Source organism: Pinus tabuliformis, chromosome 4_2, assembly GCF_031772625.1.
Source record: "Pinus tabuliformis cultivar Carrire ecotype Pingquan chromosome 4_2, CPIR1, whole genome shotgun sequence".
NCBI lineage: Eukaryota > Viridiplantae > Streptophyta > Pinopsida > Pinales > Pinaceae > Pinus > Pinus tabuliformis.
Window position 1 is genome coordinate 273386862 of NC_142304.1, and position 72089 is coordinate 273458950.

General features: G+C 40.9%; 1 pseudogene; it reads right to left on the bottom strand.

Annotated features, from left to right (window-relative positions):
• Positions 1–5088: 5088 nt before the first annotated feature.
• Positions 5089–59006, bottom strand: LOC149169040 (protein unc-13 homolog pseudogene; annotated as a pseudogene).
• Positions 59007–72089: the final 13083 nt, after the last annotated feature.

Here is a 72089-nt window from a genome sequence, read left to right on the forward strand (position 1 = left end):
GTTTGTCTTCACTGTTATATCTTTCTTGTTTACTGGTTTGCATAGCTGTCTTGTTCGCAAACCATGCCTTCACCAACATGGGTCGACCAATGCGTCGGTGGCTGCATTGGAAATATCACTTCACGTGATCATGCCCATGCACTGTTAGCTTAGGAGTAGGAGTAGTGTTTGCTTTTGAGTTGTTTGCTTGCATGCATATTTGCTTCTTTCCTTGTGTGTCTATTTGCTTGCTTGTTTGTTTTCTTACTCGCTTTGCTTTCGCGCTTGTTTTTGCTTCTTGCTTTGCTTTTTGGTTTGTTTGCTTGTTATTGTCCGTATGTTCGTTTCACATGGACCGTGTGCGAATCTTGAAACAAGTTGGGTAAAGTACAAGAGCACTTGTACAACTATCAACATTTGGGTATCTATTGTCTGCTCTCTTATGTAAGCACTTGTTGTCTTCAGTCCATGATACATCAATGGAAAATACGTATTTTTCGAAGTGAACCTTGGTGAAAGCACAACGCTTGCACGCTAACTAGTATCACCTACTCTAGATGGTTTTTTTGGGTTAATCCTTGTCAGCTCAGTCAAGTAGATTAAAGTGAGGGTGAAAACATTAACAAGCATGTCAGAGGTATATATAAACTACTTCTCTGAAGGAACAACCTTTTTTTCTCTTAGTAATTCGGGATCCCTTTTCCATCTCTGAAATGAATAAGTGTTATGCATAATTATGAAAAAATAAAAATAAAATGAAAATGTGAAAAAGTTTGAAAAAAATGAAAAATGAATAAGGCGAAAGAAGAGAAAGGCTTCCTGCACAGAGAGGTGTTGCAAGTAACTCCCCCCGGGATACTGACCAGGCTCTCTGGCAACAGGGCGATGCTTGTGTTCCTACATGACTCCGCTTGGGTACTGTCCAAGCCTAATGGTAGCAGAGAAACACCAGAGATGAAACTAAAACTCTGATGACTATACTTCTTGTGCACTAATATACCCCTCATCCCCAATCGAAACAACTTTGTTGGCTTGGAATGTGTTTCAACCGACCAAGGGCTTGACAGATGCTACATATTACAATCAAGCAAGTATGGAAACCAAGACGAACATAGAACTGAACAATAATTCTGAAGGTGTTAGACTTGCTTTTCATGAACAAGGTCCATTCAAAGAGCTGGAGTTCTACCAGTGTGTCGCCAAGTGTTGTAGCAGCTACAATCACCCTCCAAAAGTTTTCCTTAGCCTCATTTTGGAGCCTCCCTACCAACCATCCTCAACAGCATGTCTTGCACTGTCAAGTACATGAGCTTCAGTGGTTTTCTAGCAGATTTCCAGTCTGTGCATGATAGCTTGTTGCATCCCCCTCACAGGTTGCTTCTCCGGACTTGGTCCAACTACAAGTTGAGAAACTCCCTTAAGAAATTGTGCAATTTTGGAGGGGAACCAACCTTCTGAAATTGTGCAATCCTGATTGGCAACTTACTGGGCTCCAAAACTACGCAATTATGTCTGTCAAGCTTCACTGGAAAAACTGCATAATTTGTCCCAACAAGACTGCTCAACCCAGAAATTGCACAATTATGGGCAGCAGTCAGTTGCTCAACCTAGAAATTGCGCAATTCCTCTAGGCAACCAGCCCAACTCCCTCCCAGAAATGTGCAAACTTTCCCATCAATCAAGTAGGCTATTGCATGTGCCTTCAGGTTGATGAGTTCCCTCTGGGACCGAGAAAAATCAATTTTCATGCATGGACTGCTTCTCCCAAGGCAGCATGCAAAGGAATCCCTTGATTCAGGGATCTATTTTTAGCAGCTGGAGGTTACATGCAAGGATCATTTCATAAACCTCCCACCAAGTTTCGCTTTTCCTAGATTTGTGGCATGCACGTCACAACCTCGATTTTATTAAAAATCATCAATCGGACACCGCAAAGCTCATTCCTCATATCGACCTTGTAGCTCTGACATCCCACATTACATATAGGAGTCGTCGACACATTCTGCTTGGTTGTTTTGGGGTAAGCCCGCTTTTCATGTCTTGCGTTGTGTTTCTATCGCTTTTTGTGTTTTTCTTTGTGTGAGTGTTGTCTGCTTGATTTTAGTGAGTGCTTGCTATTTGTTTGATGTATGTTAGCCTTTAGAAGCACCATTTCAGTTTTTGTTCACATCTCGTTGTTGTCGCATGCATGACACTCTTTTGCACGGATGGTCGCCATTACGGCAACTCGCTTCACACACATACATGCTTTCCTATTTTCTGAATCTTGCACTTGTTGTTTAAATTAATGATCATTCAGTCTTGCTTGCACTCATCTCACCACACATCCAGACTTCTCATGTTTTCAGTCGCCCGTCAGCCAGTCTGGGCTGCCTTGGCCCGGACCGTGCCCTGCCTGGCTAGCACTACACATTTCCAAAAGTGAAGGCTCTGCCTTCCCTCCCGAAATTGTGCAAGTCTGGCCCAACACTAACCTCCAGACTTGCATTGCATAATTCTTGGGGGCAGTGTCCTGCTAGCCCTAGAAACTACACAATGTAGTTTGCTAGTTGCATGTCACTACTGACTGAAATTGCACATTGTGCAGTTCCAATTCTCAGCAGGCCAGGATGGACTATGCATTACGCAGTTCCAGTAGTCAGTCAACCTCCTGATAGCTCAAACTATGCCTTGCGCAGTTTTGGCAGTCAGTCTCCCGACCTCCCGGCAGAAATTGCGCAACCTTCACGATCAATCACACAGGTATGTTGCAAGTCAGTCCTCAAGTTTGTTTTGGTTTTCAACTAACAGATTGCTTGCCATGAGTGTTTCTATGTCTCCAGGCATCACAGGTGTTCGTCTGAGTCTCAGCAACATAAGTACAATGGCCTTCAGGAGAGCAGAGTCAAAGGACACCATTGAGAGCCCAATGGGGTTTGCAGCCAAGAAAGTATCTATGAGCGCGCCTACCGATGAAGACATCAAGTTGTTTGTAGACAAGGACATCAAGATAATATGGCAATAGCATTATAGTAAGAAACACCATCAGCAGTAGCAAAAGGCATCACACCTGCATGCAATGAATGCAAGAGGAAGGTTGTTGACAACACAGAGGTAGAACAAAGTTGCAAGCTCAAGTAGATCCACTTGTGATGAAAGCAACTTTAGAGACTGAGCCTATGAGGTGACGACGCAAGATGAAGATCGTGCGAAAACAGAGAATGGAACAGAGAGGGAGTTTCATGTGCTGAAGTAGCAACTCAAGGAAGAACATGAGCTGCATGAACGAGAGAATGAGTTGTAGCATGAATAGGTACAACAAGGGGCGCAACAAGCACAAACAGATGAAACTGCGCCCATACAAGTTATAGATCCATCCCAACAGTTGGTATGGAGCACACAAGGTGAGTGTTGTTGATCACATGCAAGGGAATTCAAAAGCATGCATGTCATTGTGCGCAAGCATGCGATCCCACCCATTTGGCACACTCACTGAGGCAAAGACAAGAAGCAAGTCCAACTGGAGTTGAACATGTATTTCGACAAGTTGATGCGCACGGCCACCAACACATGCATGGAGAGTAGCGTAGACACTATGCATCAACATGTTGTCAGCCTTGTTATCACAAAATCATGTACTAATGGCTGCTATCAGTTAGACTCTATGTAACTATTTCAGACCAGACTCTTGACTAAGGATTAGCCTCCCTAGTCTGAGAGGGCTCTCTCAAAACAAACTATTGATTATGATTAACACTAAGAGGGCTAACTCTTGAAATGAAGACTTAATAAACATGCTGGTTGGACAAACAACATAAGATTTCTTCCATTGGGCTCATGGAGTCAAACACCATTTCAGTAAACCATAAAACTACTCATTCATGGAAGTCAGGGCATGTAATGTTTAAACACTCAAAACATTTCTCAAATGAACCTCAACTCATAAATACACACAGGAAATCTGAGCAGCTAGGTGAATTCAGAGTGATTGTGTATCTATAAAGCTGTAAAACATAAAGGATAAAACAAAGCCACATACATCTTGAGCATCTGAACAAAGTATGAATCCTGAGAAGAAAAAGTAGTCTTTTATATCACTGTAACAAGTCTTTACATAAGCCAATATAAACTCTGTTTCTTCAAAAACATCCAACCCTTTGTCTATCTCTGTTTCAGCTATTTATAAAGTTCTTCTACCTGACTCCGATTCATCTGAGGGGAACTCGAAGTCCTTTTCTCATGACACCTATTCACTTTTAAACTAACTAATAAAAGTCACTTACTACTAACTGACATCTCTAGAAACCTAAAACAACTAGGATTCTGATCCTACATCATGCTGGACATAGCATTAATTACAATCAAGATTCATTCTCTACCAAGTGGATTACTACAGCGGTAGCTTTGATGGCTTTAATTACAATGAACTTCGTTCTTTGACACCTGCTTCCCTTCTGGCGGTGGTTATGATGGATGTTGTCGCTGCTTGCTGCTCTTTAATATCGTATCCTTTTACCTCTGCTGAAAAACAGGAAATTGTCCCTATTTTAATGCCTTTGCTTCCCTCAAAGATATTCGAAAGTAATTAGCCATGTTGTTTATCCTTTAATTACTCAAGATGGAGTGCCACGTCCTTAATGTGCTGTAAGCATTGTTCACGAACCTGTGTGATGACACAAAAACTTTTTTAATGCTGATAGGAAAGTCTTCAAAATTTGGTTCACTGATCGTTAATTATGCAGCTTCAGCAGTTTCGTAGCGCGCTACGAAACTGCTGAGTTGTTTCCAAAAATCACAGCTTCAATACTAAACTCTGACTGTCTTGAGCTTTATTTTCTCAACAGCCACTCATTTTCTCTTGGATGAAGCATTCGGTTAAGATATAATTCCTCCAGGGACTCTGCTCTTATGCATAGAACCTGAAAAAGGACATCATGTCTCGTGTTATCATATAGCAATGTCTCCATTAGAATATGTCTCAGTTGTACTGAATGTTGATCCATTCTACACATAACACCTGTGCGCATAAGTTCAAAGATCCAGTTTTCAATCTAACCATGGACTTGCACATTACGGTATTGACAGTGAGTGTTTTGCAGATGTACTGTCATAATGGAGAACAGAACAAACCTAGAAGTCAAAAGCTGCAATGTGGGCACTAACAACTCTATCTCTCAATGGATCCACAATAACATTACACAGTTCTACCAGCACCGAATCAAGGCCTTGAAGCACCATATGCATCCGTGCTTGTGAGACACTGTTTTTGTACAAACCATCGATAAAAGATTCCCTCATATCCCAAAAGATTATTTTTATGCCTGTGAACTCGCATATTCTATCAATGGCTGCATTAACAGCTTTTCTGGTGCCATCAAAAGCTGTTGAAAGTACATCCATTGGTCTGTTAGCAGTAACACGCCTTGGCTTGAGATCACTGTCGACTGAGCTTCGCCCTGCCATAACATTTCCTGAGGTCTCTTTTGTGCCCAGCGTTCTCGAATGCTATCCTTCAGCACATTCAGATGGAAAATGGCATAATGAAGAGAATTTAGGTGAACACAAAGCTTGGATGTTGACAAGACATTGATTTGGCTAGAACGTCTATCATCAGGCAATCTGGGGTCGACCACCTTTTTCTTAGCAAATGCCTTCATACCACTTTCTTTCTTGTATCTTGTTAAAATTGGAACAGGTGGTATAAGATCTTGTTTATCCACTAGCTGACTAACAACCCTCTGAGTGTAGGCTTGTAGTGCATTGTCAAGACCACTGACGAGGCCATTCAGCTGCGGAACCCTCATAGGCAGTTGTAAACTGAAAAACTGATCCACTGTCTCTTCCATAATTCTGTAGACTTCAACAATAGAATTACCATGTCGATGTTGAGATGATGAAGGCTCCCATTTCTCCTGCTGAATTGTTCGTTCAATCTATTCTGAGATTCTAGCAAGTTGCATGTTTATCCACCGCATAATCAACGTACCAGATATTGTTTCAACCTGGTAGGGCATCATCTGTTGTTTGTAGTTATCATACACCTGGCCATCTTGACACACAGATGAAACAAGTTTCAACAAATGCTGATCAAGGCTCTCAGCTGCTGTTAGTACAGATGCAACATCCTCTGTAAGATGTGACACTCCATCAAGGAATGGTTTCAGCTCTTTACCATAAAGCTGATGAAGTAATGAAGCAGAAATGGCAGTAGACATAGGATTCCAGGGTGATAAAACAGGACTGAAAACATTTGAATCCATTATGGCAATTCTCTTCATATCTTCGGCAAATACTGCTAGACGATGGTCATGTTCTGCCTCCTCCTTTGAATCTATGCCCACCAATACTCTTTCATACGCAGCTTTGATGGAAGACAAGATGTAATCTTCTGTCTGTTTGGAAACAGCAGCCATCTCTGAGGTCGATGTCATTCTCGCTACCCCTGTCTGATCAGACTCTTCTGCTATGAGTCTCCCAGAAACCATTGCTGCTGTGACTATACCTTCCATGATATTTGATCCCTCGTGAAAGTGTGTATGATAGTCTCCAAGCCGTTTATCAGTCCATTTCTTGATTGGAAATACATAGATCCCGAAAAATGTGCCTCTTTAGCAAGCTCAAAAGACAAATCTTGCAACCGATGGAATGCTCCCTTCCGTTTACTATCTTCTCCAAGAGACCACTGATACTTTAAATATGCAAAAATAACTTGAAGCGGAGCTGACAATCTTGTATTTGGAGGCGTAAATTCTGGATCATACTACAACAGTTTGATCAAGGTGGGATGACCTTGACTAATACTACCACTGTTCCGGCAAAGAGAAGCAAATTTCAACCATGTGTCTATGTCCTTTGTCGGTGGAAGAACTAATGCACGAACAGCTAGTAATGCTTGCCAAATGTCCTCTGTCGAATTCCCACCAATTTGACAATACTGATATCCACGGGACACACAATAATCCCCCTAAGAAGAAGAACAAAAACACCAAGAAGAAGAAGCTAAGATCGGGCCCGCCAGCGAAGATGTTTTAGATCAGCGAATCCCCAATTTCGCAGCGCGCTACGAAACCACCTAAACATGTCGCGCTGCGAAACTGCTAAAAGGGTTCATGTGCTTATTTGCAGACATTTAGCATTGAAATTTTGTCAGTGATAACAAGCCTGATCGCACCCAGGAGGATGATGCACATGCTATCAAACGAGTTGGATAGAGGAGCCATATCAGTGCACCTAGACGCAATGAAGGCAAGCATTCACTTTAGCAAGATGTCACCATTGGGCGCACAGACACCATCACAGACAACCAAGCTTGGCATCATCTCACCACCTTCGACCATCACAAGGATGTCAAAGAGTTGGTCTCACCACAACGGTCCTAGTTTAAGTGATGTCTTGCATGGCTTGTTCAAGCCATTTTGTCTCACATGGGCACATGTACATTATAATGTAACATCTTGTCAAGTGGAAGTTCAAGTGTCAATAGTTGAATGTAACAGTCATAGAGTAGTTGAAGAGTCATGAGGATAGATGAACGGTCACAAAGGGGAATGTCAAGGGTCACCCCACCCTTTGCTATAAATAGTACCTCATAACTCATTGTATAGGCTTTTGGTTAGCCAAGCTTCTGATAGGAGTATCTAGTGAAAGCTTGGACAGTAATGTAACGAGCCTTTGGCTTCTCCACTGCGCAGAGCTAGTATATCTCTCTGAAGGAGCAGGTGGTTATGGTTGTGACGTTCCGCTATCGGAACTAGTGGTTGGACATGGATGTATTGTATGACTGGAACTTACACTTCTTAATATAATAGAGCCAACACGTTTCATGCATATGTTGTATTGTATTTCAACTATCTTAACTACTCTAAATGATATATGTATATGTTTGCTTACGCATGCATGTGTAGTTATTTCTCTATATGTATGTATGAATCTTTCTAAAATGTGATGTTAGTTTAACCATCACTCTGTATTGTTGGCTAACTTTCCTTCCATGTTGTGATTCATCTTTGCTCGTGTGTTCCCTTCTTAACTCTGTGCTATCACAGGTTTCCAAGGGGCGTACTCACCTCACCCTCCATGTGTTAGAACCGCTCATGCACCATCCTTGACTTACTGCATATGTCACACCCCTGCTACCAACAGGGACATCTTACTTGCCTCTATACAAAACCGTGGTCAAGGAATTACTGTACGACCCACTGTTGGGACTCCTACACCAAACGGTCTGAGGTCTAATTGGGACTTCTTACCAGGGAGATCCCCTGACATGTTAGCAGGTCCAACACTGTCAACACAAAGATCTCAAAATATTGGATAAGCCTGGTATTTGGATTAGGATTCGGTTGAGTAGGTAATTGAGGATGTAATGGAGGTGGAACATTTGGGGGCAATTGAACTGGAGATTGAAATGGTGGTTGTGACAAAGGCAACATTCTGATGTATTAATAAATCGGTCTTGCAAGACGCTACCAATTCTGAAACCACATTGGTCCTTGAGTAGGTGAGTTTTCCCAATGTGAAGGGTATGATTTATTTGATGGATTTTCCCATGAAGATGTAGGATATTGTTGATTTGGGCACAAGGTTCCAGTGAATGAATGATTTATCCAGGGTGGTGCGGAGTATGGTTGAGATTGATAGGTGGTATTAAAAGGTTGTTGGCCCTGCCATGTTAATCCAAGAATCTGTTGTTGAGCATATTGTCCAGAATAAAACAAAGGATCTTGCATCATATCTGGAGGGTGAGTCTGCCACTATCGTCGTTGTGTCACGAAAAAAGTTGGCTCTAGGTCTTCCTCAGCTTCGTTGAATACAACCTTCAATCTAGGGAGTGAGGGAAAACATTCAATTGAGTGATCTTTAGCGCAGATAGTGCATACTTCAATTGCATCCAGCGGACATTCCTTATGACTGTGCTTCTTCCTACAATGAGGATAGAAAATAGTCAAGGCCTACTCTGTTTCAGTTGTTTTTGCTTCACCTATAGGACATCCAACTACGTAATTAATGTAGTCAAACTATCAGTTTAAAATCTTCTAAAAGATTACCAGCTTTTGCTCATGTAACTGTTGGAAATACTAAGAGGGGGGGTGAATCAGTATTCCTTTTCAATTGTTATTTTTACCAATTAAATCATTTATATTTAGAACACAAAATGAATAATAGGAATAACTGCTTTTATTAATATAATCTTTACAATAAATCAGGTACAATAGATATAGGGCTCCAACCCTTGATGAAGACATTGATCTTCAATCTCACAGGCTCCAACCTATTTCCAAGCACCAACTTGGACTTTTTGTGAGGCTCCAACCTCTAGGGCACCAACCCTATCTTGTCAAGGCACCAACCTTGGGTTTAGGAGCACCAACTCGAAGGACACCAATCCTTCCAATTCTGAGGCACCAACCCCAAGGGCTCCAACCCTATCTTGTCAAGGCACCAACCTTGGATTTAGGAGCACCAACTCCAAGGACACCAATCCTTCCAATTATGAGGCACCAACCACAAGGGCTCTGACCCTATCTTTCAAGGTACCTACCTTGTTTGTTCAAGGCTCCAACCTTCAGGGCTCCAACCCTCTGGGTTCCAACCCACTGCTATATTTTGTCTAGATATGTTTGATGGTAATTATCTACTCCCAAAATCTTCTTCGCTGAATTCTATCAATCTACAGCTTCACTGTAGTCTCCATGCTACATAATCAATGACAACCTGTCTTGATATGAAGGAGTCTTCACAACTCTTCATATTGCCCACACGGAGTCTACAAAGTTACCTCGTGATGATTTCAAATAGCCATCATGATCTCCAATAATTTCTCCAAGATCTGTTGATGCTTTTCAACAAGATATCTTTGATAAGTTGTGCTAAGCCTCAATGTCTGCACACACAAAAAACAATTCTCTGTTTCAACCCATGGTTTTATATGTCGCGGTAAGTGCTTCAAGAGTGACTACTTCTCACTGTTCTTAATGTCGCGATATCTTACTTCCAAGAATCATACTCACAAGTACTTCAATACTGGTGTAGTCTATTGCTCCCTTCAAATGATGGCAGATCAAACCTTATTTCGCTTTACTGAATTGTTCTTGGAGTTACGATCTGTACTTCTTCAATGGAGTCGTTTGACCTTCGGCTTCCTTCTTTCTCATTTTATCTTCAGCTTCCTCTTACGTTCGCTTGACCTTTGGGTTCCTTTCTTCTACTACCTCACGTTCACAAGTTGTGAACTGTCCTTCTTCACTGTGATAGATTCCCGATTCACCTACTTGAAGTGAAGTGTTTTAACTTGTATTTATATGAGTCTCACCAATAACCAAAAGACACGTTTATTGGAGGAGAGGCCAACTTATGATCTCGCATATTAAAATTATATCAGAGAGGCCCCTTTTTTTTAATATTCATCCAATAGACTTATTATTTACGGAAATCACATAGGAGAGGCTATACCCACATGGAGGTCCCACATCCACGTCATCACCTTAATCGCAATTGCAACTTCATGAAAATCAGAGGTTTTACAAATCGTGCTCATGCTCTATTTTCCGATATAGTCGATGCCCCTACTATTGACAGAGCGGATACGATATGATATTAAATAATGTTATAATGGTGTAGCGGGTCCGTAATAATATCATGATTGGAGGTTTTACCATGAAAAACCTATAAGAATTGCGATATGGCAGATGTGATGTTATATTAGGGTTGTTACTATAACCTGTTCAGGTCCACATGTATTATCGCAATCGCAGTTTTAGTGTGACATTCCTTTAAGACTGGTGATATGACTTCCGACGAGGCAGACGCGATATTACATTAGGGCGTGTTCTATTGGAGCAGTCGGTCCGCGGCTTAAATCGCAATCAGGGAATTCGAGTGGTAACAAATAATAAAGCCGCTGATATAATTCCTCCAATAACACTATTAACTCCTCTGTTATGTTAGCTCCTCCGATATTTCATGCGATATCTCCGATATGGCTCTTACTCTTGAGCATATGTGATATTTCAATAAAAATTGTTTGTAACAAACTCTTACTCTTGGCTTGGCTTTCCTGTGGCTTCTCTGTGATATCCGATGGCTACTCTTTGATGGCTCTTGTTCTTGTCTTCCAATGGCTTCCTTGATGGCTTTCCTCCTTGGCTTCTTGCTCATGTTACTTCACGGATCTACTTCTCCTTGGCTTTCCTCCTTGGGTCTATTGCTTCTATTATGTCTGTATATATATATATATATATATATATATTCATTCCATATGTTGTATTTAGTCCTTGGGTCCTTCATGGGAAACATAATGATCACAAGAATTTTCCATCACAAACACTACCATATTGACATCAATCACAACCTTGATTAACAGTAACTCCTCTGCCTGTAGTCCTACTAGATCTGTTGAGAGGATCGTGAATTCTAAATTTGGTTCGTGTACTCCCTCATGAGCATCTGATACGTAGTTTTATGATATCATTATATTCTTCTTTGGAAATGTCACCTTGTCCCGTTATAGTAAGTGTTTATATCCATTCATCTTTCATGCCCCTAATCAAAACGGCTTTCAATTGATCCAGGTTATCTTTTGTTTATAGATGCATCTAAAGAATTACATATACAGTTTGTAGCTTAACCAAAGAGAAAATTTAAATGTGCACATGTGAGAGAAAGAAGAAGAAGAGCATAAAAAGACAAGAATACAAGAACTTGATAACGGAGTTCGTCCCTCCTGGACTACATCTTCGGGCCCTAGTCGATCAATGGGGAGGCCTTCATTCATTAAAAATGGCATCAAAAGAAGTTACATTCATCAGTTTACAAAATGGAGCATTATAACTCCATGCTGAAAAGTGCTCAAAAATTGGAAAGCTTTGTTGCAGAAACTGACACCACCTATGGATTCCCGTCGTCGAGAGGTGCAAAATCCATATAAAACTTGCCCAATTATGAGTCTGAACCAAAATCACCCTCCTGCAAAAACGCTGCTCAAGCAAGATTCCACGAGTGTTTCTCAGTGCTCAGGGTTCTGCCACTTGGTCTCAAAATCCGTGCCCCTTGATCTCTCCCTTGCAAATGGTAAAAATTGAGTTTATATAACTTAGGGCGGATTAAACCATAACGTTGTTATGGCATCCATAATTAATTTGTTTTGCTTTAAGAGCTTTACCATATGCCACGTATTGCCTCCCAATACATTGGCTTCCATAACTTTATCATAATGGATTATGTCATAATACGTTGGTTTTATAACTTTATATGGTATATGGTTAAACCATATCCCTCCACCATAATATTTCCCATGGTTGGAATATTTTTACATGATTGCTTATATTTTGGTGGTTATTTTTTTTATTTGGTAAAATATGTTTTTATTTATATAGTTAATTTGAATAACTATATAAAATTGTAGTTATAACCAAAATATCCCATGTTTCCTTGTGCAGGTTTAGGAAGCTAATAAAGGGCTGCCATGTGTCAGTGTTTGATGGGCTGCCATGTGGGTCCCACGTGCTGACTGGGATGCCATGTGGTGCACTGTGGACCCCATTTTTCCTCTGCCATACCAATCTTTGAAGAGCTCTATCTTTTGCATACGAGCTCAGATTGACAAACCGTTCGCACCACCGCGATCAGGAATACGAGCCCTCTCAACTAATGCCATCAAAATCTCCTTTTCTGCCATTTGAATTTCGAGCCTTTATCCATTCCCTTGGTGTCTCGAGATCCTCCTAGATCAATCCTCCCCACTGAGGAGCTTTTGGTCCTCCAAAAGCATTAGCACATTGTCAATCTCTTGCATGCGAAACTGGTACATTCTTGCAATTATGCACACCACACATGACTCAACAACCCCTCCTTGCCAAGAGTTCATAGCACACACGCATTGGCCAAGGATTACATAAAAGTAATTAATGCCTCAAATACTAATAAGGAAAGGCCAAAATATCATCATTGCGTCTTGAAGTGATAGGAAACACACCATCATTTTTACAATGCAATGTATGATTTACAATGGTGGCCATAACAAGCTACTACCCTAAAACAACCATCTTAACAAAGTAGACCGTCGTGAATGGTGCAGGTTCATCTGTTGAACATGTTCATCTTTTGGCTCCTCTAGCGATGTTTCCGGAACATGGAGCATCAGACACGTGGCTTTTCGGTGTCCCTCTTTGTTGCAATGATTACAATGATTCTTTCTCCTCCAAACTTTCGGGGCTGCCTTGGGGCGCTTCCCCTTGGTGTTTCTTCGAAAGGTGTTCATGGAGCCCTCACTATCTCTGGATTGTGAGGAAGGAATTTCTTTGTCTGATGTTGGCTGGTTACTAGCTATATTGGAACTTCCCCTATTCCCTTTCTGGTGTATCCGGTTCCTGCATGGTGTGGCAACTCCTTGACTTTGATGGGGTTTATGATGCCTTGGCCTTTGATGTCGAGGCCCCTTCCTTGATATCCCATTTTCTTCATTAATTTGGATCCAATCCCTGTAGTATGGTTTTCAAAAGCAAAAAATTCATCATCATGAAAATCATATGAAATTGGAAAATCACTTTTTACCTCGCAACGGCTATGCTGCGGCTATTTCAAGGCCTCATCCTTGGCTTGCAACTGGCGTAGTAATCTTTGGTTTTCATCCCTTGCCTCCTGTAGAAGCCTCCTTAGCTCAACATTCTCTGCTTGGATGCAGTGGTTGATCTCTTCAAGTTCTTGAAGTCCTGCTGAGGGAAGTGTCCTTTTTGTTATATCGGTTGAAATCCTTGATTCATAGCTAGAATCAAACCCCAAATCTATGGGCCCTCTTGTCACGACCCCCAGGGCTACAAACTTCATCTCATCATTGGAGTCAGACCCCAAGTCAACGGGCTTACCTCATGCAAATCTTGTAGCTGTGACTTTCTCATCTTCCTCTGACTCGGAATCTTGGCTTTGCTGTACAGTGGAAACGGCCTTCTATTTCCCATTTCTATCATTCCTCTCAAGTCTCAGTTCAGGGTGCAGCTTCCAACAATTCTCTTCATCATGCCCCTCTTTCCCACAATGTGTACAAGAGGGCTTTTCTCCCCTTCTCTTGACTGTTGTCGTTCTCTTTGATTGGTCATCTCTGTCACATTTGACCCTGTTCTCAATGTGAATGGCCTTTACGCTGGCTACATCAATGGTGGTTGGTTCAAACAATAACAGGGAATGCCTAATATAATTATGTAATGATCCAATGTATTTAGTTACAATTTCAGGTGTATCAAGTGCAATACCCAAATTTAGTGCGTGCTTCCTAAAATTCTTCTATAAAACTCTAAACATCCTGACCATTACCTTGCCTTAAATACTACCAGTTCATTAAAGCTTTTTGCATGTAACCCAATGGATAAAATTGTGCCTTTAATGCAGAAATGAAATTAGGCCAAGAGGAATAAAGATTACCAACATTCTTGCTGCTTTGCACTTTGCTTTCCCACCAAACGAGAGCAGTGCTGGTTAATCACAAAGACGCCAACTAAATCTTTGCTTCATCCTCCACGATCTACTGAATCCTGCAGTAGATCTCGATCTGCCTAATCCAATTATTAAGTTTCTCTGCATTGCTTTCACCATTGTACACGGGGAGATCAAATTTAACATATAACTTAAAAAAAGGTTTCTTAGATGCATCTTTGGAATTTCGATTATTATGATGGTGAGAAGAAGAGGAAGAACTTCCACTTGTGGAAGGAGAAGGAGGTGGATCTCCTCCATCATCATCTCCATGCACTGAACCTTGTCCTTCTGGAGTTTTCCCCTTTGCATTTTCCAGTTTTTTGAGCTTTGAGAACAACTTCTCAACACGATCTGCCAACATATAGAAAGTCTTGCGAAAATTTTGCTCCTCGTCATATCGAGTCTCGTCATTTGCCATGTTTCTCCTTCGATGTGCACGCCCGGTTTCGGGATCGAAAGACTGTAATTCTCCTTCGCCTCTTCGGAGCCTGTTTCTCGTTAACATACAAACATGCAATTCACATCTAAAATCCCCTGCTCTAATACCACTTGATCCAAGTTATCTTTTGTTTATAGATGCATTTAAAGAATTACATATACAGTTTGTAGCTTAACCAAAGAGAAACTTTAAATGTGCACATGTGAAAGAAAGAAGAAGAAGAGCATAAGAAGACAAGAATACAAGAACTTGATAACGGAGTTCATCCCTCCTGGACTACATCTCCGGGCCGTGCTTGATCAATGGGGAGGCCTTCATTCATTAAAAATGGCATCAAAAGAAGTTACATTCATCAGTTTACAAAATGGAGCATTATACCTCCATGTTGAAAAGTGCCCGAAAATTGGAGAGCTCTGTTGCAGAAACTGACACCACCAATGGATTCTCATCGCCAAGAGGTGTAAAATCCATATAAAACTTGCCCAATTTTGAGTCTGGACCAAAATCACCCTCCTGCAAAAACGCTGCTCAAGCAAGGTTCCATCGGTGTTTCTCACTGCTCGGGGTTCCGCCACCTAGTCTCAAAATCCGTGCCCGTTGATCTCTCCCTTACAAATGGTAAAAAAATGAGTTTATATAATTAGGGCGTGCATAATTAGTTTGTTGATCTCTCCCTTGCAAAACGGTAAAAAAATGAGTTTATATAATTAGGGCATGCATAATTAGTTTGTTTTGCTTTAAGAGCTTTACCATATGCCATGTATTGCCTCCCAATACGTTGGCTTCTATAACTTTATCATAATGGATTATGCCATAATATGTTGGTTTTATAATTTTATATGGTATATCGTTAAACCATATCCCTCCACCATAATATTTCCCATGGTTGGAATATTTTTACATGGTTGTTTATATTTTGGTTGTTAATTTTTTGATTCGGTAAAATATGTTTTTACTTATATAGTTAAATTGAATAACTATATAAAATTGTAGTTATAATCAAAATATCCCATGTTTCCCTGTGCAGGTTTAGGAAGCTAATAAAGGGCTGCCATGTGTCAGTGTTTGATGGGCTGCCATGTGGGTTCCACGTGCTGACTAGGATGCCATGTGGCGCACTGTGGACCCCATTTTTCCTCTGCCATACCAATCTTTGAAGAGCTCTATCTTTTGCATACAAGCTCAGATTGACAAACCGTTCACGCCACCGCGATCAGGAAGACAAGCCCTCTCAACTGATGCCATCAAATTCTCCTTTCTGCCATTTTGAATTTCGAGCCTTTATCCATTCCCTTGGTGTCTCGAGATCCTCCTGGATCATCAATACATCTCTGTGTAGGGTAGTGTATGGTGAACTTTACAAATTATATTGAAATATTTCAACATATTCTTCCAAAGTTTCATCTTCTTTTGAAATCATTTTAAATATTTATTCTCTTAAATCCTAAATCAACGATAGTCTTGATATTTAGTGATGACGGATTCTTTCATTTGAGCCCATGAGGTTATAGTATTGCCTCCTACTCCCATGAACCAGCGTAATGCTACTCCTTTTAAGGTAGAAAAAAACAATTTTATTTTTTAGGGGTGAGTAGTATAATCATAACCTTAGCATAAAACATCAAACTCAAACAAAAATGCATCAGGATCCTCATAAGCCATTCCATGGAAATTTGGAAGATTCTGCAACGGGATAGCCTTCATTGGTGCATTGGCTTGTGGATCAACAATAGAATATTCTATGGTTGAAGTTTGTGTTCCTGTTGTTGTGTTTTCCATTTGATTAAATATTTGTTAGTAATCTTCAGGAATCTCGTGATCATGAGGCATTATCCGGAAAATAATATGTTGGCAGGGTTCCGAACATTGACAAGGTCTCGCAACACTATTAATATCAAGAACTTCAGGTTCTCTCCTTACCACAGGTGTTGCAAGAAATTCTGGATCAGAAAGTTGTGGGTATGGCTCACTCATCTCACCTTCTCCCTCTCATAAATTGCAAGAATTCCCCTCACTCTTACTAGAAGGATTCATATGCCTAACATATATACCTTGAAGCCTTTACTCAAATCCTACATTTTTCTCAAGAATATTAGCATTAGCTACAGCAGATGACCTTGATACTTGAGGGGAAATAGTAGAACCCTTCCCAGATACTGCTCGGGGACATACTGACGCTTGAGACTTTGATTTGTGAATGATTTCGTCTATAAATGTCGTTATTCCAAGGCCAACTTGACCTTGGGTTTTGGTGGTTTTTGCAGTCAATATTTTATCTATAACTATCCAATTTGTAGTCCTACGCTTCTTCCAAGTCATACACACTAAACGATCTAAATGTATCGACTGAGGGTAGGAACTGGCACAAGATTTTTACTTACTGCGTGCATAGCTTCTTACCTTCCGTCTTTAACACCCAACCCTTCAGAGATACGGCTAACACTTCTTTGATAACCTCCCCGACAATGACACTAAAATGTTGGGGTGTTTTGTTGTTCCTAAAGGACCAACTGGCCTCTACACATTAAATCATCAACCCGAAGTTTCGTCTATTTATTTCAAGGTTGTCCACACAGTTTGTGTAAGAGACGGTGTTAATATCACTTAACTTGTATGAACCTAATGAAAAGTAAAGACATATGAATTAAAGGAACAACTCGCACTTACCGAAATAAATAACTCACACTTGGCTTCTAGACTTCAAGCTTAAACAAACAAGACTGCTAAAGGAATCAAATCGTTAAGACTCCTACCAAAAACAATGAAGAAATCCAACCAAATACAAAATTGTTTCCTAGGGAACTGTGTCTATAAGAAAGGAAAAACACTATAGCTAGAAATGATTTCGCCATAAATGATATCAAATCATAAGAATTAACAACTCTACATTAACCAACAGGAAACAACAAGGAAAGATAACACTCCAAAGAACCAATTGCAATGAATCTAATTCTATGATATCCAACTGTAACCGCTGCAAAAACACAAACTTTAACAACGAATCTGATTAACAACAAGTATATCTAGAAAATAAATGAATAATTGAATAACAGGAACTGAAATCAAAATAATAACTTAATGATATAAGAAAGGACAGTAGTAGTCCCAAGACTGAGCCCAAAATCATTGGAATTCAACTGCCTTGTAGCTAACTCGGCGTGATAAGTTAAAATTGAATAACAAGAGTCTCCATTAAATTATAATGAGTAAATTACAAGGAATATCTATAGAGATTTACAATATAGATCGAGATGATTACAGCTCTAACTCAACTACTGAGGTTCAATCCCTCATTTTTATATTACAAAACAAGCCTATTTTCAAATAGAAAGTAATCCCGAGAATCTGAATATTCTCGGGATGCTTTATTCAAATTACAAAAATCTCCATCATTTCTCGAAATAGTAGGGTCAAGATATTTTCTCTAACTGATTCATCCAGGATAGAGGCCAATCTTGTTCAACTGGCTATAATTAACCCGAACGGCCCCACATAATATGTTCTTCCTCGGCTATTTCAGGGAACAACATCTGGTATCAGATATCCCTGTTCAAATAACAATTCAAATTGTAAGTAAATTGCACCTTTCATAATTTAAATCAATTCATTAAAGAGATAAAATAATGAAAATCCATTGACTCCTTTCTAGAATCTATATTGTGCAAGTTATCACATTCTGCACACAAAAATGCTTAGAAAAATAATATAAAAATAAGAAATAAGGTAAGAAAATTGTATCAATTACAAAGCCCAACAACCTACACTCTTCTGCTAGGAGGATCTACAACCCTGTCCTCTTTACCCTTAATGTACCTTATCTTGAAATCAAACTCTCTAAGCTTTGCTAACCACCTAGCTCTTCTAAGATTCATATTAGGTTAGTCAAATAAGTACCTCAACCCACTGTGATCACTCATAGAGATGAACCTCCTACTAAGAAGATAGTGTCTCCACATCTTCAATACTTGAATGATAGCTACCAACTCAATATCATGCATTACGTAGTTTTGCTCATGCTTATTCATTTTCCTTTACTCATAGCATACTACCTATCCTTCATGCATCAGAACTCCACCAAGTCTTCTTTTGTAAGCATTTGTACATACCACAAACTCTTTGTCTGGATCTACAATCTTTATAACTAGAGTGTTTGTGAGCAATTGCTTCAATTGCACAAAATTATTTTTACATTCCCCCGTCCATTCAAATTTATTTCCTTTCCTCTGCAAAAATGTAATAGGATAGGAAATTCGTGAGAAGTTCTTGATGAAATTCCTATATTAACCTGCTAGCCCCATGAAAGATCTGACCTCATCCACATTTTTAGGAGTTTATCACTCCATGATAATATCTTATCTTTTACAGGTCCACTGTTATACCTTCCTTGAAAACCACATGCCCCAAGTAATGAACTTTTGTCTGAAAGAAACTACATTTACTAAGCTTGGCATACAATTGATGCTCTCTTAATAGTCTTAACAATGCTGCTAGATGTTTTGCATGCTCTGCGTCATTCGTAGAATATATCAATATATCATCAATGAATATTATCACAAACTTGTCAAAATAATGACACAACACATTATTCATCAAACACATGAAAGTAGTTAGAGCATTAGTTAAACCAAAAGGACCTACTACAGACTCATAATGCCCATACCTGGTCTAGAAGCAGTCTTGTAGATGTCCTCTTCTTTGATGCATACCTAGTGATATCCTAATCTCAAATCAATCTTCGAGAACACTGCTTCTCCCTTCAATTGGTCAAACAAATCATCAATTCGTGGCAAAGGGTACCTGTTATTGATCATCACCTAGTTAAACTGCATGTAATCAATACACAACCTGGGAGTACCATCTTTCTTTTTCACAAACAACACTAGTGCACCCTAAGGCAACAACACTTGGCCTAGTGTATCCCTTGTCAAGCATTTCCTTCAACTACAACTTTAGTTCCAATAACTATGGATTCCTCATCATGTACGGTGCCTTTGATGTTGGTGTTGCTCTCGACATCAACTTGATAACTCTGAGATATTTGTTGGAAATACATCTCAAAACTATTGCATATCGGATACCTCTTCAAGACTTTAGCATCCTCAACATCCTTACCTTTATCACTGAAAATATGAACTGCAACCAATACACATCCTTTCCAACTACTGCACTTCGCCTACATAGTTGTAACCATTCTCACTAATGTAGGCTTCTTCTTACCCTGCAAGATTCTCTTCTCTTTGTCATCATCATAACAATCCACCTTAGTCCTGTGAATGTAAAACCAATCCATACCCAATAACATATTATATGATCCCAACATAAACACATTTAGATGCGCTGACTTAGACATACCGTTCAACTCAAATGCACAAGATCTTACCCCTTTTCTTAGTACTTGTAGCCAGCTGCACCAACCAAGACACTGCATGCACTTCTTTATTCAAGCAACACTTTATCCACCAGGTTAGGACTGATATAACTATACTTAGATCCATGGTCAATCCAAATAGAAACAACTTGATTACAAAACTTACCTTCCATTTCGATAATAGATGCCTAATGATCAGCCTGCCTATTATCCAATGCTACATAAATTCGAGGAATACTTTGTCCAACATCCCCAAATGTCTATGCCTCCTGAGCACTATAGATTTATGGTCTTCCACCCTAATGTTGTGGAAAATCTCTCCTGCAATGATCCTTGCCACAATTCCAACACTATATAGGCTTCCTTCCCTCACCTTTGTTCTGCTCCTCAGACTGAAATCCCTGTCCTCTATCAACTGCATTAAATTTCTTATATGGTGCTACATTTTCCTTGTCATATGTATCATGATTTTTTCCTCTCTCCTTAGCCCACTTTCCTTTGTTATTCTCATTACCTTTCCAATCTTGCTTAGAATCAGTCTTGCGCTTCAATTGCTCATAACAATGCTTCAACTTTCTAATGGCTTCCTCCAGCAATCTAGGGTCATCAAACCCAATCATGTCTTTGAATGACACCAACAACCCACTGATTAATCTTTGAATATTTGATTTCTCCTCCTTAAGATAAGGCACATATCTCAACAACTCCAAGAATATGCTAGTATACTCCTCATTGGTCATAGATCCCATCTTCAACTCATAAAACTCCTTTGCCTTGTCATCATAGTATCTTTCAGATAGATACTTCTTCTTGAAAAAGTCTCTCGAACTCACTCCAAGTTAGATCCTCTTCTCGAATGCCTCTGACATTCTTTACATCTTCCCACCAAATGTCTTCTTTTCCTTTAAGACTGAAAGTAGTTATCTTAGCTTTCATATTTCTGAATAATCATGAAATATGAAAAACTTATTCATCCCAAGCAACCAAGCTTCTACATCTTGTGACTTCTTCATTTCTCCATCAAATGTAGGAGGCTTTGATTTCTTGAACTCCTCTGGCAAGTACTGCTTCTCACTCCTCCTATACAGATGGTGATGGTGATGACGATGTTGTCTCTCTGAACCAGAACTAGAATAGAACCCACGGTCATTACCCCTCCTGTCAGGTGTATCCAAGAACCTACCATATCTGACTATGTCATCCTTGTCAAACTTGTATCCTGATTGAGACCTGCTTCCATATGCCCCATTGGTCCTTTCCTCCTGTCCATGACTAATCCTAAGTGGTCCTTGTCTCTGCAAATATGGTACACTCTAAAGAATCATTGCATTGACCTCTACTTTCTTTTCCTACACCCCAGCAAGTCTTTGTTGTGACTGAATGATCGTGTCATTATCTACCTTACAACTTCTGATCTTTGCCTTCAAACTTCTCAATGTGTCTGTTATGTCAAGGGAGTACTCATCACCACGTTGTTCATCTGATCTCTAGGGAGAATCACATGAACTATAGTCCACCATTTTGCTTTTCATCTTGATTTTTTGCTTCCTACAAACATACCATGTCAAATAAACAAAATATAAACATGATCATCATACCTCAGTGAAGTTGAGGGGAGGCTATCTTTTCTGCAAAATCAATCCAAATTAGCACAACATATGTATATATAAAGAAATCAACATATCAATCATCTCAACATCAAAATCATCAACTTCTACATGACAAAACTACTGCAACAATTACTATCACAATACATGAATAACAAACATATATACAACTGACATGCATGCATGACAAACACATTTTGCCATCCAGTCCAAGTCCTCAACCTGGGAACTCTGATACTAATTTGTAACCACCCCTCCCAAATTTACCCAGTTTCACCAGCCTACTGGGGTAAACATGAGAGGAAGGTTACTATGACATGAGCCGACCTCCAATCTTTATTTATGAAAGTGGGGCCGACAAATGATGATGAGATGGAAACTCACCTCATCCCTCAGGGTTGTAGGACACTTAGGGGCCAAAGAACAACCTCAGGTGACCAAACCCTGAGTTGGGGATGCATTTCACACACTTTAACCCAAATTGCATGCATGAAAAGGCATCCATGTAGTTATAGGCCTTCAACCACATGCACAAGCCTGCATGGATGTGGTCGTGACCCAAATTGTCTAGTTCAGAGGGTGCAATCTCGCAATTTGAGCATAGATTCCAGAACAGGCTCCAGACCACTTCCCAAAACTTTCTCGAACATCTCAGAATCAATAATGACACTACAACAATGCTAAACATACAAAATTGAAGGTAGAACTTGACCTAGACTGTCTAAAACATAATAAACATTTCGTCAAACACATGGAAAACATGTAAGCTACAGGTCATGAATGCATATCTATTCTGAGATTCATCTTAGAATCGCTGAGAAGGCCCTATGCCCTCACCACATACTGCAACAACACTTATTAGTCCATACATTCATCAACTGATCAATAGTTAAACCACTAATGACATGAGCCATAAAAGATACACATCATATCAATAACAAATAACCATAAAATAACCAGCATATAAACCATGGCAACTCAACCATAATATCGCTAACATAATTGCTACAAATATACATGAATCACACTAGAAAAATGACTCTTATTAACATATGAAATTACCAACCAAGTCAGGGACTTACACTTACCACCCGACCATAGATTGGCCTGAGCCAGATCTCTCTTTCAACCAATCACCCCCAAGACATATTCCAAGCATGAATATGGGATCTCATGGAATAAACCACGCAAAACCAAACCAGGGATTCTAAAGGCCAAACCACCTCAACACTTAACCATTGATTCCACCTCATGGTCGAACATCACTAACACCAACCAAATCGGTCTCTACCCAAGTTGTCAAGGGCTCTACAAACTAGTATCTCAACCCACAACCTTCTAAGGCTCCAGATCATTTGTCCAACCCAACTCCAAGACTAGTAACTTAATCCACTAAGTGCTCCAGATCATTTTTCCAACCTAGGTTCCAGGACTAGTAACTCAACCCAAGTTGTTCCAGGGTTTCTAGAGCATTTGTTCCAACCCACGACCATAAGGAATTATGAGCACCAATCAGAAAACAATGAAGTGAAACCCACAACACCATGGCTATCCAAGAAATGGCAAGGCAAGGCTAAATCTACTTTCAATCCAGGAAATCCTTCATGCCAATGACACAACATAACCAGATAATCACATGCATGTACCATGAATCCATAAATCAACAAGGGGGTCATACATGCAACCTATTACCTGCAAAGAAATCTGGCTATAGTTTTTGATCTCATTGTCCCCTTGAGCTTTCTTGTCTTCCTTTGCCTTCTTTCTCCAATCCAAGTGAAACTAGAGTGCTCCAACCATGCTCCAAGAACGCTCCAAGGTTTCTCTAAGTGTATAAAACTGTGAGAGAATAGAAGAGAGCTCCAAGATAAAACTGACACAAAGCTTTGAACTGATCTTGAGAAGCCTTTTTATCATCGAGACCTCTATTTTCTTCATTTTCCCTTCAATTTCCCTCTCATGCAAATATGTGACCTTTCATCTCCCTTTTCTCATATTTTCCTTTATTTCATATATAAAATGTCAATTAATACCACTTTTCCTTTGCTAATTTCCATAGCCATTAATTAATCACAAGTGATACCCATCACTATGTTTTGTTAGGATATTTCCGACACATAGGAAATAGTTAAGTATAACTTGGTCTAGTATAGAGTTAGGTAAAGTGTGTTTCTTTACTATGTACATTTTGTAACTTACAATCCGATGGTCACGATATGTAGTGATCCGACCGTTCATTCTCTCCTCGGTATTACCGACACTTGATCCGTGGCTTAACACCCGATTGGTCCATGATCTCTATTTAAAGAGCATGGAGGGTCATTTGTAGGTTAACTGTTCATGAGAGAAGCTTATGTAAATTTTCATTCTTTTATTAATAAATTTCCTGAAGTGGCCGCGTTGGCTCAGGCCGTGGACTGTTTCCCTCTTTGAGGGTTTTAACCACGTCAAAAGTACTGGTGTATTGATCTGTGATCTGTTTGTGAGCGGTGTCCTTTGGTTTTCTGTTTGAGGAACTTACCCTGTAAATTCCTAATGGTATATGGGCTTGCAAGAAACAAGGTGCCATTTCTCTTTCTTCAACAGAAGCAGAATATCGTGGTGCCATAGAAGCTAGTAAGGAAGCCTTGTGGCTTCGTCAGATCCTGTCAGAGTTTGGCTTTCAGAAGCAACATCCGACTACACTTTGGTGTGATAATCAAAGTTCCATTCAACTATGCAAAGATCCAGTCCAACATCAGCGCAGCAAACACATTGAACTGCACATGCACTTCATCAGAAAGCTCATCCACGACCATGTTCTTAAAGTGCAATATTTTTCAACAGATGATCAAGTTGCAGACATCTTTACAAAGGCTCTCACAGAGGCAAAGTTCACTAAACTTCGATTTATGGTTGGAGTTCAGGAAGTTGTCACTAAGGGGGGATAGACTCTAGTGCCTCCTTCCTTCTCCTATTGTGTGATATTTGTAAATCCTTCAATCCTATCCCAAGTTGTTCTTAAGGGGGGATGTTAGGATATTCCGACACATAGGAAATAGTTAAGTATAACTTGGTCTAGTATAGAGTTAGGTAAAGTGTGTTTCTTTACTATGTACATTTTGTAACTTACGATCCGACGGTCATGATATGTAGTGATCCGACGGTTCATTCTCTCCTCGGTATTACCGACACTTGATCCATGGCTTAACACCCGATTGGTCCATGATCTCTATTTAAAGAGCATGGAGGGTCATTTGTAGGTTAACCGTTCATGAGAGAAGCTTATGTAAATTTTCATTCTTTTATTAATAAATTGCCTGAAGTGGCCGCGTTGGCTCAGGCCGTGGACTGTTTCCCTCTTTGAGGGTTTTAACCACATCAAAAGTACTGGTGTATTGATCTGTGATCTATTTGTGAGCGGTGTCCTTTGGTGTTCTGTCTGAGGAACTTGCCCTGTAAATTCCTACATGTTTTACCCAAAACTCAGCTTGGAATACGTGTCCTGTGACCTGGTCTTATTTTTTATTTACATAGGGAATCAACCAGGGGCTTTTACAAGGATGTGATCCATTCGGGTGGATCTACCCAGATATTTCCTCGAAAAAAAATAAAAATAAAATAGCCTTGAAACTTATAATTGTTGGCATAAAAGAGCAGAAAGAAGATGACATGTTACAACTAGTAAACACAAAACTAAAAAGTAAGTCATGAATTGAAAAAACTTATCTCATAGAAGCAAGAAGGTTGGGAAAGATACTTGAGCATAAAGATATATTGATTTGTGTTAGGGTAAACTATAGTGGCCATAAATTTGGCATACTTAGTAAATATCCTAGCCTAAAAGAGACAAGAATATTCATAAACACAGATCTCGTTCCAACAGACCAAATTAAATTAAGGAAAGAGGTTCAAAAGGTAAAGGAAGCCAAAAAAAAGGAAAATGGGCAATCATTAGAAATAAGAAATCTATTATTAGAGATGGAGACCAAAATGATAATGATAAATCGGAATTTGGCACACTATGGATCCTCTTTTGGAATTGTTGTGCATTTCCATGACGTAAAGGTTCGATGTTAAGTTGGATCCCAAGTGAAATTGAAATTGTTTTCTTAGTCGAAACTTGGGAACACGATGAGTCTAAGGTCCCTCAGATAGATTCATTATATGGTCGGCATGGAACACATAATCCTCTCGTAGAGGTATTGGAGGAATAACTTGTTATATAAAAAACAATGTTTCCCCTCAGACTCGACTTCATAAGATAGACTCCCTCAATTAGTACATTTGGATCAAAATAGATGACGCTAACACTAAGAGGATTTATATCACAGTTTGTTATTTTGCACCTATCAACTTTACCTTCTATAAGAAAAACAATTTGGATAATAATTGCCCCTATAATACCCTAGAAAAAGATACTCATACTCCAAGGAATGAAGGTAATGACCTCTTGTTTAGAGGCTTAAATGTTATAACTGCAACTAACCAAGCTATTCTTCTAAGTAATGACTCCATCCCTAATCCTGTTTGGCTAGATGGGGACCTTGATTTAGCTAGTAGACTCAATAAAAAAATTTGAAGAACGGACTGAGAATTTAGTTGGTATTGAGTTAATCAAGATTTGTAGTTCCCACAACCTTATAATTTGTAATGACACAACCAAGTGGCCAAATTCCAAGCAGATGACTTGTATTCATGGGCTTGGTAGTCGTGTCATGGATGATGTGATTTCTGATATCCATGTCTCTGACCAAATTGTAAATTTTAACCTCTTAAATGACCATGAGCCTAATTTTGATCATATACCTTTATCGTTAACTCTAAACTTTGACATGCACACTAGCCACGTGTAAGAGAATTATGAGATCCAAAGGCACCTACTTTTGGATGAAGGTAAAATGAATCTCTTCTTAAAGGATTTAAAAAGAGATTTACACCTTATAACTTATAAGAATATCATTGAGCACCTCTATCATGATTTTAATACAACCCTCTCCACTACCATTGGTAAGTTCTCTACCGAGGTGACATATAAAAAGAATAATAGAAATAAAAACCCTTAGTATAATAATGATTGTAAAATTGCTAGAAATTTGATTAGAGATGCTCTTAGTGAAACCTTAAAACTTGATCAGATAAATATGTACAACACTCTTATTAAAAGAAAGAAAAGATGTTATATAAATAGGAAGCAAGAGCAACTACTACACCTTTCTAAAGTTGATCCCAAAAATTTTTGGAGGAAAATTCTAATTCATAAAACTAAAGAAATAATTTGATTCCCTTAAGAAATTGGAATATCTACCTTAAGAACCTTTACAAGTCCCCTATTTCCATCGGCACCATTTTGAATGCTCCTATAGAGGATGATATATTTCCTTGGAAGACATTGAATTTGGGTTTAAGGATCTTGCTAATGGGAAAGCTAAGGATATTGAAGGTTATCAAGCTGGAATTTTAAAAATGTGGGGGGGGGGGGGGGGGGGGGTTGTTGTCTATCCTCATCCCTCACATACACAAGCTCTTCAATTTGGTAGTGAAACAAGGCTTTCCTAAGCCTTGGATGTAGAGCCTTATTGTACTTATATTTAAAAGTGGGGATAAACACATTCCCTCTAATTACAAGACTATTATGATCATCCACATTTTATCCAAGTTGTACGAACTTATTTTGGAAATGAAGATTAGCCTATGGGTTGAAATATATGGTAACAGAGATAAAGGACAAGTTGGGTTTAAGAGACATCATTCAATTTTTTTCTTGTTACTCTCAGGATCTTTGAAAAGAATGTCACAATAATAAAATTGATCTCTTTTGTTGTTTTGTGGAATTTAGAAAAGCTTTTAACATCGTTCCATAGACAAACCTATGGAAGAGGCTGGAAGAGATAATGGTTCCTCTCAAATTGAGGGTTGTTGTGACAATACTACACAAGAATGTTATTTCCAAGCCTAATACCACTAAGGGTTGTTTATAAGAAGTTAATTGCAATATCAGAGTCAAGCAAGGGTGTCCCTTATTCACCACCCATTTTGGCATTTACATTGGTAAGCTTGAAGAGTGTTTAGAATATGCAAGATGTGTTGGCACCATGCTCACTGGCATAGTCATGACTCTTCTCCTTTATGTTGATGATACTATTATTTTGTCAAGGGGCCATGACGATCTAGAAAAACAACTAATAATCCTCCAAGATTTTTTGCTCCAAGATGGGTATCATTGTTAACACTGACAAGACAAAAGTTGTGATAATTAAGTCCAAAAGTATTACCTATGATAGTTTCATTTATGATAATAGCTACTTGGTGGAAGTCCCTTCTTACAAATATGTGGGAATTGACATCCATCATCAACTCAATTGGAATTATAACATTGAGAAAAGGATAAGTGGAGGATGGAAAGCTTACTATGGGCTTGAAAACACTTATAAGTTAATCAATGTTTGGATTTTGGATTAGAAAAGCTCCACTTTTAGACTCTTGTCACCCCTATAATTTTATATGGATGCGAGGTTTGGGATTGCAGTATATCCATATCAGAATCATGGAGGAAGATTGAGTATATTGAAAAGTAGTTTATAACCTACAACCTTAATATTAAAGGAAATACTCCCTACCCTATCCTGCTAATTGAAGCTAGTTTTTCCCTTATTGAAAGCATGGTTGTGACCAGGTATATGATGTATAAGAATAAGTTATACAACATGGAAGCCAAGAGGTTTCCTAAAATTGCTTCTAACTCTAACCAAAATCCCCACCTTCAACTTAAGCAAGGATGGCATAAGGATGCCCAATATTGGCTAGACCATTGAGGGATAAAGGAGGAGATCATCTTTCAGAATAAGGATAATATTAAAAATATTATTATTTCAAAATTTAGGAAGAAGTTGTGGGGCGATAAAGAGTTAGAGGGAAAAAAAAAAAACTAAGATATTATAAGGAGGTGATCAACCCTAATCTTGAAAACCAAAATTATTTATATGTCTTGACTAGGGTTAAGAAGAAAATGAGCATTGCTAAGACAATAACTTATTCTAATGACCTTCAATATGAAACTAGGCATTGGTCTATTCACAAAATTCCATGGGAAGAAAGAGTTTTTCACCTATGTGATACTAAGAGGGTTGAAGATGGAAAACACTTTCTCTTAAATTATACAGCTTATAGTCAAAGTTCTAATTTTCAAAAAAATTGTCACACTACCAACCTTTTTTACCTATTAAGGCAATACAACTATAGTGATTTGGGAACACTTCTCTCACTTCTCTTCGAGCATAGAAATAATATGTTAAATAATTTCCATTAATATCTTACCCTCTTAAAGTCCAATAGACCATGTATGTGTGTGTGGTCTATCAACCAAAAGAAACATTCAAAATTTAAAAAATAAATACATTTTTAAGTGATTTAAATCTTCATATGTGATTTCATATAACTCTTTTTTTCCCTAAATTGTAAATGACTATATGTTTTTCAATCAAATTTTTATACTTAACATGTACCATCTTTTGCATGTCATACATAGAGGAAGGTGGCACTACTTAGGAAAAGATGTTTTTGTCTCCATGGAAATATTGTGAGTCATTTCGCTTACAAGTTGAGTTTTTATACATCAGTCATACTCTTCTTTTCTTAGCAAAATAAAATACAAAGTTGTAAGTTTACTATAAGTAACCAAATCACACACACACACCATATCTTTTATACAAATATTTAAAACATATTCTACAAAATTATAATAATTTTTTTCAAAGTCATCTCAATAGAATCACCAAAAATTGAGAAATATAACTTTTTCATGGTATCAATGTTGGAAATACTAAGAGGGGGGTGAATCAATATTTCTTATCAATTAGTATTTAATTAATCTTTTTAAAGCATTAGTTATTTTTCAACAATATTCAAAACAGTAAATAAGCAGTACACAATGAACACAAGAATTTTTAGGTGGAAAACTCCCTCCGAGTCAAAAAAACCACCGAACTCTTTTCAAATAAATTATTTTAAAATCTTCAGCCCCAACTGATAAGAAACTAGAACTCCTTGGAACTCTAGAAAAAGCATGCTTCTCTATCACCCACCGGAAGGATTCCCCAATGCCCTAAGGTTTTATTAACAATCATCTGAATGGATGCACCAACACCCTAGCAAGCACCAACTTTCCCTAGCACCACCCTACCACCCTGAAGTGTTTCCAGGCACACACCTGAAGTTGTCTTCAACCACCTCCCTAGCATCGCCCTAAGACCCTAAAAGGACACAAATTAAATACAAGAAATTATGGAATCTCATACCAAGGACAGTGGTACACTTATAATGATATACAATGATTTTGTTTTGACAAACCAACATCTCTAGACTCAACTACCCTTGACTCAACAAACCTTAGGACGAAACACCTTTGTCCCAAACTACAACCTAGACCCTTTATGTTGACTTGATGGGCCCTGACCCAGGTTCAACGTTAAGCATCCAAGAAAATCCCTACACTACTCACCCTTTCGGCATCAATCCGCAGAGCACGGATTGAAGTCTCACCCAAAGTAGTATGGGGGGGTGCAAGAACCAAGATTTCGCACCCTGAGATAGTCGTGATGTCAACCTTATACCCTTACTCCTATCTTCGCACCGATCGATAAGCCTTTAGGGATTATTGATATACTTATTCTTTTGTCTTTCAGAACCTCCGCAAAGGCATACGATTGTCCTTCGCGCAACCCTAGACGATGATTCAGGCACTTATGCACCTCTGTAACTAGGTCACTGACTTGTTTCCCAATTTATCTTAGGTATTAGCCAACTTTACCATACAATTAAGATTATCCTCGTGTAAACATATATTATTACTTGTGTTCATGTAACAGAGGGAAACATATATTTTCGTGCATCAACTTAACATTATATCTGAAACTTAGCATTCAACATAACATAATCGCAACATTTATAACAGAAGTAAAATAATGCTTACACAGATGGAAAGTACACAGTAAGTTCAGAACACTTCTCTTTATTGATGATTCAGATTTTCAATATAGACTCTAACTGCCCTACGCACACAGCTGCAGGGGTCTGCATACTCAGTTGTGGACTTCTACCCTAGGCCTCTGCGCACTCAACTGCAGAGCCTCTTCCTCCGCTAAGACTCTCGCTCTTAGCTCTCACAAACCTATTACATCAATGGCTCATGACTATTGAACTGCCTTAGACTCTCTAAGACTCTCCTTTTTATATAATCCCATGGTCCGTGGACCAAGGGCGGATCTCCAAAACCGACACAACCTATCTAGACTAAGGGCGGAAAACCCTTTTTGACTTTATATATCTTCACGCTCCGCGACCACAAAATGCGGAGACTTTACATTCTTTATACAAATTCGGGCCTTCTACCCCAAAACTTGGGTTTGTAACCCCATAATTAACCCCCAGGGGACCTATTCCCAATAGGCCCCCAACATAAACATGGTGACTTACCCTCAAGTCACTCGGCTAGCGCGGAGATCTTATCGCGAAGACCTCCTAGCTCGACTTGGACAACTGCTACTTCGACGTTGCACTGTGTTGTCGTCTGCTTCATCTCTTCGACCAACTGCTCTGACACTGGCCCTGCGCTATCAACTTGTAGCTTCTGCTGAGTCTCCTGCAGACTAGCCAACTTACCTTCAATGGTGGTCGTGATTACATAGGCCTTGTCCAACTAAGGCTTCAAGCGATCTTTCAGCACGACTGTTATCGGGAAATCTAGTGTCTATGCAGACCTACTAGTCCCACTAAGACGGGTAGCTATCTTAGAAACAAACAGATCAAAGTTACTTTCGTTTTCCTTTATGAGAAGTAGATAGGAGAGGATCAAAGAATACCAACCTCGATCTTTCGCTCGGTTCTTTGCTTGTTCCTTCTCCTCACCGACAGGTCTTTGCTGCTTCTCCCTTGACCACTCCGCTTCAAAGAGTACCTGTAAAGTCAAAGTAGCATAATACCTTCAAAGTGCAGAGATCTACAATCATAAACAATATAGGACCAGATATATATTGACCACACAAATGCATATACTATGAAACATACAAGAATGTGGAGGAAAACTAGAATAGCTTTATTGATGTAAAGATTAGAAGAGAGGATTACAACCCATTGATCTGACCCAGTGTCATCCTCCCAGCATGAAAACCCTTCTTCACCTCATGAAAAGCTTAGATCACCCAACACTATGATATTCCACCAGGAAACCAACAACACTTCCTTACAAGATACAAAATTTCAGCCCCTGGATCTCTGGGATGAGGGATCCATATATAGATGATTGTAGGGAGGTGAGTCAGCTTCTGGGATTTTGATTAGTGTCTTCTCTCCGATAGTTCTTGATTCCACTTGGAGATTGATGATCTCTTGCTCATCCCTAGGCGAATTCAGAGAGGCAAGTGTCACAGGAGAAGTTTCTGGAAGATTCCATGATCATCCACCTCGCAAACTGATGAGCCCCAAAAATGGACAAATATTTGGGCTCATTCAACCTCCTAATTTGGCTTAGTCCACCATTCTCATTTGTTTATTGCATGTTTTTGATTATTTTTATGTTAATAGAGTGAATTTGGTTAGTCATTATGCCAACAAGTCTAATGGGTGCTTTGTGTAGCCTTTTTGGTCAACTTGGAGACAAAATTGAAGGTCTTAATGAGCACTTGGCAACCAAATTCGTGGGAGAACAAGCTAGAGGATTTTTAGGAAGGTGTCCCCCTCATTTATGGGCCCTTACCTCGAATTCTCCACCATCAGCTCGGAGTTCAAGGGCCACCGAATCAATCAGCTCAAGGGCAGCCAAGCAAGTCAAGTTGGACTGTTGTTAACTACAAGTCTTGGGCAGCCAAGTCCCTAAATTTTAGGAGGACTGTTGGGTCCTCAAATTGTATAAATAAGAGGGCTTAAGACCTCATTTCAGTTAGTCATTTTTGGGATTAGCTATTTGGTAGTCATTTTTGTAGCTAGTAGTTAGTCAATTTGGTTAGCCAGTTAGTCTTTTTGTAAGCCAGTTTTGGCATGACATTAGATTTTTTATTATGAATAAAGGAAAGCAGATTTGGATCTAATTCTGAGTTTTTAAGGGAGCTATAGCTCTCAGGTTAGGGCCCAACCTAAGAGCAATAGACCTCCTCTTCTTTGTATTGCTATTGTCTTTCTTTTTCAGCACTTTGTTTCTTTGTTTTGACATGCATTTCGAAAATACAGTCTGTTGATTTAGTCTTTTTGATGTGATTAAGTAGGATTAGTTCATGGTTAATTCTCTTTCAGCTGCTTAGATTAGAATAGGAGGATTGTAATTCATCAAGAGCTCCAAGAAAAGGTTGATAGTGCTTCACTGCCATCTCTGTTTAGGGATTGGGGTGCAGTCCATATCAACCACCAAAAAGAAACCCAGTCTTTTACTTCCATGCAAGCTGCAACATAGTCATTGAAGATCCATCCATGCACTATTGATATTGAACCATACTTCTACATTTTCCATTCCAGGCACGGTTTCTTTTCTCAGTTTTACATTGTTGTTCATAGGTTTAATGGCACAGGTACCATAGGTTAATAAATTCTCGTTTTTGGTGCAAGACATAAGTCATTTGTTTCATTTACACTGCTCCATATCATTCCACTTCCTTCCTCTTTTTCTTGACCTCTCCTCAAGCCCTACTTGACCTCTGTCCAGCTCGTTTACCCTCCAACTCATCCATTGCCACGTAGCCTCATCTTTTTGACCTTTCGTTGCTGCTGTCCTTCTATCCACCAACCAACTTCGTGCACTCATTCTCTGTCCTATTTCTCTGCCCCTGAGCCATCACAAGTTCCATCTCCACCTCACCTATCCACCCAAAACCATTCCATCCCTTCACCATCACCAAACTTCCACTTACAGCACATCCTGTAGAAGTTAGCAGACTTCCTGTAGAATTCCTTAGTTTCCTGTAGGATCCCCTGCAGACATCCTGTAGAAGCCTGCAAACTTGGTTGTCGAGCATCCGAATGTTATAGACCTCTGTGGACTAATGCTAGGGACCCTCTGGGACCTCTCCTAGCCATCCTGACCTCTCCCAAGCTTTCTCTCCCTTCGCACCACCTCTGCACAGCCAAACCCTAATAAGAGACAAATTCATAATCACTCCATCACTTAAGCAAAAATACAAAAACAATGTCCTTTTTCATAGAAGTAGTTTGAGTTCATGCATTTCACATCATTAGAGGTAATGGCATCCTTTTTAGACATTTGCACTTTCATTATTGCATCATAGAGGTCCAACTAGTCAAATTAGGGTTTACTAGGGTTTCATGTTTTGGTTGGCTTTCAGTTCATTTTTGCAAAATAGATTAATTTCCTTTAAGATAGCCTTCGTCCATCATTTAGCAAGCTTCTTCTGAGAGCATATAGAAGTTGGCTTGAGCCCTAGCGGACTTGTGCCAGCTGACCAAGTGACAGCTGCGACAAGAGCTAGTACTTGTGCATACAGCACCGTCGCTTCCAAGTTTGTACGAACCACCGGGTTGAAAAAATTAGAGATAGGAAGCTCCAAGAGTTGTAGAATTATTGCTACAATACTGGAGCCCACCACAAACTGTCTCTGCCATTTGTCCATTCTCGCCCATCGCACCCTAGAGAAGGGCTTTCTAGTATGCATCGCACCTTTTACACTGGGCAGGTGAGATGCATCACACCCTTAGCACTGAGCAACCTGTATGGTCCAGTTTTGACCAGTTCTGAGCAGTTTTCTGTGGAGAACTTCTGGGAGATGATGTAATCAGCTGACCTTGTTCCTTTAGGACATGAAAAAACACTTTTAGGGACTCAGAAGCCCTTGGTTTATGGACATATATGATTGGGTTTGCAGTGCCCAAGAATGTCTATAACGGTTGCCCCTTAAAGCATGAGGTCGTTAATCTTTTGATGTCGGGTAAAATGCTTTATCATGAGGATCCGAGGTTTTTCGAACTGGAAGGTGACCTGTAATAAGATACAATACAATACAATACATTATCTTCATAACATTTTCATGATCTAGCTGAGGCGGGCATTCCCATGCTCAGCTTTATAAATTCATTTTCATGTACATATGACAGACAACCGTCTGTGTGGCAGACTGATGATTCTATTAGAGCCATCATCCTTTGATTCGGATGATCATCTGTGCAACAATGATGTACATTTGATGTCTTTATTTTCTTGAATATATCGCAGCACGGATGGATGAAACTAGATCCGGGGTCTTCAAACTCGTCCAATCTTCACCCGAAGTACAAGTCGATCCATGTGAAAAATGTTCTGGAGTCGAACATGGAAAGACATCGCCTGATTACCAGCCAATGATGTAAGATGTTAACAGGTGCTAGAGGAATCACCGATAATGATGATGACCCTCAAGGTACGAAAGTACAATTCGCGTGGTGTGAAAAATGGGACTTGGCATCGAACACCACGCAAAATCTCTCGGTTGAAAGCCATTAATGTAAACCTGTCTCCGAAAGTGAGAAACTTCCCATTGAGGCATGCAAGCTTCAAAGTACTCAAAGGGTTGTTCCTAGGTCGACTTCTTGGATAATGAGCTGATGTCGACAAGAAGTGACCCGTCGCAGGAGGGCCTTAATGAATCCCACATCTTTGACACAGAACGGAGCAAATGACTTTTTGAGGTGAAAAAGATCTGATGATATAGAGTTCAGGGTGGCGGTCATGAAAGAATGAAGCTTAAAGGTATTGTAGCAAATGAGACATAAGATGGGTTGGTGAATTCTCTGATCAACTTCTCTTAAACATATCGACGACACTGAAATGGATTGGTAGCGTTAACCCCAAAGATGGATGGTATGATGGACCAATGGTAATATGACCGGTGAATGGAATAACCCAACCTGACTCAATCATGGTGATGGAGCGAAAGTGTCATGTTCAAGAGCGACCTGCTACCAATAAAGTTTCTTCAAGTTTTCTTCCCAATTTTTCCCCAGTCATTGCTGACCAGTACCTCTTTATTTTTATCAAGCTTGAGGAGGATAATATATGCTTGTTCTATAATTTGCCCTTCAGGCAAACCCATCGTCATGTTTTAACGAGCCTAGCGACAGTGAAACTCGTTCTTGTCTGCATGGACAAGTTTGTCGCTATTGGTTTTAACGAGTTTAACGACAAAGACAAATCGGTCCTTTTTCCAATTTTAGAGAGTCTGAAAAGGGACGGAAAGGAAACTCCAGTGATCCTTTTTCGTCATGTAATCCCTTAAGTCCGAAAAAGTATAAAATAATACGAAAGGGATGAATTTTTGATAGTTTTAACGAGCCAAACAAGACAAGCGCTCGATCTTTTTGTGTAATAATCCCTCAGGTCCAAAAAGATTAAAATCTAGAGGAGGGATAGCACTCCCGGTAGCTTTAACGAGCTGGAGAGGCCAACTACTCGGCAATCTTTTCATATTTTACGAGTCAGATGAAAAGAGCTTAAAGGAGACTTGCCTCTTGAGGAACGAGTGATATTTCCAGGTAGCAGCTGATTCCAGGTAAGGTTTGGAATTTTCCAATCACGGCAGTGTCACAAGGATGGCTAACAGAATCACTCTTCGCAGTTGTTCCTCAAAAGGGGTAAACAATCAAATGGAGGCGAATGATCGGCTAAAACAGAGTGGAGGTGATGGTAAGAACACAACCAGGGCTCAAAAAGCTGATGATAATGCATTCACAATGTTTATTTACCAGAAATTGGTTCATTTTTTAATGAGCTTAAACTATGGGGGAAAACATTTGCTCATTTCTTAGGTTTAATTTTTAACGAGCTTGAATTTCACATAAAAACTGCTCGTGCCAGTCGTATAATAAGGATGTCTCATCGATAGGTTCAATTTTTAGGGAGCTTGCACCATTCGAAACTTTGCTCCACTGCCTCTTGCATGCAAGCTAGGAACGACCAACTACTGTCCTAGGGGTTAGTTAACTACTAAGGTCGGGTAGGAAAATTTTTCCTTTATTTCGCCGGTGCCATTTGGCCCCTACGAAGGCGAACAGTCGATTCAACCACTCACCCAACTTAAGTAGTTGAAGTTAGCGAAACTATGGAGTTAGCATTACGCTGGTCACTTTTCACTTGTGCACAAAAGGTTTGCATGCCCCCAGGTATAGCGAAGTAGAGATTCCCAGGTTACCCCTCAATTTGCAGACAAAACAATTGTTCTATCGGGAAAGGCCTACTGTTACACAGTAATTTGTCACCATTGGTCACCGTCCCTGTTACCCCTTTCCCACACTTTGGAGGACTCATTCCGGGACTTGTGAGCAGTGACATAACTTGAAAACACTTGCATTATGTTCCCCTAAGTATGGACTTCATGTGCCTTGAAGACATCTCCTGCAAAATATCCCTGAAAAGTGCCCTTTTTCCATTAGCGCGGGTCCACAATGTACTACTCGCGCCAATGGGGGAAATCCTCAAAAGAGGGCGCGCCAGTTGGCACTCTGTCTTAGAGTTACACCCGCGCCAACCGAGTTTGGAAAAGATTTTTAACAAACGCGCGCCCGGATGTTTTTTCCCTTCAAATCATGAAGTTTTTGAGGATAATGCTAATCTCTTGGATGTCGAGATTCATCATCTATCCCTTACATCTATCCACAATGGCTTTTTGGGGATAATGCCAATCCATAATGGGTGTCTTGATTCATTGTATCTTCTTCCCCTCCTCCATCTATAAAAGCATGTCCTCATGCATTTGACAAGCTAGTGATAGTGCTAGTTTTTGAGTGATAGTAAGAGTTTTGGAGCATAGGGAGATTATACTGTCAGAAGTCTGAGCTTTGCATTCATAATCAAAGAGAGAGACAGGCTTGTTGCAAGACATAAGTAGCTGTTCGCCCAGCCAGAGGAGGGATTCAACGTCAGAACCTTGGTTGTACTTTTCTCTGTTGATTACCATTAATAAACGACTATCATTATGGTTCCGATCTTATTGTTCATTATGATAATGTTTGATCTATATCTTTTCTGACCGATATATGGTTGTATTTAGTGGATTTTATGCTTGTATTCGCTTCTTTCTTTGCATGTGCAGGTATCCATTCGCGGAGATCGTGAGGAACGTGACCTGCTAGAGCAAGGGAATGGGAGTATCAACTCTTCCACGACACTAGCGTTGGACTTCAGGTTGGTTCTCATAATCCACTTTCAATTTGCAACTAGGAACTTGCATGGTAGCGTTGATTGATTGTTGCTAGACCCATTTTGGGCTAGTGGGATCGCCTCTGTCCGCAGAGGGGACTTACCTCTCCAACAATTTGGCGACTCCGCTGGGGAGGCTATTTTTTGTTTGATTCGTAAACTTTGGACGGAGCCTGAAGTACGGCCAGGTAGCCTTCGGAACACTATTGCTCTGCATTAGCGAAGTAGATCAACGCCACTTCAGTCAATCTCCGGTTTGGTTTACGAACCAAACAGCTTGGAGTTTGTCTTGCACTTTGGTTTTCTCTTGTTTGCTTGCTTAAATAAGCTTTCTGGGTTAGATTTTTAAGTTGTTTCTTGCTGCTTGATCTGTCTGGATACTGTCGATCAGACCCTGGACTGCTTGATTTATTTTTAAGCCAACAAACTTTATTGGCGCGTTTTTCTACCTAACAGTAGCACCAGTGCGCGCAGGTTGCACAAAAGCAACTCGCGCTAATCCTTTAATAGCGCGAGTTACAGACTGACAGTCACGCCAGTCCTGTGAACTTTGCCAGTTTGTTTGTTTGGAAGCCTTCTAAACTCAGATTTCTGTTTTTTCACATCTTTTTCAGCTACTGGAGTGTGTCAGAGCTCTGTTTGACTGGTTTTTGACCTTCATCCTTCGGGTGTTTGCCTCTTTCCATCGATCTCATATCCCAGCCCTAGAGCATCTAGTGGCTTTGTACATCGAGCCTTCCGTGGGAGTTTTTGGTTCTTTGATTGTCCAGTCGACTTCTTGGCTGTTTTTTGCACTTGTCTAGTGGTTGTCAGAACTTTTTATTGTGTGCTTCGAGCAATCCACCTCTTGATCGTTTGGATTTCACTTGGCTTCATTTGGGCTTAGATCACATAGCTCATTGAGGTCTTTGTGATTCTCCTTGGCTTGACAGATTGTCTTGGTGTTTCAGACTTGGTTCTATTTTCATTGAGTGAAATTTGTTTGTTTACTCTTTGTTATCATCTCTCAAAATTTGTTTAAGTGCATTATGCCATTTAAAAAAAAAACAAACAATCTTTTTGCATTGCATTAGTTAGCATTCTTCACTGTTATTAGCAATTAGTCACTTTAAAAAAAAAAAAAAAAAAATCATTTATTGCTATTAGCTGCATTAGGATCTTTGTTGATTGTTTGATGATCATTTTGTTTGTTTGAAAGATCTCAACTCTTCTGTAGTTAGCATTCATTGAATGGAATGATATATTTTGGCATATAGCTTGCATTTAGGAAATTGTGAGAGATCACATACGGTAGGACCTAAAAACTGAAACCTAATCAAAGATCAACTGTAAAATGAACTGAATGAATCTAAAAATGCATTGGAACTTAACGCATACATTCTAGAGGTCTAGGCTAGAGACGTGCTCCGACGTCGTTAAACCTAGTCACTTTTGTTTCACTCAAGGTTGGGTGATTCCTCCTTTCGTGACGCAATAGTGGTCTAGCACGGATTTGAGCTCCCACGTACCGTCGAGTGTATGGGGAGACCCCACTAGGTTATCATCCTTTATCCATAGGAAGCCGTGTCTGCCGCCTTACAAGCCGTAATGCACTGAACACAGCATTCGGGAAGATTGACTGTTGTACGGGAAGTCCTTGGTTTTCATCTGATTGCCAAGGTGTATAAGCAGTTTTACAGATTGTTTGGTAAACCTTTTGCCTAGTTTCTCCAGAGTAGTCACTTTCGTTCCTTTTCGGACTCCCTAAAAGAAAAGGTCCATCTGAGCACTTGTCACTTCAGGCTCATTAAACATTCGAAGGAGACTAGAGTCATCTTTTTGTCCTTTTCTCGACTCTTAAAACATGAAAAGGTCAAGTTCAGTTCCTTTGTCTTAAAATTTATTCGGCCACGATTCACATTTACCCGATTAGATCTTGTTTGTGTTAGCTTGAGTAGGGTTCTTTCTTATTTTCAATGGCAACCTTCCCCGAGTCTACCTGCCAAGGTGTTCCCCCGGATGGAAACCCTAGTCCATTTCCTTCTTTTAGAAATGTCGGTGCTCCGTATATGGCAACTTTGTCTTTGCCTGGGTTAACCATCGGTTTGCCCGTATGGTTGTTTTCAACCTCGGTGGTCCCGAGTGTGATGAATCCTGTTCCACCGTCTCCTCCACCCGAACAACATCATGTTGATTCCAAGGTGGACCTCTCCCCTTCTTCACCTGTTTCTGCGTCCTCATCTTCTACTTCGCCTGGCAAAAGTCTGGATTCAAGTAACCAGGTGGCTAAGAAGAAGAAGAAGAAGACTCCTAAGTGAGAGGTTAAAAGTACAACTCAAGTCGAGCCACCTTCTGCTCCTCCGCGGAAGGTCAAATTTCCTTGTAGGTTGTGCAAGGAGGACCATCTTCTTCGCGATTGTCCTGGCATTCCCAAGGTCTTAGAAGTATGGTCTCGCGATCCGGCCCGCCCCTCATCGTCCTCTGAAGCTCACGGCGATGCTACACTATCAGCTGGAAATGTTAAGGGAAAAGGGAAGATTCGAATCCCCTGTAGACTTTGTGAAGGCAATCATCCCCTTCACCTTTGTCCGCTCATGGATAAAGCCTCTGTTGTCTTGGAAAGTCTTACAGCTCCCTCACCCCAACTTCCCGTTGGTTATCAACGTCTCTCTGCAGCCGCAGATCGTTGCCCTGCTGACAAAGAGATCGACCAAGATTCCTCTCTTGTCCAGCCTCCTCTTCCTAAACCTAGCTCTGCCAAGCCTGTTCTAGACCAACCATTGATCGGAAAGAGTGTCGACTCGAGTTCACCACCCGTCGACCACTCTATTTCGGAAGAGCATCATTCCCATGTTCTTCTCGTCTCCTCAGATTCTCCTGCGTCCGGAAATGACTCTCCTATCCCAGCTGCTCCCGAGAGTCCTGCTTCGGTTCTTTTAGAGCAGGGGGGCAATCATACGATTCCCCCACCAAGTAGTTCAGTCGTTTCCTTCGACTGGAATCGTTTGACTACCTCCCGCCTCCCATCCCATGTGCCTTTCTGGGTCACGGTACACGCCTATAATAAAGTGATACCTGGCACTGTTATGGATGAGGGTGCATCTGTCAGTCTTATGCCTGCCACTACTTGGCAAGCTTTGGGTTCCCCACAGCTTGTGCCGGTCGCACCGAATCTGACGGCTTTTGACGGAGGAACTAGTCAACCATTAGGGATCCTTCCAAAGTTCCCTATTACTTTGGGAGGCAAAACCGTCTATATAAACGTATCGATTACCCAAGGTGCTTTAGATTTCAGTCTTCTCCTTGGCCGTGACTATGTATATGCCATGGGGGCCCTTGTCTCTTCACTTTTCTGTGTGGTTTGCTTTCCACACGATGGAAGAATTGTGACTATCGATCAATTATCGTTCGTTCGTCCACGGGTCCCTCCTGCACAGTCGTCATCCCCTCCTGGTTTTCATCCACCAGTTGCATCTACCCCACCACAGATCAACTACGTGGCCACTTATCCCGTGCCTGGATCCAGTGATGCCGCCATCGTGCATAGTGTCCTGGGGGCATTGGGTCCTGACTTCCGAGATGTTACCCTTCCACCCGGAGTGGCACTCTTGGAAGCCCCGACTTCCTGTTCATTCTAATGAAGTTCGGGCGGAGCATAGTTCGTTTTCCTATGTCAAGCTCCTTAAAAAATGAAACTAGGCTTGGCGGAGCATAGTTCGTTTTCCTATGTCAAGCTCCTTAAAAAATGAAACTGGGTCTGGCGGAGCATAGTTCGTTTTCTTGTGTCAAGCTCCTTAAAAAATGAAACTAGGTGTCCGAGGATAGTTTTGATTTGTGGCGACCTCGTTAAAAAATGAAACAAGGGTTATGAGGATAGTTCTTTTACTGCGTCAACCTCATTAAAAAATGAAACAACTCCCTTTCCAAATCGAGTCTTTTGATCAAGATCTCGTAAAATACAAGTCGAGTCTTTCCTAGATCTCGAGAGTGAACCTTCATTCCATCCACTTTGTTGAATGCAATGAAGCTTGGGGGGCATGTACATCGATTTGCGTTATTATGCTGGGGGCATGCGAGCTGATAACAAGCATAGTTTTTCGTTTCAAGCTTGTGTAAACATGAAACCGAATCTAAGCAGAGTTCTCCATGGTTCAAGCTTGTGTAAAAATGAACCCATACCTGATTTACATCTCGTGATTTCCTTTTATCTGCTAAATTCTGTTAGATGAGCCTTGGTTGTTTCATTCCATCGCCACCATCTCTTTGGCTGATCATATGATTTCACTTGGTTGTTTATCCTTTCCTGAGGAACCGCAGCGATGAGTGGTTTTATTAGCCAGCCTCTTGACCATTACATGTTTTGAGTAGTTCCACCATTGCCAGAACCAGTTGCTACCCTTTATACCACTCGTTCCTCTAGGACGAGTCTCCTTTAAGCTCTTTTCTAACTCGCTAAACATGAAAAGATCGCCGAGTTATCCCTCTTGACTCGTTAAACGTAAATAAGAGGCATTCGTCTTTAAACTCTTTTCCGACTGTGTAAAAACGAAAAGATCGTGGGACCTTTTTCGTTTCAGGTTCGTTAACGGTTTTGAAACAACGTGGTTTCGATCGCTTTTTTACTTTTTCAGGTCGAAATCACTACTTATGAAAAGTACTCCTCGATCGTAATGGTCGGGCGGTTCTTTCGAGCATTGTTTTATACTTTTTCGGGCTCGAGAGACACAACTTTACGAAAAAGGACACCTTTGGAGTTTTGTTTTCCGCAGTCTTTTCAAACTCTATAAACATGAAAAGGCGCCGAGTTTTTCCTTTGTCAGACTCGTTAAAACTTAATGACATTGGAGTCCGTCAAGATGACGCTACAAGCATATGCTATCCCCATCAAGCTTGTAAATAAAAATAATTGGGGTACTCGCTAGAAATGGTAGGGGAAAATGGAACCATAATTATTGTCGTGTCGGCAGTATGTCGCTCTTGAACATGGCACTTGTCTGCTTTCGTGTCTGGGTGGGGATATCTCATCTCATTTTTCACTTGCCTCCGTGGATTTGGGTAATCCTGTTTGACCTCTCATCTGCTCATTGCCTCGTCACCATGACCTCTGATCCATTGATGTCAAATACTGCCAATTCCACTGTCGTGCCGCCGATATGTTCAAGAGAAGTTGACCTCTGCAGAATAACAACCTCTTTCTGATAGCTCACACAATTTTGATCCACCACAATATTTTTTCTCTGTCTTGTGTCGATGATGTGGGAAACACTATGGCCCACCTTCGATCAAGGTCACTTCCTGTTGACTTCAACTCATTATCCAGGAAGCTGATCTAGAGACTCCCTTCCGGTGCCTTGGAGCCTGCATGCCTCAATGGCAGGTTCTTCGTGTTCGACGTGAGGTTTTCATCATTGGCCTCCGATCGAATGATTCTACGGGTGTTCGACGCCAGCTCACTAATTCGCACGCCGTAGATTGTACCTATAGTACCTTGAGGGCCATTGTCATTATTGGTGGTACCTCTCGCGTCTGTTAACAGTTTTCATTATTGACTGGTAATCAGACGATGTTCATGCATGTTCGACTTCAGCTCATGTATTCGCATGCTTGAACTTGTACTTTTGTTCGGGTCGAGATGGAGCACAAGACCCTGGATTTTGTCTGTTGGAATCCAGGCTGTGATTTTGTGGATTCTTGTTACATGACTCATTCACTGGATGGCTGCGACCATACCTGAGTCTATTCATCGATCCTAACCGGATGGCTGCGCCCATACCATGGATCTAGATTATTATGTACTCTGTTATGGATGGCTACGACCATACCACATATATCATGTACTTGAGCTATCAGTTGTATCTCTCTATGCAGATTCTCCGGCGGCAGCTGCATGTGTTCTTGTAAAGCATTTCACCCCTCTCTCTCTCTCGGGCCTCATGCTTTAGGGGGCATCAATTACACAGTAATTTGTCACCATTGGTCACCGTCCCTGTTACCCCTTTCCCGCACTTTGGAGGACTAATTCCGGGACTTGTGAGCAGTGACATAACTTGAAAACACTTGCATTATGTTCCCCTAAGTATGGACTTCATGTGCCCTGAAGACATCTCCTGCAAAATATCCCTAAAAAGTGCCCTTTTTCCATTAGCGCGGGTCCACAATGTACTACTCGCGCCAACGGGGGAAATCCTCAAAAGAGGGCGCGCAAGTTGGCACTCTGTCTTAGAGTTACACCCACGCCAACCGAGTTTGGAAAAGATTTTTAACAAACGCGCGCCCGGATGTTTTTTCCCTTCAAATCATGAAGTTTTTGAGGATAATGCTAATCTCTTGGATGTCGAGATTCATCATCTATCCCTTACATCTATCCACAATGGCTTTTTGGGGATAATGCCAATCCATAATGGGTGTCTTGATTCATTGTATATTCTTCCCCTCCTCCATCTATAAAAGCCTGTCCTCATGCATTTGACAAGCTAGTGATAGTGCTAGTTTTTGAGTGATAGTAAGAGTTTTGGAGCATAGGGAGATTATACTGTCAGAAGTCTGAGCTTTGCATTCATAATCAAAGAGAGAGAAAGGCTTGTTGCAAGACATATGTAGCTGTTCGCCCAGCCAGAGGAGGGATTCAACGTTAGAACCTTGGTTGTACTTTTCTCTGTTGATTACCATTAATAAACGACTATCATTATGGTTCCGATCTTATTGTTCATTATGATAATGTTTGATCTATATCTTTTCTGACAGATATATGGTTGTATTTAGTGAATTTTATGCTTGTATTCTCTTCGTTCTTTGCATGTGCAGGTATCCATTCGCGGAGATCGTGAGGATCGTGACCTGCTGGAGCAAGGGAATGGGAGTATCAACTCTTCCATGACACTAGCGTTGGACTTCAGGTTGGTTCTCATAATCCACTTTCAATTTGCAACTAGGAACTTGCATGGTAGCATTGATTGATTGTTGCTAGACCCATTTTGGGCTAGTGGGATCGCCTCTATCCGCAGAGGGGATTTACCTCTCCAACACCTACCTTTTCTAGGTTACCCTTCAATTTGCAGACAAAACATTCATTCTATCGGGAAAGGCCTACCTTCTAACAGAGGTACCTTATTCCAGTCTAATCCCATTTTCCTATATAGACGGGTGTGTCAAACTAGTCATATATCCTCCGTAGAAACCTACCCTATACCTGAAGTTTTTCTGCTGAAGCAGACCAGGGTGCATGCCCCCTGGGTTTCAGTCATGGCCATCGAATTACTTGCGTTCTTCAGGTGGACGGACTAGAGATTGATGAGACATTCCTTGCATGAAAAGACCATTTAGGGATGGTATTTGACTATTAGCTATGTGTGAGCCAGGGAATGAAAGCTGGTCTACGAGCTGGACCACTTGGCCTTCATGCAGAAAACACATTACTCGAAAGAGTGAGGAGACAATGGCTCCCATGCTATAAATATAGTCGCACCCAAGGAGCAGATTATAATCTAAAGGTCCTTGGACTACCATTACGTTCAGATACACGGTTTTCCCTCTCAAGGTTATAGGAAAACTTGGAAGGATCCCTAACGGTCAACTGGTTCCTTTATCAAAACCTGTTAGATTCTGCATCTCAGGCAGAAGCAATGGCGAACCAAGCGCTTTCCAAGCAGTTGAGGAAAGGATACTCACAGAAGCCCCCTCATCTATGATGGTACCAACCATGACTATTCTGTAGGTTTGAACAATGATTCGGAATGGTATACTAGCCGGTAAATGAGGTCTGCCTAGTAGATTCCAATCGAAGGAAATGACTAGGTTGCTCGGAGGTGGGACCGAATAAACGGCCGGGTATGATTCTGACGAACTTTCTTCCTGTGGTAAAGGAACGGGTAGATTGCCCCCATGTTAATCGGACTGTGTTTACGAAAAGAATTTGAATGGTGTCATTCTCATTCTCTTCGGTGATTGTATCATCTGAAGATGGACCTTCCGAAGACAAGACCGGGTCGACTACCACCTCAACCTTTTGACTTTCATCTGGTATGGATTCAGTGGGTTTATCTTCAATGGTAGATGCTTCAATCGACCACAAAGTTGTGTTGGTCGGATTTTCAACTAGCGATGGACTCGGCAAGAGTTTCTTGTATCCAGGAGGAAGCCGCAGCGGTGAAGCGGGACGGTTATCCAAGACTCTTTTAGCTTCGTCCAGGAAGGGACAACGGTGGACAGCATGATTGCCTTCGCACAGTTTGCAAGGAAATTTACATCTTCCTTTCTGTCCAGAGACTTCGTTTTCACTAGTTGATGGTGTGCTTTCAACATGATCGTCAGAGGTTGATGACACCGGATTGTGCAAACGAGGAGACCAATCCCTTAAGATCCGAGGGATACAAGGACAATCTCGATGATAGTGGTCCCCTTTGCAAATGACACATGGAGATTTAGGTCTGGACGGTGCCGTGTGTGGATTTTCACTAGATGATGCATGGTTACCCCTTTTTGCCTTTGGCTCCTTCTTCTTCTTTTCCTTCTTCTCCTTCCCCTTCTTCTCCTTCCCCTTCTTCTCCTTCTTAGTTACTTGATTTTTTTCTTTACCAGCTTCATCAAGTGAAGAGGAAGGAGGAGAGGGAGAAATGGACGAAGTAGAAGGTTGGGGGGTAACTCTAGTATCATCTAGTTGCTGACTTGATTGTTCAGGAATCACGGTATTTTGAATGACGGAGGTCGAGAAGAGCCATATTGGCAAGCCAATCGTCAATCCTGGAAGTGACAATGTGGCCATATGAGGTGCACCAACATCTCCCCAAGAGGAGAAAGGACTAGGATTTCCTCCAAGGGGAAATCCTTGGTTGGTGGACTCCATTTTCTCAACCTAAGACCAACGATGGAACAGTGACGTTATTCCAATTAAAATAAATTTTAGACGCTTTGACACAACCTGCTTTTTCAATTTTTAAGAGTCGAGAAAAAACAAAATATGACTCTAGTCGCCTTCGATTTTTAATGAGCCTGAAGTGACAAGTGCTCAGATGGACCTTTTCCTTTAAGGAGTCAGAAAAGGAACGAAAGAGACTACTCTGGAAATCTAGACAGAGGGATTACCAAACCAATCTCAAAACTGCAGAATAATTTTTATGGTACAGTAGTCAATCTTCCCAAATGTTGTGTTCAGTGCATTGCGATCGATAGGGTGGCACACACGGCTTCCTAAGGATAAAGGATATAGCCTATTGTGGTCTCCCAATATATACTCGACGGTACGTGGGAGCACAAGTCCGTGCTGGCACTTGTCATCTAAAAGAGGAGGAATCACCCAACCTACGATGAAAGCGATAGTTACCAGGCTTTACGACATCGGAATACGTCTCTAGCCTAGACTTCTAAATGTTGTGCGTTAGGTTCCAAAGCGTTTTTATGTTCATTGAATTTATTTTACAGTTGATCTTTCTTAAGAAATTTTCCTTTTAGGTTCACCGCGTGATGTAGATATACAATTCCTAAAATGCAATCTAAGATGATAAACAATCGTTTAATCTTCTTTTTGCAATGAAAATCCTAGCTACTAAAGAAAGAGAGATGATATTCTTTCAACATAGAGCAGAGAGCACACACTAGATGCACTGTCCTAAATCAAACCAACTAGCAGTCTAAATGCAAATGCACATGCATGTATTTGTTTTCCGCTTTCTTAATGTGTGAATGACATAAAGAATGCTGAGTACAAATCTAAATTATCCTTTCAAAGCGACAGTACTAAAAATTTCTCTTCAAAAACGAAAGGAAGATAATGATGACACTTTGCAACTTTGAATTGAAAACTGCTTTCGACACTTGAAAAACTACTAATTCAAATCAAATACAAGAGTAACTGTATAATCGGCCATAGAGAACGATAGGATTCTTTTCTTTGACTGAAAACAACACTTGCGAAACTTCCACATCAAAAGACGACAGTTTGATTACGCTACTTTTTGTAAAAGAGAACTGTAAATGGCGCACAATACATAAAAACATTCACAATTCTTTGTACTATGGAGGCGGAATCATGCAAAGGAAGGGAGTTTCCACAATGGTATACTAATCATAGACAGCAAAACTCCTGAATAAAGTTGAAGAGAGTGAACAAAGAAACCAAAATCTGGAAGCAGAAGAGGTCTTATCTGATCAGCGCACCTGCAACACAGGGAAAGTGCGATGCAACGCACCTACTGCACACGGGAGGTGCGATGCATCCAAATTCCCAAGAGGAGAAAGTGCAATGGTCCAGGGACGAGACTTCAACTTGGTTCTTGGTCACAGTTTGCAACTTAGTTCAAGGATTTAGGTCGACCTAATGATAGTCAGTAAATAGAAATCACAAGGGCTGATCTAATGAGATTACTAGAGCCACCACTAGGGAAATTAGGATGTTTGCAAATCGATTGTTCAGTTTATAAACAAAACCCGGAGATAGACTGAAGTAGCATTGATCTACTTTGCACTTGCATAGCAAATGTAGTTCAAAGGCTAGCTGGCTTAACTTCAGGCTCTGTCTGTAAGTTTATAAAGCAAACAAGTATAAACAAGCAAACAAGCTATTCGCTCCCCAGTGGAGCCGCCATTTTGTTATTGGGAAATCTAGTGTCTATGTAGAGCTGTTAGTCCCACTAAGGCGGGTAGCGATCTTAGAAACAAACAGATCAAAGTTACTTTCGTTTTCCTTTATGAGTAGATAGGAGAGGATCAAAGAATACCAACCTCGATCTTTTGCTCGGTTATTTACTTGTTCCTTCTCCTCACCGACAGGTCTTTGCCACTTCTCCCTTGACCACTCTGCTTCAAAGAGTACCTGTAAATTCAAAGCAACATAATACCTTCAAAGTGCAGAGATCTACAATCATAAACAATATAGGACCAGATATATATTGACCACACAAATGCATATACTATCAGACATACAAGAATGTGGAGGAAAACTTGAATAGCTTTATTGATGTAAAGATTAGAAGAGAGGATTACAACCCATTTATCTGATCCAGCGTCATCTTCCCAGCATGAAAGCCCTTCTTCACCTCATGAAAAGCTTAGATCACCCAACACTATGATATTCCACCAGGAAACCAACAGCACTTCCTTACAAGATACAAAATTCCAGCCCCTGGATCTCTGGGATGAGGGATCCATATATAGATGATTGCAGGGAGGTGAGTCAGCTTCTGGGATTTTGATTAGTGTCTTCTCTCTAATAGTTCTTGATTCCACTTGGAGATTGATGATCTCTTACTCATCCCTGGGCGAATTCAGAGAGGCAAGTGTCACAGGAGAAGTTTCTGGAAGATTCCATGATCATCCACCTCGCAAACTGTCTCTGCCATTTGTCCATTCTCACCCATCGTACCCTACAGAAGGGCTTTCTAGTATGCATCGCACCTTTTACACTGGGCAGGTGAGATGAATCGCACCCTTAGCACTGAGCAACCTGTATGGTCCAGTTTTGACCAGTTCTGAGCAGTTTTCTGTGGAGAACTTCTGGGAGATGATGTAATTAGCTGACCTTGTTCCTTTAGAGCATGAAACAACACTTTTAGGGACTCAGAAGCCCTTGGTTTATGGACATATATGATTGGGGTTGTAGTGCCCAAAAATTTCTATAACAACGAATTCCTTGTGCTGAGTTACGTCTACCTGTTATTTCAATGCCTTGGCCTCCTGCAATTTCGCTAGTTCTGCATGATGGCGACAGTGCATGTTGTCGCTTCAACCTCATCATACCTGCGAGCGGGTACACCATGGCTAGTCCTTCAAGCTCTGTGGTGGAATAATTATTCTCAGCCTTGGACAGCTTCCTGCTCGCAGATGCTATAGGATGGTCTAATTCCCCATGGCCAACCTATGTCAGCACGACCCCGAGCGCAATACATGAGTCGTCCACGTGCACATGAAATTCCTTCTTCCAGTTGGGATAGACTGGGCATAACTATTGATGAAATTCCTATAGTATACAGTATGCCCCTGAGTTGCATGCAACTGTTTCACATTCCTTGGTGCCTCCAAGTTGATTTTCACCGCGATCTTCACGGGGTCTACCATCAATCCTTGTTTTCATACCACATGACATAGTAGGATCCCAAAAGGGACACAAAATAGACACTTCTTCAGATTGAGCGCAATCTAGTATCTCCAACATGTATCTAACATCAAGCGCAGACTTGCCACATGGTGCTTGACCAATCCAAACATTGTCCAATCGTCAAAGTATACCTCCAAAAACTTATGAATGAAGTCTTTGAATGCCGCAATGACTACGCGCGAAAAGATTGCTAGCGCATTCTTCAGCCCAAAAGGCATTACGATGTACTGAAAACATCCCCATTTAGTCACGAAGGTCGTCTTGCTTCTATCCTCAGGCGCAATTTTGATATGATGGTACCTAGAGAACCCATCAGTGAAAGAGTATGCTTCTTGGCCGCCTACATTATCCAGGACCTCATCAGTGAACGGGGTCGGGAAAGGATCATGCACGCAAGCGTCATTCAACTTCCAGAGATCCACGCATATCCTTATTTCTTCTTTCTGTTTCTTTTCCTGAACCACTATCAGGCTTACCCAATCAGATTCTTCCACTGGTTCAATAATTCCTGTCGCAAGCATCTTATCTAACTCAGCGCAAACCCTTTCCTTATACTTCGGATTAAGGTGGTAAGGTCTTTGTTTTACAGGTTTCGCGTCCGATTTCAGGGTGATCTTCATGACATCCACGTCTCCCATTATACCTTTTAAATCAGAAAACTTCATGGGGAACAAATCTTGATATTCGCGGAGGATCTCAGCGACCTTCTTGTCCCCAATCTTTGCAAATTTTGGTTCTGCCTAGTTCACAGCAGTGCGTTATGTCTATCCTCCATCTGCGGACCTTCAACCTTGCGGTGACCCTAAATTTCCAGAATATTAATCTTTCTATGATCCTCTTCTTCTTCTTCAATGGTCACATTGTAGCATTCCGGCACGTGATTCAACTGGGTAGTCCAATCAATTTGAACTGGGTCCAAAGGATCTTGCGGTATCCTAGAGATCGCTGCTTTAACCTCCTGTAGTGCTGCATCAATACAGTCAAACCCATCCTCAAAGCTGAACGTCATTATAAACCCCTAGTGCAAGATGTCCCATTCTTCAGTGCCATGGCAGAACTCTGTTTCCATGTGCCAATTCATTGGTATGACATCTAGTGTATGACAAAACAGATGCACCCATTGAGGTTGGGGCTCCGCTCCATAAGCCTTAGTCCATTTGGCTAGGTGATCACGCGGATCATCTCTTCCATCATTCTTTTCTGTCATCCACACTTTTGGCTACCCAAAATGTATTCCCATCATCCTCCTATAGTCGTGCAAATCACCGAAATTATCCTTGTGCATACCCCACTGTCTTGCGAGCGTAGCACGCAGCACCCAGTCCAAGGCCTAGAAGCGATGTTTCTCCAACACTTCTCTCTCAAATGCATCCAAAAAGTGATCAACATCAATTAGCCCATCATAGCGAGGCAAATCCCTGACTTTTGATGACACGTAGTGCAATGGCTTGGTCATCATATTACAACGCAACATAGAAACTTCATGAAGTCGGTTCTGCCAGTGCTCTAATTCTTCATTCGAATCTGATGTGCAGTAGCTCTCATGGTCCCATGCAATACGTCTGTCTGCTGTCGGATTTACCCAATCCTGGTCTCACACCATTATCTTGTAAATATGGTCTAGATCGTCATCACTTTCATAATCACGGACTGGCTCTATATAGCGCGGTCCTTCTGCAGGATCCAACAGCACCACTTCGCGGAGTGAATTTTTTTCAAATATCATTTTTCGCTTCTTCAATTTGATTACCCCATTCATGTAAGTGGCCCAATCGATTCCAAGGAGTCCAGGATAGGGATTTCTATCATCCACAATCTCTATTACTTCGAAATTCGTAAGTGCGCTCGCGCCCTCGATGTCAACTATTGCCCTTCGCAACCTCCCCATCGAGATAATTTTATGTTGATTCTCCATCCTTAACTGGATCAGAGACCACCAGAGCATAGGTCTCCCCATTCTTTCCCATGTCTGCATTGGAAAAACATTCGCATTGGACCCCAAATCCAAGATAACTTGGTCCATTTCATATTCCCCTATTTGCACGATGAGTCTCATCTCATGCCCAATCCTTGCCTTGTGCTTGCCAAGACTTCTGACTATGCATGGTTTGTTGAGATTGCAACAAGATGATGGAGCTTAGTGAAAAGAGCCGCCTTCACTAAGTGGGCACGCAGGCTATTTTTGGCGCAAGTCTATTTTTAGACATATGGATCATGTCTATGTTTATGGATGATTGATCAAGTTGGAAAAAATAGATGGACTTCTATTTTTGATGAAAGTGTGAGTGATCACAGTGTGAGTGATCGAAGTCTATTTTTAGACTGGCTGTCAAAAATAGAAAAGTCAAATATTATTATCTCACAATAATATTTGGACTATAAACTTAATCTTATTCTCTTGGAGCACTTCAGTTTGAGCTACAGAGGTGGCACATGCAGCTGTCAGAAGGAAATACGCTTTTCTTATGAGTCAGTTGAGTTGTTGCATGCATGACTTTAGTTAGAACTCAATCAGTTGAGTTTGGTGGAGTTGATTGTGGAGTTGATGGAGTTGTGTTCAGTTTAGCTTTGTTAAACTGGTTGTATTTAGTCTAACTGGCAAATAGACTAGAGATGAGTTGAGTGAATTAGTTATTAATTAATTCACAAGTTATTAACTCATAATACAACTAATGAATACATCAGTTAACTCAGTTGCATGTTAGTGCATGTTCAGTTCAACAGGGACAGGTGGTAGAGAATCAGATTGCTATCAGTTGTGACTATAGTTGTGCATCAGATCTTGCACAATCAAGGGATTGAGTATGCCAATGAGTTTGCTCACGTATTTGGCCCACATTTTAGCCTTTTCTCACGTCCACAAAGAGTGAGTGACTATTTTGCAGGTGAAAAATGAGTTTGGGAAGCCATTCTCATCAGTTCTTGTGCAGGTATTGAGCAGTGGAGGCAGGCAAGCAGTGGAAGAGATTTGGAGATCAGATCTGAGCTGTATTGTGTGTAACAGAGGTGGAGATACTTGTGAGAAGTATTATGCTGTGTAATGTTACATGACTCAATCATTAATATACAGATAGTTGGGGTTTTTAGCGAGATGCTTTCCCCGTGATACATACTGTGTTAATGTGTGAATGCTCTTGATGTTTTATTGTTATTGATGCTGCTATATTGTTGATCAACGTAGAGGAGCTTATGTATTGTGTATGTTTTCCGCAATAGTACATGATCAAGATAATCTCCATTGAATATGTGTTAAATTATTCAAAATTTCTACATGGTATCATAACGAGCTAGATAATTGTAGAAAAAGTTTCTACATGGTATCGGAGCAGCTTGATTTGTAGAAGAGATTTTTACAGGATATCAAGCGAGGATTGATCATCAGATCTACTATTCAGGAAGTGTTTACATTCTATTTCTTCAGGAAGAGTCTGTAATCGGGCCAGGTAGCCTCTGGATTCATCCTTCCTTTGGAAGGTGAAATATCCGGTGAAAGCCCATACAGTCAATCTCTGTACGAGAAATATTTTGTTCTCACGAATTCTAGATCGGAAGCAGTTGAGTTGGTTGCTGGTGGAATTCGAATTCGCAGCAGTGTTTTCTTGGTGACAACGCAGCAATGTCTTTCAACGGATTGCGATTGGAGTATGCTCTTGAGGGCAGCTCAAACTATATTGCATGGAAGGACAGGATGGAAGCAGTATTGGATGATAACGGGCTGAAGGAGTTCATAGATACGGATATCCCAAAGCCTACTAATGCTACTCAAGCTGATGCTTGGCAAAAGAAGATTGCAAAATGTCAAAGGATTCTGTTGGAGGGCGTGAAGGATCACATTGTGTCCAGCCTCCATGGAAAGGCTACTCCATATTTGATGTGGAAATCATTAACAGAATTATTCCAAAGCAAGAGCGATCAGAGGAAGCTGGCGCTCAAAGATAAACTCATAAACATCAAATGCGAGAAGGGAGACAGTATTCCCAAGTATCTCACGAAGTTCACTCAGTGTCGAGATGAGCTGGGAAGTGTGGGGGTTACTGTCGATGATGAGGACTTGGTGAGCTTGGCTCTCCTTGGTCTTCCGAAGAGTTGGCATTCCTATCAGGACTCTGTCAATGGTCGGGAGAAGTTGCCAGGATGGGAAAGACTATGGTCAGATCTTGTGCAGGAGGAGATCAGGTGGAGTACCAGGGACGGATCTTCGTCAAAGGGAGCTGATGAAGAGAATTGTGCTTTGGCTGCCAAAGCAAAGAAAGGGAAGAGCAAGAAAGCTTCTCAGTCTGGTGCGAAAGGCAAGAAGCAGGATATGTCCAAGGTGAAGTGCTTTCACTATCACCAGCACGGACACTATGCCACAAATTGTCCGCAGAAGAAGAAGAACAAGCAAGCTGTTGGATCTGCAGGGGGAGAGGCCTTAGCTTCTCAGTTTGAGCTTGATTTTTCATTGATCGCATGCTTGGTTTCAAGTGTGATGGGATCAGTGTGGTTCTTGGACAGTGGTGCGTCTTTTCACATGACGGGAGATAGAGATTTGTTCTCTGATCTGGAGGACAAAGATCTTAGAGTGCACATCGAGATGGGCGATGATGGTAGATACAGTGCGACCGGTATCGGTACCATTTCCTTTGAGAGGGAGTCTGGTAAACCCTTTGTATTGAAGGAAGTCATGCATGTTCCAGGATTGAAGAAGAATCTCATCTCAGTGGCGATGTTAGAAGACAAGGGGTATGATGTTGTTTTCAGCGAGGGAAAGGCCTTCCTGCGCAGCAAGACAACTGGTGAGACCCGGAAGATAGGGGTTCGAGTGAGGAACCTTTATCAGTTGCATGTAGATGGATGCGCAGCAATGGCAGGCAAGGCAGAAGGATTGGTGAGTCGGGATGATGGCGAGTTGTGGCACAGGAGATTGGGTCACCTTCACCATGGAGCCTTGAAGATACTGCAGCAGATCACTACAGGGCTTCCTAAAGGCACACTTGCGCAGTCAGATCAGTGCAAGGGGTGTACTTTGGGGAAGTTTGTGAAAGCCACCTTTCACGAGAAGGATAGTCACGCCACGACGATCCTTGAGAGAATTCACACAGACGTGTGTGGACCTTTCTCAGTTGCTTCGACAGCAAAACACAGGTATTATGTGATTTTTGTTGATGATTTCTCTCGTAAGTGCTGGATCTTCTTCATGCAGAAGAAGAGCGAGACATATTCAAAGTTCTGTGAATTCAAAGCACTGGTCGAGAAGGAGTCGGGGAAGAAGGTGAAGGCTCTTAGGAGCGATAATGGTGGTGAATACATCTCGGATGAGTTCAAGGATTTCTGCAAGGCAGAAGGGATTCGTAGAGAGCTCATAGCTCCCCATAACCCACAGCAGAACGGGGTAGCTGAGCGGAAGAACAGAACGATTGTGGGTGTTGCACGGGCAATGTTGCATGATCAGGGCCTACCCCTTCACTTGTGGGTGGAAGCATGCAATACAGCAGTTTATGTGCAGAACCGTTGTCCTCATAGGATACTTGGCATGAGTACACCCGAGGAGGCTTATTCTGGTAAGAAGCCTGATCTTTCTCATTTGAGGATTTTTGGTGCTAACGTTTACATGCATGTGACGAAGGATGCCAGGAGGAAGTTGGAGCTGACCGCAGAGGTTGGGATATTTGTGGGGAACACTGATACGCCCCACAACTATCGTGTGTATTTGCCAGACAGTGGTAAAACTGTTGTGCGACGGGATATAAAATTTCAGGAGGAGAAAGCCATGAAGTGTTCGCCTGAGAGGGAGCTACACTTGCATGCAGATGAGGAGCTATTCGTTCCTAAGGATGAGCTTCAGGACGTGGATCAGCCACAGGACGAGGTTCATGGAGTGGAAGAGACCACTCATGCAGCGCCAACCATCAGAGGGCAAAAGCGCTTGACAGAAGCTGAGCGACTGGCTCAAGATGCAGAGAAAGTTGTAGGACCACCTACAGCCCAACGCAGGCAGAGACAGTCACCTGATCGGTACACTGGATACATGGCTCTTATGAGCAAGTGTGTTGTGACTGAGCCATCCTCTTTCGAGGAAGTTGTGGAGGATCCCGCATGGGTAGACGCCATGGTGGAAGAGTATGATTCTATTGTCAGAAACAGTGCATGGGAGATTGTTCCTAGACCGGAAGGGAAATCAGTGGTAGGTTCGAGATGGATCTACAAAGTTAAGCAGGCAGCTGACGGGAGTGTGGAGAAGTACAAGGCAAGATTTGTTGCCCGAGGCTTTTCACAGATTGAGGGGATCGATTATGAGGAGACCTTTGCACCTGTCGCAAGGTATTCTTCCATACGGACGATTCTTGCTCTCTCAGCGCAGATGGGATGGCACATTCATCAGATGGATGTGAAGACTGCGTTCCTCAACGGAGTCATTGAGGAGGAGGTGTACATTGAGCAACCCGAAGGCTTTGAAGTCTTCAGCAGTGAGTCGCATGTGTGCAGGCTCAAGAGAGCGCTGTATGGGTTGAAGCAAGCACCACGTGCTTGGTACACACGGATAGACAGCTATTTCACAGGACTTGGATTCTCCAAGAGCGAGGCGGATCCGAACCTATACCAGATTGTGGTGGAGGGTAAGTTGCTTATCATTGTACTGTATGTTGATGATTTGATTCTAACGGGTGATGAGCTGTTGATACTGTCATGCAAGAAGGATCTTGCTACAGAGTTTGAGATGAAGGATTTGGGCCTCCTTCACTATTTCCTAGGATTGGAAATATGGCAGCGCAGTGGTGGACTGTTTGTTTCTCAGGGCAAGTATGCTCGGGAGATACTGGAGAAGTTCAACATGCATGGCTGCAAGCCTGTTGATACTCCTCTTCCTGGAGGTTGGAGGAAGGAGGATGCCACTGTTTATCGACAGTTGGTGGGGTCGCTGATGTATTTGGTCAATACACGACCTGATATATGCTATGCAGTTAACTAGCTTTCACAAGTTATGGTTAAGCCTACCAAGCTCTTCTGGAAGGCGGGCAAGCATGTATTGCGCTACTTGAGAGGCACATCGGGATATGGTTTGTGGTACAGACAGGAGGATGAGGTGAAGCTATGTGGCTTCACGGATGCAGATTGGGCAGGGAGCCCAACGGACAGAAAGAGCACATCAGGAGGGGTCTTCAGTATCGGATCGACAATAGTTTCTTGGTACAGCAGGAAGCAGAGATTTGTGTGGATGAGGATGATCCTGGTCGGGTTTTTCGGGTCCAAGCACATCAGGTACCATCATATCAGAGATTGTGTGCAGCGGAGGATCATGTTACTTTCGTACATTCCAACGGAGGATCAGGATGCTGATATTCTGACGAAGGCTCTCACCAGGAGCAAATTCGAGTACCACCGAGGCAGGATAGGGATTGTTGATAATCCATATCTTGTCGAGTGGGAGTGTTGAGATTGCAACAAGATGATGGAGCTTAGTGAAAAGAGTCGCCTTCACTAAGTGGGCCCGCAGGCTATTTTTGGTGCAAGTCTATTTTTAGACTATGTCTATTTTTAGACATATGGATCATGTCTATGTTTATGGATGATTGATCAAGTTGGAAAAAATAGATGGACTTCTATTTTTGATGAAAGTGTGAGTGATCACAGTGTGAGTGATCGAAGTCTATTTTTAGACTGGCTGTCAAAAATAGAAAAGTCAAATATTATTATCTCACAATAATATTTGGACTATAAACTTAATCTTATTCTCTTGGAGCACTTCAGTTTGAGCTACAGAGGTGGCACATGCAGCTGTCAGAAGGAAATACGCTTTTCTTATGAGTCAGTTGAGTTGTTGCATGCATGACTTTAGTTAGAACTCAATCAGTTGAGTTTGGTGGAGTTGATTGTGGAGTTGATGGAGTTGTGTTCAGTTTAGCTTTGTTAAACTGGTTGTATTTAGTCTAACTGGCAAATAGACTAGAGATGAGTTGAGTGAATTAGTTATTAATTAATTCACAAGTTATTAACTCATAATACAACTAATGAATACATCAGTTAACTCAGTTGCATGTCAGTGCATGTTCAGTTCAACAAGGACAGGTGGTAGAGAATCAGATTGCTATCAGTTGTGACTATAGTTGTGCATCACATCTTGCACAATCAAGGGATTGAGTATGCTAATGAGTTTGCTCACGTATTTGGCCCACATTTTAGCCTTTGCTCACGTCCACAAAGAGTGAGTGACTATTTTGCAGGTGAAAAACGAGTTTGGGAAGCCATTCTCATCAGTTCTTGTGCAGGTATTGAGCAGTGGAGGCAGGCAAGCAGTGGAAGAGATTTGGAGATCAGATCTGAGCTGTATTGTGTGTAACATAGGTGGAGATACTTGTGAGAAGTATTATGTTGTGTAATGTTACATGACTCAATCATTAATATACAGATAGTTGGGGTTTTTAGCGAGATGCTTTCCCCGTGATACATACTGTGTTAATGTGTGAATGCTCTTGATGTTTTATTGTTATTGATGCTGCTATATTGTTGATCAACGTAGAGGAGCTTATGTATTGTGTATGTTTTCCGCAATAGTACATGATCAGGATAATCTCCATTGAATATGTGTTAAATTATTCAAAATTTCTACACGGTTCACCAGTAGCGCCATCCTTGCCAACGCACTGATTGATCAATTCTTGCAGGCCCTTCACAACCTTACTATCGCGAAGTAGTTTCATGTAGGTCTCCAAGAATGTGGTAATCATGGATGGGTCCATTTCTTCAATTGGTTTCTCCTTACTTCTTGAGGTAGAGGCATCAGCGAAGCTTTTCTTTGTTTCCATAAATGTTTCTTTTGTGAGCTCCAAATCAAACCCAGTCTCCTTTTCTGGTGCTTTTCGAACCCATTCGCCTTCTGCAAGTTTCTTGCGTTTATCCTCCCCAATCGTACTTCTGTTTCGCAGCATAATGTTTACCTTAGGGTCTTCCTCGCAAGGCTCAGCCCTCATCGTCTGGAAATTCTGCAGAGGTTGTGCCCCCTTTCCGTGAATCTTAGTCAACAATATTAGGCAATCCTTAGTTGCATGGTCAAACTGCGTACAGTAGCGGCATGATAATCACGTCGGATTCGGACAGTCCCTCGCGTAGTCTCATAGGTCTCCACAATTGTAACAAATCAGTTGTCCTCGGCCTCTACCGGGCCCTCCTCCACCTCAGCCTTGGCCGTGCCCCTGATACTCACCTCGTGTTCCCCTAACACCTTGGTCCAGAGGCCGTGTTTCTACCTGCACCCTGTATGCAGCTGCCATGTCCATTATTAATTCGTAACTACGACAATTTCACTCATCATGACCTACTGATTGACAGAAATTGTAAAAGAGTTGTTTTGGTGTATGTATGAATTTCTGTAGAAAATGGTAATTGTCGGTCGCATGTTGCCCAACCACCTAGCATATAGTGCACCATAGCACGGGGCTTGTACTTGGACCTGCCGCAGCCTCCGGACACAGAGGCATTGGTCCCCCTGCTGTAACATAGTTCGCGAAGACTGGGCAGTGATCCTTGTCATGCCCTTGACCTTTTCATTTTAGGCACCAAACTTCTTCGTGCACCTCTGGCCAAGTTGTTCTGTCCTTCTTCAGACTTTGCATTTCGAGACAAAGGTTTTGCAACTGCACATGAATCTGCTGAACCCCCAAATTAGCATCCTACATTGGTGTCTCATGCAGTCTCATCGTGATTTCCAGAGCTTTTGCCTGGGTCCCAATCTTCTGTTGTGATAGCGCAACCCTTAGGTGGGGCAGGAGCGAGGCCACGAACCATTCGCAGTGCTGCCCATCAGTTAGGTTCATGTTGGCTTCACGGATCGTACACTTCAATCTTTGATCCAAATCCTAGGGCATCTCCCCCGGCTTCATCATGATCTCCTTGAATCCCATAATCAACTGTGCTTGAGACTCAGGTCTACTAAATTCTCTATTCAGCACGGCTTGGATATCTGCCAACATGGACGTTGGGTTATCAGTAATGTACTTAATGTACCACATTATTGCGTGATCCTGCAAAGCACTGACCAGTGTGGCTTTCTTCATCTGTTCGTCCGTGATACCCTGAGCTTCCCATACAACCTTCATGACGAACCAAAACTGGTCCAGATCTTCATTTCCTATGCCCTTGAATACAGGGAGCTTTACGGAGTTCGCAATGTTGAACAACAATGGAGGTGGGGTTGGTGTGGGCGATGGGGTGAGAGGTGGGGGTGAGGATGGAGGTGGTGTGGATGGATGGGATGAGAATGGAGGTGGTGTAGGTGTCTGTGAGAACCCTTGTCTTATAAGCTGAATAAAGCTCAGTGGAGATGACTGTGTTGCTCCTTCGTCGTCACTCAAAGGAATCTCGATCAATGGGCTATACTCAGGACCTTTTCTTCCTCCATCCCTGAAAGAATTTCCGCTTCGCGTAGCTCCAAACACTAAGGTAGCCACATGATGTGTTGTTCACACAAGAGCATTTTAATCCAAGTATTTAGTGACTTCAAATACTTACCTCGCAGTCCTTTAAAGAAGTGGTGCTTTGCTTTGTTGTAACTGACAGAGGTATCGACCGCAAACTGTGCCACAAATCCTCCTATCATGTGATCGAGCCAATGGTTTACAGCACGTGTGATATTATCTTCAGAAGCTTCCAATCTCCTTACTAACTCGGGTGTCCAAATGATCGGATTGTCAAGCCTCCACCTTCCTTGGCCCTCTGCCAACTTTGCGATCCACTCGTGTAACTCAACCGGGAAGGAACCATTTGTTGGCTTGATGGGCCCTGACCCAGGTTCAGCGATAATCAGCCAAGAAAATCCCTACACTACTGGCCCTTTCAGCATCAATCCACAGAGTGCGGACTGAAGTCTCACCCGAAGCAGTATGGGGGGATGCAGGGACCAAGTTTCCGCACCCTGAGATAGTCATGATGTTGATCTTATACCCTCACTCCTATCTTCGCGCAGATCCATTACCTTTAGGGCTTATCAATGTACTTCTTCTTCCATCTTTCAGAACCTCCACGAGGGCATCCGATTGTCCTTCGCACAACCCTAGACGATGATTCAAGCACTTACGTGCCTCTGTAACGAGGTCACTGACTTGTATCCCAATTTGTCTTAGGTATTAACCAACTTTACCATACAATTAAGATTATCCTCGTGTAAACATACATTGTTACTTGCGTTCATGTAGCAAAGGGAAACATTTATTTTCATGCATCAACTTAACATTATATCTGAAACTCAACATTAAACATAACATAATCACAACATTTATAACAACAGTAAAATAACGGTTACGCAGATGGAAAGTACATAGTGAGTTCATAACACTTCTCTTTATTGATGATTCAGATTTTCAATACAGACTTTAACTGCCCTGCGCACATAGCCGAAGGGGTCCGCACACTCAGTTGCAGACTTCTACCCTAGGCCTCTACGCACTCATCTACAAAGCCTCTTCCTCCACTAATACTTTCGCTCTTAGCTCTCAAAAACCTATTATATCAATGGCTCGTGACTACTTAACTGCCTTAGACTCTCTAAGACTCTCCCTTTTATACAATCCCATGATCCGCGGACCAAGGGCGGATCTCCAAAACCGACATAACTTATCTAGACTAAGGGTGGAAAACCCTCTTTGACTTTAGATATCTTCACACTCCGCAACCACAAAATGCGGAGACTTTACATTCTTTATACAAAATTCAAGCCTTCTGCCCAAAAACTTGGGTTTGTAACCCCAGAATTGGCCCTAAGGGGACCTTTTCCCAACACTTTATAAAATGACTTCTTGAATTTTGTACACAGTACAATCCCCTTACAAATTTTACAAGACTGTGATCAATATTATATAATGACTTGTACAAGAATGCCTTGGTGTGATTTTCCTCTAAATGTTGTATAATTGTAGTAGATGATGATGTTGCCTTGTCTATTTTGCCATTGATAAAGGTTATTTAATACTGTTAATGTAGTAGACACTACTTGTTGAAGATATTGTCCACTAATGAGGTACTCACTGATTGCCATAACAAGAATGATGTGATGACTTTGTTGATTGTTCAAAAGAAACCATTAGACAACCACCTCTTCAATAATCTTAATATATCATGAGTGCACTTCTGTGACTGCCTTTAAAATAGACCAAGAAGTCTTTGTAAAATTAGGTGACATGAAGACTTGCTTGATACTTCTATTTGTCAACTTAGATGAAGATATATGTATATGTTGTAAAGGGATTCTAACTTTTGTTGCATGCACATACGAGTTGATACATTTGTCCTCAACAAAACTTGGAAATACGAATCATTCTTCAAGGATGTTCAATGGGATGTCAATCACTATCAACTATCAAACTCATGTATGACAAATTTTGCACCCATCTTGATGAATTCGAAGTAGGATAATACTGAGACCAAGTCCTGAAAAGTTATTGCAAAGGCCAAGTACAAGCAAGATGTGTTAAATTTTGTGCACAAAACTGAGGCCACAAATAATCTGGATGATATTATGTATCTTCACTTAGCCAAGAGACCTTCATCCGATCTTTGTTGTTATTATAATATAGGCGTGTTACCTCAAAACTTCAGAGAGCATGTCTAGATCCACCTTCACGAAGAATATGGCCCATATGAAACCCAAAAAGGATTGTGGAAAATACCCTAAATTATTATGCCTTAGGTGACCTAATGATTACAATTGGGCCTATTCTAATTACAAAATGAATCCCAAATGACCAAAAAAAAAATTGCAATACAAAAAATGGTCCCAAAAGTCCAAAATATAAACAAACTATCCTCGAACTAATTCCAAACGATGCCCTAAATGAGGGCTCAAAAGCTACAACAAGGCATAATCATGCACTCAACAAAATACTTGGATGAATCCCTAATAAACTCAAAAATTACAAAACAAATTAATGCAAAAGGACCTAAATTATATCGCATATTAAAATTATGATGTCGCATATTATACTTATATCAGAGAGGGCCCTTTTTTTTTTAATATTCATCCAATAGACTTATTATTTACGAAAATCACATAGGAGAGGCTATACCCACATGGAGGTCCCACATCCACGTCATCACCTTAATCGCAATTGCAACTTCATGAAAATCGGAGGTTTTACAAGTCGTGCTCATGCTCTATTTTTCAATATAGCCGATGTCCCTACTACCAACAGAGCGGATGCGATATGATATTAAATAATGTTATAATGGTGTAGTGGGTCTGTAATAATATCACGATCGGAGGTTTTACTGTGACAACCCTATAAGAATTGCGATATGGCGGATGCGATGTTATATTAGGGATGTTACTATAACCTATTTAGATCCACATGTATTATTGCAATCGCAGTTTTTAGTGTGACATTCCTTTAAGACTGGTGATATGACTTCCGACGAGGCAGACGCGATATTACATTAGGGCGTGTTCTATTGGAGCAGTTGGGTCCGCAGCTCAAATTGCAATCAGGGAATTCGAGTGGTAACAGATAATAAAGCCGCTGATATAATTCCTCCGATAACACTGTTAACTCCTCTGTTATGTTAGCTCCTCCAATATTTCATGCGATATCTCTGATATGGCTCTTACTCTTGAGCATATGCGATATTTCAATAAAAACAGTTTGTAACAGACTCTTACTCTTAGCTTGGCTTTCCTGTGGCTTCTCTGTGATTTCCGATGGCTACTTTTTTATGGATCTTGTTCTTATCTTCCAATGGCTTCCCTGATAGCTTTCCTCCTTGGCTTCTTGCTCCTGTTACTTCATGGATCTGCTTCTCCTTGGCTTTCCTCCTTAGGTTTATTGCTTCTATTATGTCTGTATATATATATACTCATTCCATGTGTTGTATTTAGTCCTTGGGTTCCTTCATGGGAAACATTATGATCACAAGAATTTTCCATCATAAACGCTACCATATTGACATCAATGACAACCTTGATTAACAATAACTCCTCTGCCTGCAGTTCTGCTAGATCTGTTGAGAGGATCGTGAATTCTAGATTTGGTTCGTGTACTCCCTTGTTAGCATCTGATACATAGTTTTATGATATCATTATATTCTTCTTTGGAAATGTCACCTTGTCCCATTATAGTAAGTGTTTATATCCATTCATCTTTCATGCCCCTAATCAAAATGGTTTTCAATTGATCCACGTTATCTTTTTTTTTATAGATGCATTTAAAGAATTACATATACAGTTTGTAGCTTAACCAAAGAGAAACTTTAAATGTGCACATGTGAGAGAAAGAAGAAGAAGAGCATAAAAAGACAAGAATACAAGAACTTGATAACGGAGTTCGTCCCTCCTGGACTACATCTCCGGGCCCTGCTTGATCAATGGGGAGGCCTTCATTCATTAAAAATGGCATCAAAAGAAGTTACATTCATCAGTTTACAAAATGGAGCATTATATCTCCATGCTGAAAAGTGCCCGAAAATTGGAGAGCTTTGTTGCAGAAACTGACACCACCAATGGATTCCCGTCGCCGAGAAGTGCAAAATCGATATAAAACTTGCCCAATTCTGAGTCTGGACCAAAATCACCCTCTTGCAGAAACGTTGTTCAAGCAAGGTTCCACCAGTTTTTCTCAGTGCTCAGGGTTCCGCCCCTTGGTCTCAAAATCCGTGACCGTTGATCTCTCCCTTGCAAATGGTAAAAAAATGAGTTTATATAACTTAGGGCAGATTAAACCATAATGTTGTTATGGCATGCGTAATTAGTTTGTTTTGCTTTAAGAGCTTTACCATATGCCACATATTGCCTCCCAATACGTTGGCTTCCATAACTTTATCATAATGGATTATGCCATAATACGTTGGTTTTATAACTTTACATGGTATATGGTTAAACCATATCCCTCCACCATAATATTTCCCATGGTTGGAATATTTTTACATGGTTGTTTATATTTTGGTTGTTATTTTTTTGATTTGGTAAAATATGTTTTTATTTATATAGTTAATTTGAATAACTATAGAAAATTGTAGTTATAACCAAAATATCCCATGTTTCCCTGTGCAGGTTTAGGAAGCTAATAAAGGGCTCCCATGTGTCAATGTTTGATGCGCTGCCATGTGGGTCCCATGCGCTGACTGGGATGCCATGTGGTGCACTGTGGACCCCATTTTTCCTCTGCGATACAAATCTTTGAAGAGCTCTATCTTTTGCATACGAGCTCAGATTGACAAACCGTTCACGCCACCACGATCAAGAAGACGAGCCCTATCAACTGATGCCATCAAATTCTCCTTTCTGCCATTTTGAATTTCAAGCCTTTATCCATTCCCTTGGTGTCTCAAGATCCTCCTGGATCATTAATACATCTCTGTGCAGGGTAATGTATGGTGATCTTTACAAATTATATTGAAATATTTCAACATATTCTTCCAAAGTTTCATTTTCTTTTGAAATCATTTTAAATATTTATTCTCTTAAATCCTAAATCAACGATAGTCTTGATATTTATTGAGGACGGATTCTTTCATTTGAGCCCATGAGGTTATATTATTGCCTCCTACTCCTATGAACCAGTGTAATGCTACTCCTTTTAAGGTAGAAAGAAAAATTTTTATTTTTTGGGGGTGAGTAGTATAATCATAACCTTAGCATAAAACATCAAACTCAAACAAAAATGCATCAGGATCCTCATAAGCCATTCCATGGAAATTTGGAAGATTCTGCAACGGGATAGCCTTCATTGGTGCATTGGCTTGTGGATCAACAATAGAATATTCTATGGTTGAAGTTTGTGTTCCTGCTGCTATGTTTTCCATTTGGTTAAATATTTGTTAGTAATCTTTAGGAATCTCGTGATCATGAGGTATTATCCGGAAAATAATATGTTGGCGGGGTTCCGAACCTTGACAAGGTCTCGCAACACTATTAATATCAAGAACTTCAGGTTCTCTCCTTACAACAGGTGTTGCAAGAAATTCTGGATCAGAAATTTGTGGGTATGGCTCACTCATCTCACCTTCCCCCTCTCATAAATTGCAAGAATTCCCTCACTCTTACTAGAAGGATTCAGATGCCTAACATATATACCTTGAAAGCATTACTCAAATCCTACATTTTTATCAAGAATCTTAGCATTAGCTATAGCAGATGAACTTGATACTTGAGGGGAAATAGTAGAACCCTTCCCAGATACTGTTTGGGGACCTACCAAGGCTTGAGACTCTGATTTGTGAATGATTTCATCTATAAAGGTCATTATTCCAAGGCCAACTTGACCTTGTGTTTTGGTGGTTTTTGTGGTAATTTTTTTATCTATAACTTTCCAATTTGTAGTCATAGGCTTCTTCCTAGTCATACACACCAAACGATCTAAATGTATCGGCTGAGGGTAGGAACTAACACAAGATTTTTACTTAGTGCGTGCGTAGCTTCTTACCTTCCGTCTTTAACACCCAACCCTTCATAGATACGGCTAACACTTCTTTGATAACCTCCTCGGCAATGACACCAAAATGTTGGGGTGTTTTGTTGTTCCTAAAGGACCAACTGACCTCTACACATTAAATCATCAACCCGAAGTTTCGTCTATTTATTTCAAGGTTGTCCACACAGTTTGTGTAAGAGACGGTGCTAATATCACTTAACTTGTATGAACCTAATGAAAAGTAAAGACATATGAATTAAAGGAACAACTCACACTTACCGAAATAAATAACTCACACTTGGCTTCTAGACTTCAAGCTTCGACAAACAAGAGTCCTAAAGGAATCAAATCGGTAAGACTCCTACCAAAACAACGAAGAAACCCAACCAAATACAAAATTGTTTCCTAGGGAACTATGTCTATAAGAAAGGAACAACACTATAGCTAGAAACAATTTCACCATAAATGATATCAAATCATAAGAATTAACAACTCTACATTAACCCACAAGAAACATCAAGGAAAGATAACACTCCAAAGAACCAATTGCAATGAATCTAATTCTATGATATCCAACTATAACCTCTGCAAAAAACACAGACTTTAACAACGAATTTGATTAACAACAAGTATATCTAGAAAACAAATGAATAATTGAATAACAGGAACTGAAATCGAAATAAAAACTTAATGATACAAGAAAGGATAGTAGCAGTTCCATGACTGAGCCCAAAATCGTTGGAATTCAACTGCCTCGTAGCTAACTCAGCGTGATAAGTTAAAATTGAATAACAAGAGTCTCCATTAAATTATAATGAGTAAATTACAAGGAATATCTATAGAGATTTACAATATAGATCGAGATGATTACAGCTCGAACTCAACTACTGAGGTTCAATCCCTCATTTTTATATTACAAAACAAGCCTATTTTCAAATAGAAAGTGATCCTGAGAATCTGAATATTCTCAGGATGCTTTATTCAAATTACAAAAATCTCCATCATTTCCTAGAATAGCAGGGTCAAGATCTTTTCTCTAACCGATTCATCCAGGAAAGAGGCCAATCTTGTTTAGCTGGCTATAATTAACCTGAACAACCCCACATAATATGTTCTTCCTCGGCTATTTCAGGGAATAACATCTGGTATCAGATATCCCTGTTCAAATAACAGTTCAAATTGTAAGTAAATTGCACCTTTCATAATTTAAATCAATTCATTAAATAGATAAAATAATGAAAAGCCATTGGCTCCTTTCTAGAATCTATATTGTGTAAGTTATCACATTCTGCACACAAATATGCTTAGAAAACTAATATAAAAATAAGAAATAAGGCAAGAAAAATGTATCAATTACAAAGCCCAACAACCTACACTCTTCTGCTAAGAGGATCTACAACCTTGTCCTCTTTACCCTTAATGTACCTTATCTTGAAATCAAACTCTAAGCTTTGCTAACCAGCTAGCTCTTCTAACATTCATATTAGGTTGGTCAAATAAGTACCTCAACCCACTGTAATCACTCATAGAGATGAACCCCCTACTAAGAACATAGTGTCTCCACATATTTAATACATGAATGATAGCTACCAACTCAATATCATGCATTACGTAGTTCTACTCATGCTCATTCATTTTCCTTTACTCATAGCATACTACCTGTCCTTCATGCATCGGAACTCCACTAAGTCTTCTTTTGTAAGCATTTGTACATACCACAAACTCTTTGTCTGGATCTACAATCTTTATAACTAGAGTGTTTGTGAGCAATTGCTTCAATTGCACAAAACTAGTTTCACATTCCTTCGTCCATTCACATTTATTTCCTTTCCTCTGCAAAAATGTAATAGTATAGGAAATTTGTGAGAAGTTCTTGATGAAATTCCTATAATAACCTGCTAGCCCCATGAAAGATCTGACCTTATCCACATTTTTAGGAGTTTATCACTCCATGATAATATCTTATCTTTTACAGGTCCATTGTTATACATTCCTTGAAAACCACATGCCCCAAGTAATGAAATTTTGTCTGAAAGAAACTACATTTACTAAGATTGGCATACAACTGATGCTCTCTTAATAGTCTTAACAATGCTGCTAGATGTTTTGCATGCTCTTCGTCATTCTTAGAATATATCAATATATCATCAACGAATACTATCACAAACTTGTCAAAATAATGACACATCACATTATTCATCAAACACATGAAAGTAGTTAGAGCATTAGTTAAACCAAAAGGACCTACTACAGACTCATAATACCCATACCTGGTCTAGAAGCAGTCTTGTAGATGTCCTCTTCTTTGATGCATACCTAATGATATCCTAATCTCAAATTAATCTTCGAGAACATTACTTCTCCCTTCAACTGGTCAAACAAATCATCAATTTGTGGCAAGGGGTACCTGTTATTGATCATCACCTAGTTCAACTGCATGTAATAAATACACAACCTGAGAGTACCATCTTTCTTTTTCACAAACAACACTAGTGCACCCTAAGGCAACATACTTGGCCTAGTGTATCCCTTGTCAAGCATTTCCTTCAACTACAACTTTAGTTCCAATAACTATGGATTCCTCATCATGTACGGTGCCTTTAATGTTGGTGTTGCTCTCGACATCAACTCAATAGAAGAGTACACTTCCTTGTGAGGCGATAACTCTGAGATATTTGTTGGAAATACATCCCAAAATTATTGCAAAATCGTATACCTCTTCAAGACTTTAGCATTCTCAAGATCCTTACCTTTATCACTGGAAATATGAACTGCAACCAATACACATCCTTTCCTACTACTGTGCTTGGCCTACCTAGTTGTAACCATTCTCACTGATGTAGGCTTCTTCTTACCCTGCAAGATTCTCTTCTCTTTGTCATCATCATAACAATGCACCTTAGTCCTGTGAATGTATAATCAATCCATACCCAATAACATAGTGTATGATCCCAACATAAACACATTTAGATGCACTAACTTAGACATACCGTTCAACTCAAACGCACAAGATCTTACCTAATGATGAACCCTTTTCTTAGTACATGTAGCCAGCTGCACCAACCAAGACTCTGCATGCACTTCTTTATTTAAGCAACACTTTATCCACCAGGTTAGGACTAATATAACTATAGTTAGATCCATGGTCAATCAAAATAGAAACAACTTGATCACAAAACTTACCATCCATTTCGATAATAGATGCCTAATGATCAACTTGCCTATTATCCAATGCTACATAAATTTGAGGAATACTTTGTCCAACATCCCAAAATGTCTGTGCCCCCTGAGCACTATAGATTTGTGGTCTTCCACCCTAATGTTGTGGACAATCTCCCCTGCAAATCATGAACATTGACTTTAATGTTCAGTTTTTGGCTGCTCTATGTGGTTTCTCCCCTGGTAGCGCAGCTCTCTACGTGTTGTTCTGGACTATGTGACATTCCCTCATTCTGCATAGTTCTCTCCTTGCGCAACCTGGGCATGTAGTTTATAGTCTCGCACCTCCTTTCAGCTACCTGGAGCGCTAAGATTGTGCTTCCCTCATATAGTCACCTAGCTGGATCACCGGTGCATGGCTTCAATCGATTATCATTCACCTTCCCTGGGAAGGGTTCTCCATTCAATTTAACCAGCTGAGCTACTCCACCATCGGTAATCTCCTTAATGACATATGGCCCTAGCCAATGCATCCGAAATTTCCCTGGAAATTTATCAAATTTACTATCATATAATGAGACCATATCATTTACCTTGAAGGTGCGCAATTTGATGTGTCGATCGTGCCATGCCTTTTCGCACTCCTTTTGAACTTGTTGATGAAATCCAGCTAGAAAGTGGTCCTCCTAAAGCTAAACTAGTTGTGCGAGCCTCTCTTCTAGGGCTCCATGGTCTACCATTCCTATGAGTGTCGCTATGTGCAGACTAGGTACAATGTATTCCATTGGCATCACAACTTCTACGCCATACACGAGTCTGAAAGGCGTTGCCCAGTCAGCTTCTTGCAAGTCGTTTTGTAGGCCCATAGCACCACGAGTACGCGCACATCCCAATGATTTCTTTGAGCATTACAGACCTTCGTCAATGTGTTCTCTAGTATCTTATTGAATCCTTCCATAGTCCCATTAGCCTACGAATGATAAGGTGTACTCTTCTGATGATACACCTAAAATTCTTCTGTCAATGCGTTGATTGTTTCGTTAAGAAAGTGCGTACCATGATCGCTCATCAAGATCTTAGGATAGCCAAATCTTGTCAACACGTATTCAGAAATAAACTTTGTTATTTTCGCGCATTTACAGTCCTTCGCAGGTTGCGCCTCTGCCCACTTGGTCAAGTACTCAGTCGCGGTGATGATGTACCGCGCACCTGTCTTCTTTCCTTGAGGCTGAATTGGGCCCACAAAGTCAATAACCCATTTCTCGAATGGTTGTAACGTCATCTATAACATCAAAGGCAGTTCATCCCTCTGCGATGGCCTTCTAGTCCTTTGACATGTGTCACATGCCCTACAATATGCTTGTGCATCCTTATGCAGGGTTGGCCACCACAACCCAGCACATATAACCTTCTGTGTTGTTGCTTTCCCTACATAATTTCCTCCTACAACTCCTCCATTAGCCTCAGCGAGAATGCTACTTCATTCAAAGTCAGGTACATAACGTCGCAATATTTCATTTGACCCCATTTTGTACAAGTGCCCTGCAATGACAGATAATTCCGTCGTGCGCACCGCTAACTCCTTCTTTTGCTGGCTTGTATACCCTTCTGGAGCAGTTCCCGTTGTCAAGAAATGTATGATATCTTCAAAGTGACTTTCCGCGATGTGCACTGCAAAGAGCTGCACATCAGGCATACCCTCCTCCAAATTCGTAGGTTCCTCTCCAATTTCATTGCGCGACAGATGATCAGGTCCAGCGTTCAATCGTCCTAGCTTCACAATAACTTCAAAGTTGTACTCCTGGAACAACAACAACCATCTGCAAATCTTCCCCCCCAACACAGGCTTATTGACTAGGTATTTCAACGCAGAATGATCCATATACATCTTAAAATGTCCACCCAACAAATAGTGCCTAAACTTTTGGAGCGCATACACCATGGCTAGTCCTTCGTGCTCTGTGGTGGAATAATTATTCTCAACCTTGGACAGCTTCCTGCTCGCGAATGCTATAGGATGGTCCAATTCCCCCTCGCCAGCCTGTGTCAGCATGACCCCCAGTGAAATACATGAGGCGTCCACGTGCACATGAAATTCCTTCTTCCAGTTCGGGAAGACTAGGATTGGCGCGGTGACCATTTTCTCTTTCAGCACGTCCAAGCTCTTCTGGCATTCATCATTCCAACAGAATGTAGCATCCTTTTTCAACAATTTCTCCATAGGCGCGGCGATCTGGGCATAACTATTGATGAAATTCCTATAGTATCCAGTATGCCCTAGAGTTACACGCAACTGTTTCACATTCCTTGGTGCCTCCAAGTTGATTGTCACCGCGATCTTCGCGGGGTCTACCATTAATCCTTGTTTTCATACCACATGACACAGTAGGATCCCAAAAGGGACACAAAATAGACACTTCTTCAGATTGAGTACGATCTATTATCTACAACATGTATCTAACATCAAGCGCAGACTTTCCACATGGCACTTGACCAATTCAA